General features: G+C 45.4%; 2 protein-coding genes across 2 annotated transcripts; both read left to right on the top strand.

The window, feature by feature from the left end:
• Positions 1-7,097: 7,097 nt before the first annotated feature.
• ADGRF4 (adhesion G protein-coupled receptor F4) lies at positions 7,098-13,740 on the top strand. Its single transcript, XM_042832595.1, has 8 exons — positions 7,098-7,172; positions 8,074-8,110; positions 8,244-8,404; positions 8,965-9,249; positions 9,968-11,332; positions 12,058-12,099; positions 12,189-12,248; positions 13,735-13,740. Exons 1-8 carry the CDS (start codon positions 7,098-7,100, stop codon positions 13,738-13,740), a joined length of 2,031 nt encoding a protein of 676 aa, XP_042688529.1.
• Positions 13,741-39,530: 25,790 nt separating this feature from the next.
• Positions 39,531-53,258, top strand: OPN5 (opsin 5). Its single transcript, XM_042832699.1, has 6 exons — positions 39,531-39,852; positions 44,010-44,129; positions 47,555-47,725; positions 49,311-49,645; positions 52,074-52,318; positions 53,195-53,258. The coding sequence occupies exons 1-6, from the start codon at positions 39,531-39,533 to the stop codon at positions 53,256-53,258; spliced, it is 1,257 nt and encodes a 418-aa protein (XP_042688633.1).
• Positions 53,259-70,954: the final 17,696 nt, after the last annotated feature.

Raw genomic sequence — 70,954 nt, 5'->3', positions numbered from 1 at the left:
GCAGAGATGCTGTTTGCAGAGATGCTGTTTGCAGAGATGCTGTTTGCGTATCGCAGTGCTGGCGGCCTCACCCGGGTTGTGCTGTGCGCCCCTGCTGTTCGTCAGCTGGGCCACGAGGCAGGAGTTCCTTCAAGCCACGGCTGGGGGGCGGCCCTGTGCCGCGTGCTGAGAAGGGCCGAGCGCAGCACAGCGCTTCAGCGGAACGTTTTGTCACTTTGCACTATTGGATTAAAAAGGGATTTGGGACTGAGTCACGAAGGCGCGACGAAATGAACTCTTGGAGGTCACGAGAGGAAGAGATGCAGAAAGGAGGCTGGGATCTGCTCTGAACCGAACCCGCTGTGCCTCAAGTACTGCAGCACGCGACGTGGGAGGTAAACCTGCGCTCACAGGGTCTGTGCTTTGCGTATCTGAACTGATGTCATCAGTCTTTCCAGTGGCTGAATATGCATTGTGATCTGTTTTTACAGTACTCGATTTTTGTTTATAATATGGCTCAAAATAAATCACTTGAACTTTGATACTCTCAAAAGGTCTCAATATTTATGTGTTTATGCCATAGACCTGCTCAGTATATCGTGACCCTCTAAATTTAATCACATCTGTCCTTAGTGAGTGGTCGGAGCAGCTGCTGTGACAGCACCGTGCTGGTGTCCACAAAGCAGCTTTCACTTTTTGCATGGACAAAAGTTGTAGTCTTGTTGATTGCCATCATCTTTAAGTGCAGGGCTCAGCACAGTGCACCAGGAGGATAAAGCAGTGGCATGTGGTTGTGGGAGACGACTGGACCGATTGCTCTGTTCACTTGATAAAGGATTAAAACAACTGTATAATTAAAAAAGCCCACTGCACTCCTCCTGTTAGTGATGGGTAACAGCCTTCCCCTCCTTTCACGTGGCAGAATTTACGTGACAAAGACATCATGTTAGTTTGGCAACTTTAACAATAAGAGAAATAAGTTTTTACTCGTGTGATATAGTCATAAATGTAGTAACTATTTCTTATGTCACTGATAATGTGGAAGTGCTGATTCTTGAGAATATGCTCTTTCCACAGCTGCATAAAATCACAGAACCCCAGCATGGCCTGGGTTGCAAAGGCCCACAGCGCTCCTCCAGCTCCAACCCCCTGCTGTGTGCAGGTCGCCAACCAGCAGCCCAGGCTGCCCAGAGCCACATCCAGCCTGGCCTTGGATGCCTGCAGGGATGGGGCATCCACAGCATCAAACTTCCATCAACATCCATTAACACCAAACATGCAAACACCCATACGTCGATTGGAGTGGCTGACTGGCATTCCTCATTGAATTTGTGAATATGCTGTGCAGGTATTTAGGTAATGTGTACAGGCACACTGCTGATTAGCTGACTCAGTATCAGTGCTTTTAACTGCCAGTTGCTTAGAAGCATCACCGATGGAGACTCAGGGCAATCTGTGTGCTGATGCACTGCATGCAGCAGCCGTGCTGTTTGTCAGACACTGAGCTCTTCCCTGCAGCTCAGATCTGTGGGACACATGATGGAGAACAGGAGTTGTGCCAAATGGAAGAGTGGGCTTTGTTGTATGAGCTCCTCGCTGTGACTGCAGAATGAAGCAGACCTGGTATTGGATTGCTCCACAAGTGTCTGTGTGCGGCGTGTGGGAGAGAAACGGGACAAGGCGATCAGTGACGATCACAAATGAAAGATGTTTATTATTGAATGGCCTTTGTTCACTGTAGCAATAAATGACCCAAGTGCAATGACTTGATTTAATAAAGCCCTCTTGTAAAAGTTGCTGCTGGGAGTGTGTTTAGCCCTGAGGAAGTTGCCCTAATGTATGTCTGTATTGTCTTCAGCTCCTGTTATGTACTGGAGAGGAGGGCCTTGCTTTGAAGACATTCCACAGAACAGCTCCCTAAGAGCAGTGTGCTTCTCTGATCTGTTCTGCTGTGCTGTAAAACGATGCATGCTCCCCAAACAGCCAATAAAATGAGTTCAACCTGTTGACACTGCTCACTTTGTGGTCAGAAACGTTTCCTGTGCCATTAGAGATGCTTTGTGGGAGGAGGCTGGGGAGAAAGGTGCATTGCTATTCACACAGCACCCAGCAGACTTTGCCGTTGGGATTCACTTGCCAGGTTATTCTGGCTCTGGATATTCAGGATGGCTGCTCCAGTAGCTGGGAGCCGCTGCTGCTTTGTTTGCCTGTTTTGAATCCTACAAGTGAGTCTGAGAGTATTAATTTCTGAGCTTCTCCTATTCCTTTCTTTTAATTTTTGGTGCTGCTAATTGATCTGACTTTTCTGTGCATCTCCAGAGCTTGTTTTAAGGTCCCTCTTACCACTCAGTAACACAAATAAGTGCACGCTGGAATCGCTTCTCAAATACGGAGTGAAGAATGAAGACTCAATGTGATGTGTTTGGGAAGGGCATAGGTGAGAGGAAGAGCAAACAGCAATGACAGGAAACCAGTCTAAAAATGTGAAGTGGTATTCAACTCCCATGTTCTGTAAGATTCTCATCTGCCATTTACAGACAGTTTTGGAAAAATAAAATGTGCAGCCGTGTGCATGCTTTTTTATTTGAGCAATCGCTACGGAGATAACGTTTCTCTTTCATGTTGCTTCAGGAGAGTTACGTTTCTGATGAGTGTTTAATGTATTGCAGGGTTTGACTTGGGGTTACTTAGCAAAGTATATGTTAAACCTTGATGAATGCAAAGCGTTTGTTTGCAAGTCGTAATTTAGCCGAAGTCTCATTAAGTCTTTCCAAAGGAAATGGTAAAAATGGGTCTTTGTGGCTCTGCACTTTGGGCTGTTGCTAAAGCTCTCTGAGGTGTTGCTGATTGCTTTCCCTGAGCTGTGTCAAAACAGCTGCTTGGGAAACTGAGTTTTGCAAGAGCTGAAGGGCTGCACCACTCCCTTCTGGGTGCCCAGGCACGTCCCTCCATCCTGAAAAATGCAGACAGCCCTGACCAGCTTGCAGCGCGAGCCCCGCGCGTTCAGAGCACCCTCTGCACTTGAGGGAGTCACAATTTGAGCACGTTTCTGAGCCCCGTGGGGCACAGCTTCAGACCTCTTGACTTCGGGGAGAAGTGTGTGCACCCGCTGAAGTACACCAGCCCTCGGAGGACGATTTGGGCTGAGGAGGTGTTTGAAAAGCCAGGGGCTGCTCAGTCATCGCAGCAGAGCTCCTGGGTGTGTGTGGATGCACGGCTGCAGGTACCTGGGGAGGAGGCCTTCAAGCAGCGCATTGGGTTACCTGGTGTTTGGGCCTTTCCTTTTGAGTTAAAGGTGTGCTGAGGTGCTGCCCCTGTCATTCTTTGCCTGGTGCTGCGCGGAGTGCGAGGCGCTGCGCCTCCCTGGGTTGGTGATGTGGGCGCTGAGCTGTGCTTGGCCTGCTTCCTGTTTGATCCCAGGTGAGACAGCTTGCTTGAGCAGATCTCTGCGATGCGGGAGAGCAGAAGGTGCTCCTCCAGGGTTTGGGGAGGAACGGCTGCGCAGGTGTGACTCACCTGTGGCAAAGTGGCAGCTTGGCGCTTTGTGGGCGCGTCTGTGGCTGTCCTGGCGCTGCACTGCAGCACCTCTGCTGTCATCTGCCGCTGCCGCGGTGTCAACCCAGCGGGGCAGTGAGAAAGCAGGCTGATGCCCCGGGTCGTTTCCCCAAGGGAAGAGGACACAAAGCGTGGCACGCAGCAGCACAGCGGCACGGCCGTGGGTTGGGCGCTCAGCGGTGATGGCTCCAGGATCCCCGGTGCTGTGAAATCTCCACGCAGCAGAACCCGGAGCTCTGCATAGGGTGAGTGCCATCACAGCGCGTACCTCCAGCTCTGTTTGAGTATTACCCATGAGGGAATTGTAATCTGTGCAATTGGTTTGTTTGCAGCCCAACAGATATGGGAGTGCTTTGGGCTGTGTTCACTTTGTGCTTCTTCCCTCGGTTTTGTATGCACTCTTTTTTTATGTGGAAGTAATTAGGCACCTCTGCTTCTTGCTTGTATTTCTCTCACTGGTCTCTAATCACAGTGTTGTCGCTTATGAGAAAACATTGGATTATTTTATTGCTGAAATTGTTGTAGAGTTATAGAATCTGATTTACCTAAATTCACCTTTTCCAAGTGTGACTCTGTTAAAAACATCAGTAACACCATCCAGTCTCTGTATTTAAAAGCCTCAATCTTTGTCCTTAATTGGCAATGTGCTGCAGCCTTTTCAATGTGTGATACAGCAGTGAGCAATGCGAGCGATGAGCTCTTGGTGCTTTGTGAGCTCTTTGGGTTTTAAGATGACCATGTTGCCATTAAAGCCCTAAATAAAGAATTTGGTTCAGTACCTAAAGGTTTAATAACTTTTTCTTTAGATGTCAAATACATGTAAGGCAAATCTGCAGTGAATGTTTGGGGAAAGAAAATTGTGCAGATGAATAGATAAACCCCCTGTAAACTTTGATTTTGGACAGTATATCCTTATGAGCCTTACTCTGCTTCTGAGGTGGTGGAGATGAGAAAGCTGTGACCCGAGATGATGGAGAATCCTTGGATGGAGATCTGGGGCCCACCAGTCCGTGCTTCTTTCCTCTCCTTCAGCCCCTTCCAGCCACTATTTGTCACTTATTCTTCCTCCTGTTGGTACCTTTGCCCATCCCCACAGTGCTGGGATCAAATGCCACTAGGAGGAGGATCGGCAGCTGGTGACAGTTTCCTTACTGGAAGATGCCCGGGGCAATGCAAGTGTGTGTGCTTTAATACGAGTTTCTGTGAGAGTATCCGTGTTCTTTCCCTGAAGTGACTGACTGTGCTGTGTTTGATGCACCTGATGATGCACGGCTGTTATCTCGGCGAGATGAGGCTGGGTGGTTTCCACGATGAGTCAAGCAATGCAACTGAATGAGATCGGTGCTTCACGGGCAATGCATGTTTTTATCTGAGGGCGGCTCAGCTGCCGGGAGCTGCCCCAGATCTACAGATCTTACAGATGGCAGCTCTGGGTGGAGTTACGTAGGTGATGAAATGCAGTGTGGTTACGAATGAGTCAGTGATGAAGCATCGTGAAGTCAGGAATTCCCAAATGTGAAATGGAATTAGGGCTAAGAGCACACAATGGAAATTTAATGATTGCAGAACCTGGAAAAGAAGCCCGTGTGATGTTACCTCCTACTGTAGGTGTTCCCTGCCCACCTCCTGCTTTTAAGAAGCGTTGATCTGAGCCTTCTGGTTTTCTTGCCTTTATCAAACTTTGTTCCTTAGCAGAGCTGACGCTTACTGGTTTTAAAGCTGGTCAGTGCTTTTACCAAAATGGCTTGGGTTCCAGAGGCTGAGGGAGATTCTTCTTTAGAGCTAATTTAAAATCCAGTGCTTCGATGTGGCGTTTTATTTCATGGTGTTTTCTCAATGCATAAACAGTTGGGTCTGGAAATGCATACAAAATATGAACAAGATGCCACAAAGAAAGTGGGCAGCCAGCTGTGTGCCTGGTCTTCCATGCCTCGGACAGAGGCCTGTCCATTGGAGCATGGCCTTTTCTGTTCCAACGTGTGCTGATGCCAATGATGGAGGCTGGGTGTCCAGCCTGGCCTTGAATGCCTGCAGGGATGGGGCATCCACAGCCTCCTTGGGCAACCTGTGCCAGTGCCTCACCACCCTCTGCATGAAAAACTTCCTCCTCAGATCCAACCCAAACCTCCCCTGTCTCACTTTAAAACCATTCCCCTTGTCCCATCACCATCCACCCTCATACACAGCCGTTCCCCTCCTGTTTATCCGCTCCCTTCAAGTACTGGAAGGCCACCATGAGGTCACCCCACAGCCTTCTCTTCTCCAGGCTAAACAAGCCCAGTTCCCTCAACCTTTCCTCACACAGAGCTGCTCCAGCCCTCTGCTCATCTCAGTGCCTCCTGTGGACCCGCTCCCAGAGCTCCATGTCTTTCCTGTGCTGGGGCCCCAGGCCTGGACGCAGTGCTGCAGATGGGGCTCACAAGAGCCGAGCAGAGAGGGATGATCACCTCCCTGTCCCTGCTGGCCACCCCTTTTTCAATGCAGCCCAGAACACAGCTGGCCTTCCAGGCTGCAGGCGCACACTGCTGCCTCATGGCCAGCTTCAATTAGTTGTGGCCATTTCCTCTTATCACTGAATAAGAAAAACTGATTTCAATGAGAATTACAAAAATTATTCTTTCAGGAAGAGCAAGTAAGAAATTTCCTTAGAGACCATTTGTGCTTTACTTTGCCAGAATATAACATGGACAATTTTTCTCTCACTTCTCTTAAGTTACAAGTAGGGATGAAACACTGGTGCACCAAAGCACATTTATATGATTGTAGGCATGCACATACATGTACTATACATGCAAAATTCAGAGTTAGGGAATCATAGATTGCTATGAATGGGGTGTTTAAAGAAATAAATAACTAATTGTAAAACAAGTAGACTGGCAGTCATTAACAAATTTATTGCAAATCATAGAACAGCTCAGGTTGGAAAGCCCTTAAAGATGGTGGAGTCCAACCGCAGCCCAGCCATCCCAGCCCAACTCTACCAGCCCTCCGCTAAATCATGGCCCTGAGCACCACATGCAAACGGTTTGAAACACAGCCAGGGATGGGGACTCCACCACCTCCCTGTCAGCCCATGGCAGTGCTTAGCAGCCCTTTCTGTACAGAAGTGTTTCCTGGCATCCAACCTCAACCTCCCCTGGCACCACTTGAGGCCATTTCCCCTCGTCCTGTCACCAGTGAGCAGAGACCAACCCCGCTCTGCTGCAATCACTTTCAGGTACTGGCAGAGAGCAATCAGGTCTCCCCTCAGCCTCCTCTTCTCCAAATTGAACTAAATTGTTAGTTATCATTACAAAGTCATATCTTAGTTGTTATTGAGCCAATCTCTGTAACTAGCACTGATAAAAAGCACAAGTAGTTTTCAGTAAAAAGTGAACAAATGATGAATTTAATGATTAATGGTAATAAATGATAACTGAAAATCACCTTGCATGTGCACAGAGGGCAGCCTTTGGAATGGGATCAGCTGCTTGCTTACTAGCAAGCAAACTGTGTTCATGTGAGAGCAGGCATGGTGATGCTTAACGCCTTTCTTCCAGGAGAAGAGCAGTGACTGCGAGGCGATGGATGTGAGGGCGGCCCTCTGCCTGCTGCTCTGCGCTGTGCTGTTCCCAGCTGCACCACACGCTGCTCCTGGGGTGAGTCTGTGAGCAGAGCTGAGGGCTACAGAGCTCTGTGCCACAGAGGTCTGCAACGCTTCGTTTCAGCCTGAAAGGGATGGGAGTCACCCGGGCTAACCCAAAACTGAGTTTCGGCTTCCAATGAAAGGGAAGCATCTCTTATTTCATACAAAGACCGATACATCTTTTTGGACTGGGTATATTTGGGTCAACATTGCTCTCGCGTAATATCGTGCTTCTTATATAAAAATGGCATTTAAATTTATTTTGGTATCAGTTCTCTCTTCCAGTTGCTGTCTCTGCGTTTAGATTTACCAACAGAATATTCACAGACCTACTAATTGATCTGAATAATGCATGCAGAGTTGGTCTCATGTGGTTGTACTGTGCTTTTGAAAAGCAGACCTGAGCCAGGAAATACAGGTCTCTTTTGTGGATTTATGAGATTGGTGGAAACACAAATATATTCCTCTCCAATTTTGTAAAAGGTTGTTCTTTCAGTGCAAGCACTTGTAGGCAAGGAACTCTGGAGGCACGTATGGCCCTGTCAATTTTCTCAGTATTGTCACTTCTATAGAAGGAGGCAACTGAAGGCTTTCCATAGGGACAAACGTTAGAGGAGAGTTCTGAATGGCTCTGTGTGCACAGAATGATAGAACGGCCTGGGTTGCAAAGGCCCAAGGCGTTCATCCAGCTCCAACCCCTGCTGTGTGCAGGTCGCCAACCAGCAGCCCAGGCTGCCCAGAGCCACATCCAGCCTGGCCTTGAATGCCTGCAGGGACGCGGTGAAGGGCTCTGAACACTCTGCCCCATGCCTTGAGAAGTCTGTATGTCAGAGATACACTCTGCATATGAAGTCACATTCTTAGTTTATTCCAAGTACTCATCTTTTCCTTATCTTCTTTGTGTTATTTTTCAGGTCCTCAGTAAGGGATCCAAGGCTGGTGACCTGCAAGGTACAGTGAGTAACTCTGTCATCTCCATTTCTTTTTAGCTGTCATCCGTTATCAGTATTTACACCCATGATACCCCATGGAATGTGCTGTGCTGTCTTGCACGGCAGAAATATCTGCTTGATTTATTTTCCAGATGGGTGTAGAGACCTGATTCCCTGTGAAGACAGCGGAACTCTCTGCATTCAGGCCTGTTCTCCCTCCTTCCACGGGGAAACAAGCTTTGTCTGCGAAGACAGAACGTGGAGAATGTTCACAGATGCCTGTGCAAATCTGGACGTGGAGTCACTTTTTCAGGTAACATAACTGCCGCGCAGCCGCTTTGGCCTGTGCTCATAACGTGTTCCGCTCTCACCCAACTTTTGTATCTTGAGCAAAGGGAAGAAGATGGGATTCTGGAACGGAGGTTACTGTGGTAAAAAGCCTTGTCATTGTGTGAAATGAAGTAAAGGGAAATGACTGTGGGAAATCCCTGTGGTGAAACACAATTCAGAAATGAAGTTGTCTTCTTCACTTGGCGAATGTCTTGGTTTAGATTGTGGAGAGCAAAGGTAAAAAACTGGGATGAAGCTGAGAAAAGAACAGTGCAAAGGTCTGTAATAATTAGATGATTCATGCTACATTCATCCCCAACTACAAAAAGAACATTCTTTTTTCTAAGGCACTTGAAGAATAAAATAGTACTTTCAGTTCTTCCCCCTTCCTTCACATGCATTCTGCAAACAGGTGTTTCTCAGTGGAGTGCTGGTGCTGGGATTCAGGCCTTCCAGCACAATGACGGCGCAGTTTGTTGGGTTGTAGCCGTAGCCTCATTCCATCCTGTTTATTAATTGTCTCAAATTATTTTCCTCCCTCAGAGGATTTCTAGACGGGAACCCCTTCCAAGCTCTGAAGGACACATTGGAGGAGGACACTTTCCCTTTGTAGTGCCAGGAAAGCCAACGCATGGGAAGCCCGGAGATGGAGCAAAATATTTTGGTGCTGATGACCATGGGAGCAGTAACTGTCAAGCTGACTTTTCATGCATCATCCCAGATATTTTGTCTTCACCAGCAATTCCAGGAAATATTGCTGATATCGTGGAACTGCTAAAGAAGATTTCCTTAATGTTATCAGAGAACGTCAGTAGAGGAAAAATGCAGGTATTTACTTTGATAGGCTGGAAGAAGTGGATCTGAGCTTGTCAGGGCAGGTGTAATTTCCTCCTTTATTGGCACTATCCAGTGAAGTGAGAGCTGCAAGGTGCGTGGAGAGCCGCTGTGAAGAGGTTCCAAGGGGGGCTGAGTTTTGTTGTCAGACAAACTGTCCTACTCATTTAAAGTGGAGATCTCCCATTTCACCCATTGGTGGAATCCTTGCTCTTGAAAGGCAAGTGTTTGCAGGGCTTGCTGTTACAGACATTGGAGAGCAGCTGGGGGAAGACTACAGATGTGACCCTACGGGGATGGCTGTGTGGGAGATGCTGACCACAGCTCTGTTTTCGTGTGTTGCATGATGAGACTGATGAAAACTGAAATGTTTTTGTGATGAACTTAGAAAGCAGAGAGGTGGAGAGGGGGAGGGAGGTGTGAGCGGAGCTGTGCAGCAGTCAGCTGGAACCCATCTGCGGTGCCCTGAGCTTGTTGCTCTGTGCTGTTCTTCCCAGCGCCTTGAGGACAATGAAGTGAAAAGGGCAAGGTGACTCGAACCAGTGAGATGCTTTGGCTGGGTCGATAAGGGTTACATGAACCTGTTTATTGTCAAAGTAGTATAATTGCATTATAGAAATTTAAATGAGCCTTTTTAGAGATTATGCCAGTGACGTAATAGAGTTTGTTTGTTTTAGCATCGGCAATGGCTTATTTTTCTTCTTTGTTTCAGAGTTATAGCAAGATAGCAAATCACATTCTGAACAGCTCCGTTATTTCCAATTGGGCTTTTGTAAAGGACAGAAATGCCAGTTCGACGTTACTGGACTCAGTGAACCTCTTTGCTGGCAAACTTCTTCTAAGGAACGGATCAGAAAATATTCAGGAACACTTCATCTCTACAAAAGGCTTCAGCATACATCAAAATGCTTCAGGGAAGAGCTTTGATTTTTCAATGGAGTTGAATGAGACGAGCAGTGTCAGAGGGCGTGTGGTCATTCCAGAAGAAGAACTTCGGAAGTTACCAAAGACTTCCAAAGCAATCAGCATTGCGTTTCCCACGCTTGGACCCATTATAGAAGCCAGCCGTCCGGACCCTGTTTCTGTGAATGGCATGGTTTTATCTGTGTCCCTTCCAGAAGAGCTTCAGCATATTTTACTTACCTTTGAAAAGGTGAATAAGCTGGAGAATGCCGGGGCTCAGTGTGTTGGGTGGCACTCTACTGAAAGGAGGTGGGATACCAAGGCGTGCAAAATGAAGTCTGACAACATCAGCAGTGTTGTTTGCATGTGCAAGCACCGGCGCCGCACCTTCAGATCCTTCTCCATTTTGATGTCTCCCACCTTGCTGAGGAGCGCAGTGCTGGATTACATTACGAGTGTGGGGCTAGGCCTGTCTATTTTCAGCTTGATTCTGTGCCTGACCATCGAGACAGCTGTCTGGCACCACGTCACGAGAACTGAAATCACCTACATGCGCCATTTTTGTTTGGTGAACATTGCCGCATCGCTTCTCGTTGCTGATATTTTGTTCATCGTGGCAGCTGTTGTGCATAACACAGCCCTGAACTACCGCCTGTGTGTGGCAGCCACTTTCTTCCTTCACTTGTTCTATCTCGCCCTGTTCTTTTGGATGTTCACCCTGGGTCTCTTAATTCTCTATGGATTACTATTGGTTTTTTTTAAGATAACAAGATCAGTATTCATAGTTACAGCGTTCGTCATCGGATACGGATGTCCGTTAGTCATATCTATCCTCACCGTCGCTATTACTGAACCAAGGAATGGGTATTTAAGGAGTGGAGCCTGCTGGCTCAATTGGTATGAGACCAAAGCCCTGCTGGCCTTTGCTGTACCTGCTCTGAGCATCGTTGCAGTGAATTTGGCTGTGGTAGTGGTGGTTGTGGTGAAGACTCCAAGACCCTCTATCGGAGAAAGCTGCAAGTCACGAGATTTGAGCAACATGATCCGAATTAGCAAAAACGTTGCCCTTCTGACACCTCTGCTGGGCCTCACCTGGGGCTTTGGGTTGGCAACAGTGGTTGACAGTCACTCTCTGGCATTCCACATTACCTTCGCGCTCCTTAATGCCTTCCAGGTAAGCTCAGTGAGTTTGGGCATTGAGTGAAATAACTTATCTTAGACATTAACCAGATTATTTCATGTTTAATAACTGCAAAGATCATCGTTATCAATTTACAAATACAGGGAATTCTCACTTAGACATTAAGTTTGGTTCCATGTACCTCACTGGTGTTAATCAGAGTCCAGTGTTGCCCAGCATACCGTGATGAACCCAGACAGTCTTGGCTGCTCTTGGCTGATGCTCCTGTTAAGTAAATAGGAGAGGTTCTGGTATGTAACCCATCAGTCCAGTTTGTAAGGAGAATCAGCATGGATTGTATATCCATTCTTGGCATTCCTAGATAGTCCATGTGATCTGGGTAGACAAACTCATTTTTTCTTAATTATGAGAGTGGTGAGGTGCTGGAACAGCTGCCCAGAGAGGCTGTGATGCCCCGTCCATCCCTGGAGGTGTTCAAGGCCAGGTTGGATGGGGCCCTGGGCAGCCTGGGCTGCTGTAAAATGGGGAGGTTGGTGGCCCTGCATGGCACAGGGGGGTTGGAGCTTCGTGATCCTTGAGGTCCCTTCCAACCCTGGCCATTCTGTGATTCTATGATCAATGCTGCTACTTATGTCATAGGTGATAAGATCTTTTACACACTCAAAGACATTATCATATTTATGCTGGAGGAAATAGAAATATTTGAGAAACAACATGTGGTTATGCTGACTTTGATGGCTGTTTTTGCTATGTTTCAGGGATTCTTCATTCTGTTGTTTGGGACACTTCTGGACAGAAAGGTACTCGGGTCATTTCCTGGATTACGTTAATATTTTCTATATCCATAAATCTCTGCTTCTGATTTTTTTATGTTGTTTTTGATGTACAGACCAGAGAGGCCTTAAGGAAGAACTGCCTTTCATCAAAGCGGGAGTGCAGTCTAGCAAAGGTAATGTGTTGTTTCTCTTGCTGTTGTTTTGTTTTTTTCTCTTCTGTGGCTTAATTTACAATTCTTACCAACCTGCTCACTCATACATGGAAGGAATTTTACAAATAAGGAGGTACTGAATGGGAGAAGTGGCAATCTGGGACTGCTACAGAAACTACTGTTACCGTTACAACACTGCAACTATTATTTTATTCTTATTTCTTCCCCGATAGATGTCAAAGCCATTTAGAAAGAGAATGCATGACTTCTCCCTTCAGTACAACAGGCCTCCTTTGAGGTTACTGAGTGAATGAGACACATAACTACGATTCCAGCATTCCCATCTCGTGACCCCATTGTGTTCCTCACAGAAGTACTGCAGGGTGACAGCAGGGCTGTCTGAGCATGTCAGGAGGGCTGGTCTGCTTCCAGCTCAGGATGGAAAGCACTCAGAACTCAGCCAGCACATTAGGCACTCATCAGTGTTAATATGAGGGCAGTTTGACTGAAGGAATCTTTGTTAAACTGATCTATTCTGTAACCTAGACTCCATGGTTTGATGTATTTCCAGAAGGGAATCCCTTTTAGTTCTCCTAACCATTGTCTGCAGTGCTCCTCCTATCCACCCAAGCATGGTCACTTCAGTTTGAACTTTGTAAAACAGTTTCCCTTGCTTTTGTCCACTCTTTGTTAGTCAGTCCTGATTCTGGTATTGAAAGCTGTGATGACTTTCAGTGACAGAGTGTTCAGGTGTACCTAGTGGGGAACAATAGAAGAAAGAAGGGTAATGCTTTCTTGGTGCTACCGGCACCGCTGTGCTTGGGTTCACTCCGTGTGAGAGAAGCTGACTGTGCAACTTCTGACTTATCTGCATCCTTCCTTTCCCACATTGTCTCCGGTAGCATCCAGCTTTGCTGTCATGCGCTAAGTTTAGGCACATCCCAGGCTGGAAGAGACCCCCAAAGTTCATCGAGTCCAGCCCCGGCCCCACACGGCACCCCCAGCCCTGGTCCCAGCGGCGTCCCAGCACTCCTCTGGCAGCTCGGGGCCGTGCCCGCCGCCCTGGGTCGCTGTGCTGCCCACCACCCTCTGGGTGCAGCCCCGGCCCTCCCCTCGGTGCTGTTCCCTCAGACCAGCTCAAGGCCTGCTGCCTTCTCCTTTCTATTGGGTCAGATTTTAAGATGATTCAGGTTTAGGTTGGATATGAAGAGGAAGTTTTTCATGCAGAGGGTGGTGAGGCACTGGCACAGGTTGCCCAAGGAGGCTGTGGATGCCCCATCCCTGCAGGCATTCAAGGCCAGGCTGGATGTGGCTCTGGGCAGCCTGGGCTGCTGGTTGGCGACCTGCACACAGCAGGGGGTTGGGACTGGAGGAGCGCTGTGGGCCTTTGCTGGGATTCTGTGGTTGTCCGCTGTGGTGTTGCAAGCAGGAGCTGCCTCAGGACCCTGCCAGAAATGGACCCTCCTTGCATGGTGCTGCACCTTACATGACCTGTCCTCTCTCCTAGGCCTAGCAGCAGGCTGCCTTCAGCTCATCTGAGCAGTGAGAGGAAAAGGAGCTGTGCTACAGAAGCTGTGGTTTGAGGTCAGCCAGGAGTGCGCACAGCCGTGTCCCGGAGCACGGCCACAGGACGAGTCACAAACACCAGAACAGAAAGGGCCCCGGAGCTGCTGTCGGCAGCAAGAAGCCGTCGGTGCTGCTGCAGCCCTTGGGCGAAGCGTGCCATTATGTGCAGGTTGCTTTCCACCTGTGTGAAAACTGCTGTGAGGAGAGTTTGTTCCTTTTGCCATTTCAGTGCTTCAAGACTTCACGTCAGTGCAATAAGGAACTGCACAGCATGTAGGGCTGTGCCACAGATGTTTCATTTTTAACATAATGTACAAATACTGAGCATTATCTGTTTATTTTGTCTGTCCTTGCATGCATGTGTTTGTCAGACACCGCTCTGTGCTCCTGGAGGTGGGGAGAGCATGACCCTGCTCCTGCACTGCGCTGTTCTCCATCCCATACCGTGTGCCAGAGGAGCTGCACAGAATCATTCAGCACAGAATTACAGACTTCTCATTCTGTCTCCAGTCCTACAACAGGCTGACAGATGGGGTGGGAAGAGCGCTTGGCATAGAGTTTTCTGCCCTCTTCAGATGTGGGGAAGCACGCTCTGAATATGGAGAGCTGAACTGTGGAGATGGAGGTCTCCCTCATTACCTGTGCTGTACTGATTGAGGAGCAGCTTGTCCATGGACGATGGTGTTCTGTTTTTACAAGGAGGTCAGTCCTTGGTCTGGGATACCCTTCCAAATGGAAAGCTTGGATAGAAACGTCAGTTCTTGTCAGGACAAGTCGCTCTCAAATGGAAATAAAGTAGAAGTTTTCTCATTGTTTGTAGTAGGTGGTTCCTATCCTCCTTTAGAATCACAGAATCATAGAATGGCCTGGGTTGAAAAGGATCTCAAAGATCATCTAGTTTCAACCCCCCTGCTATGTGCAAGGTCACAAACCACCAGACCAGGCTGCCCAGAGCCACCTTTACATGCTTTACCAAAGCATGTAGACAAATGCCTTTTATAGTTATCTCGTATTATTCAAATAATAAATATCTCTTGCCCCTCTTGCTTCTACAGAGGTAATTCTTCATCAGTGTTTGGAATTTAGGTTATCGAATTGATGTGAATCTGGCTTACATCTTCAACACCCCTGTACTGAAGAGTGAGAAAATATCCTGGCAGAGGATGTGTGAGTGCAGGGCACACGGTGCATACATGGAACACTCGCAGTGTCGCGGGATGCCATGGCAGAGGAGATGGTGATGTGTGGAGCAGAGCTCTGAGCTGTGAGACATCTCTTCTCGTCCCCAGGACTTGCTTGCTGCTCTGCATTTCCACTCCTATCTTGTCTCTGCCTAGACCCTAGGCTTATAGCGAGAGGCCATTCCTGCTACTTTTACGCAGTGCACTGCATGTTGGAGAATTTTGATTAAAGGGATCTAAAATTGGACTCCTGTGCCTGTGGAACGTAAACTTAAAAAGACTTTTGCCCTGAAGTCAACTTCGTAATGTCGAGCAGCATCTTCTGTTCTCAGCACTTCTCGAAGTGGTTAGAGCTTTCTTTTTCCCCTTTCCCTGCTCCGTCAGGCTGCATGCATACAGAGCTGTGTGGTGCATTTAGGAAAGTTTCCTGTGACCCTTCTTTTCAGGATGGCATCTAACTTGGAAGGCGTTTTTCTGTTTCTATGTGTAACTGTTACAAATGAAATGTAATTACTGACAAGCAGGGATTTCTAATAGCACCAAAAATAGCACAGCTTGTCTCGGCCAAGCACAGCTCCCTTCCCTCGTGCATGTCAGGCCACACGTGCCTGTGGGTTTGCAGACCATCTAGGGGAGGATTCCACTGTTGTTCCGAGCAGCTGGAGTTGGGAATCACAGCAGCAGTGTTGCTGCTCTTCTACCTTTCCTGCCAATGTGGTCAGACTTGAAAACCCAAAGTGCTGTTCACCAGGGGCTGCAGTTAATGGGACAGCCCATTTTCTCCTGTGGTCTTGCACTGTTGGTTGCACGGCTGAGTGTAGGCAGATATCAGACCTCCTCAGCCAGGTAGGTAACACTGAATTCTCCTGCACCATGCTTGAATCCAAAGCGGGTTATTATTGAGCAGAAACTTGATATACCTTTTCTTCCTCAAATATCACAAGCTTTACATTTGCTTTCCAGAATCATAGAACCAGAATGGCCTGGGTTGCAAAGGCCCACAGTGCGCATCCTGTTCCAACCCCCTGCTGTGTGCAGGTCACCAACCAGCAGCCCAGGCTGCCCAGAGCCACATCCAGCCTGGCCTTGAATGCCTGCAGGGATGGGGCATCCACAGCCTCCTTGGGCAACCAGTGAATTTGCCCTTGGAGCTGGGAGTAGTTCTATCTCATGAGATAACCAGTTCTTGCCATTGTTTTGCTGTGGATGTAGATAGGAGTATTTCTTTTTGAATTGCTTCCATCAGAATATAACAGAAAAATCTTTCTTATAGTGTAAGACTTTAAAACTCATGTGCTTACCTACAGCTGGAATATGGGATCGTGCTTCTGCACTTTTACTGCTCAGCAGTTCAAAACCTGCAAAGCCCAGTGCTCTCCTGTTTGTATAAGCGTCAGTGTTCAGTTGTAGCCCTTCAACCTACACGAGAGATGTACATATGCCCTATGCATACTTTTTTTTCAGATTGAGACCAATAATAAATCCTCTTTGACTCATCTGAAGGTTGCGTTGAACAAATAAATTAGAATCATAGAATCATAGGATGGTTTGGGTTGGAAGGGACCTTTGAGATCACCCAGTTCCAACCCCCTGCTGTAGGCAGGGACACCTCCATCCAGACCAGGCTGCTCACAGCCCCATCCAGCCTGGCCTTGAGCGCTTCCAGGCAGGGGGCATCCACAGCCTCACTGGGTAATCTGTGCTTGTGCATCACCACCCTCACAGTAAAGAAATCCTTCCTGATATCTAGTCTAAATCTACCCTCTTCCAGTTTAGCACCATTTCTCCTCTTCCTGTTGCTACCTATCCGTGTAAGAAGTCTCTCCTTTTCTTTCCTGTAGGCTCCTTCAGGTACTGGAATGCCCCTACAGGTTCCTCCCAGATCCTTCTCTTCTCCATGCTGAACAAGCCCAGCTCCCTCAGCCTGTCCTCGTAGGGGAGGTGCTGCAGCCCTCTGATCATCTCTGTGGCCCTCTGAACCCACTCCAACAATCCCATGTCCTTCCTGTGTTGGTGGCCAGAACTGGATGCAGTACCCAGGTGGGATCTCATGAAAGCAGAGCAGAGGGGCAGACCCACCTCCCTCACCCTGCTGGTCACACTTCTCCTGATGCAGCCCAGGATCTGGTTGGCATTCTGGGCTGCAGGCAAGCAGTGCCAGCTTGTGTTGAATCTCTCATCAAATTGATTAGAAAGAGCATTCTGACCCTTGGGAATGCAGCTTGAGGTTTATGATTTGTTTCTTATTTGTGCTGCAGTGTCTCTGGTCAGAAGAGGCAGACTGCTACAAGTAGAGGGCTACTGGAACATTGAACTGTATCTAGCTTGAATTTATCCCTTTAAGAAGGGCAAGTGATGGAAGAAAGTATTTTGAGAAGCAGTGGATTTTCCTTTTTCTGATGTTGCTAAATCAGGCTTCTGGTAAGTGGGATCTGTACAGTGGTCTGAAACGTAGTTCTCCTGCTTGGAAAGCAGACTCTTCTAACATCTGTAATCATCCCAAAGCCTTTCTTTCCGTTACCAGACTGTTATCAGTAGCTGAACGTGAACACTTAGTGTTGTAGGTGGCTATCCCCAGGCAGAGCTCTCTGCTGACCAACTCTTTGATGGTGGTTGTGAGCCAAGATAAAGTGAGATAAGTACATCAGTATACTCATACCAATGCCAGCCTTCTTAATAAACCATGCTATTAATTAGCAGTATCTTTAGCCTGCATCCCTGCTCCCAGAGTGTTTTTCTTCCATTGACATCAGTGGTTAATCCTGACTCGTGGTGACACGAGAGTGCAGAGGTGAGCCTGGAGTACCACTCACCTGCCTAAATCACATCAGATCCATGGCACTGGTGAGTGTCTGGGAGATCATTATCTCCACTATAAATATTCACTTCCTCTAGTTAATGACACTCATGAAATCTTTTTTTTCTCTCACGGAGTGGCTGAAAATCTCTGCGATAGCTGTGATGGTTGGCTTGGGAGCTCTGTGGCAGCCTGGGCTTCCTGCTTAGTCTTCTGCAGTACTGCAAAAAGTCATCTTAATCTCTGGCACCGGGAGAGGTGCAACAGAAAATCCCCCTTTATCTCCTGTACTGCCAGCTAAGTGCTGCTGTTCATAACAGGAATAGGTCGGTAGAACAGAGTGTTTTGACCATTTTTATCAATAGGATGTCAAGCTATTGACTGTGATGTGTGTCAGGATCTGCTCAAAGATCTACTGGAGACAGGATTTGAAGGCTGACCTTGTGGCATGCTTGACTGACATCAAATTGAATTGTCAAGCAATAGGTGTGCTGGAAATGTCTGATTTGAGAAAAAAATTCACTGATACTTTTTTAAGCTTTTATTATTTAGGTCAGAAGAAATAGTTAAGATTAATTACCGGCTTTTCCTCTCAGGTGCAATCAAATAATCTTTCAGCCTCCTTTTGGACAAACCAGATAGAATGGCCATTTTTTTTCTATTGGAAGTGAAGTCAGATTTGTATTGATTTCCATTTTGCTGGCAGACAGAAGAGTTAATTCAGTACACCTTTGCATCCTTTAGGGTACAAGCCACATTGAACTGTCTCATTGGAGACTTTTGCTTCAACAACCAGCCCTTGAAGCCTCATCTGCAACCTGATGAACCCAGATCGTAGGTGGGCACAGGGCTGTGGCCATCAGGTAGCTTCATTTGAATATGGAACCATAGAATCATTAAGTTTGGAAAAGACTAAGAAGTCATTGCCCTGAGCATTTCCAGAATCATAGAATAGCTCAGGTAGGAAAAGCCCTTAAAGATGGTGGAGTCCAACCGCAGCCCAGCCATCCCAGCCCAACTCTACCAGCCCTCCGCTAAATCATGGCCCTGAGCACCACATCCAAACGGTTTGAAACACAGCCAGGGATGGGGACTCCACCACCTCCCTGTCAGCCCATGGCAGTGCTTAGCAGCCCTTTCTGTACAGAAGTTTTCATGAAGTGGCTCAGAGTCAGATCTTCTGGTAGCGTAAATAAACACAAATAATCTGAAGTGAATTTTTGGATTAACCCTGGAGCATAAACTCCCGATTTGCACAGTGCTTTCCTATCATTAGTAGATGCACTGTTAATCAATATCCTAACCACATTTCACTGCAGGAATACTTTTCCAAGGTTCTCCATCACTTTAAGTTTCTGTGTATTGAGGAGAAAAAATCTAGTGGTCACATCTGTAGCAGAAGAGGAGCACAAAGGGAGGCATTTGAAATGTAGCTGGCACCTGCCTGTCACCTTATTGATGGTTATTGTCTGGAGTTCTGATCCAGAAAGCAGAACTGATCAGACTTTCTGAAATGGAGGAGGTATGAGTGGGTGAACATTGTGAGAGAAGCACACTTTCATCAGCGTCTCTACAGATCTTGGACAAAATGAGCTCAATTACCAGCAGTGTGGTTTTCAGGTCATGATTATTTTATTGGTTCAATGAAGGCAAAGCACATAAATATCAAAAATAGAAAACAAATGCAATGGGCTTTGTTCTTTTCTCCTATCTGCACACCAGTGCAATCGTCCTAATGGGGAAATACAAACTGTCTGCGAGATGCATCTGGGCAACTGGCGAAAATCATTGCCCCAATGTAATGCAGTCTGGAACTCCAGTGTTCTGCTTTTATATTGAGATCACCTTGGCATGCATTCAACCCAGCTTCTGTGCAAGTTAAAAATGAAGAAGATTTCAATGCGACAAAATATTGATTTGGAAAATAATATCTACTTTGCTCCAAAACTAGTGCCTCCTATTTATTTCTGTGGAAAATACAGCAGCTACAAAGAGCACAATAATGGTGTTTGATAGTGTTTTGTAGCTGAGAACTTGCTGTACTTTAAAATGTGATTACCACCTTTTTGTGCCTTTTTACCAGTGATGACCAAGAGCTAGCATGCCATGCTTGGAAAAAACTGCCCCAGAGAAAGTGACCCACTGTTTCACAGCTGCTGTGACAGCATCCTTGTGAAAGAGATGTTGCCCACGGAGTCCAACTTTCATCCCACTGGATGCTCCCTGTAAACATTCCCAAGCATCAGTGAAAGTCAACGGGTGCAATTCTTTCCTCATGGAGGATTTCAGTTCCACCCCTTGGCTCCATCTTCACTCCCATGTCAGATGCCTTTCTGTCATATTGGCCTTTGCTGCCATCAGTCACACGGCAACAGCATGGAATATTGGTGGGAAGGTTCAACCTCTACTGCTGTCCCACCAACATCCACCTCTGACATTGTGCACTGACATGATGAAATAGGAGGCATTACTTTTGTAGCAGCCCTCATATCTGAGGCAAGTTCTGACTGAATTTCAGCATTCTTCTGATCTATTCCTGAGTTGCTCTGAGAACCTAAAGCCTTTCCTGCAGAATTATTGTCCATGCAGTGATTCTGTCTTTTTCCTGTGGTGTTTCCTCCCCACTGAAAGGTAATGGGAAGGCGCTAGCTGCACCCGTTTGAGGAAGAGGTGGGAAGTGTTGGCCTGCAAAATATCCCACGTTCAATCAGCCTAACTGCACGCTGACATCCGCTTCTGAGCCACACTGTGGGACTGCTCACTCAGTACTCAGAGGCTCGCTGAGTGCAGCCTGAGTTTCTTCCTCCTGTGGAGCAACCTGAACAACAAGGCTCTTAGTGCTAAACCAGGTTTCATACCTTTGTAGCACCTTTCCAGTGTAATACATGATTTTATTTTCTCAAACAACGCATTTCTCAGCGCATCGCCTTTACATTTTTTATTAAGATCCTTTACAGATAGGAAGTGGAAGGTTTTGTGTGAATGAAATATGTTTAGTTGGTTTATCACCTGATATCAGGGTGAATGTATGTACCAAAATACATTCCGCAGCCTTCCTATGTGCAAAACAAAGTACATCTGTGCATGCAATGCCAACAGGGGCTATGCATGGAATAAGTTCTTTTTTTTAGTAGCCTTACGGGGTTTTATTTGCATAGATTTATTGAAAATAAGCAACCAAACTAGTGAAGTGAGATATCTCTGCTGGGATTAAAATTTACCAATTCATGGCCAGTGACAAATCTGTGATATCTGTTCAAGTGTGCGTGGCTGAGCTGTGCAGTGATGGGGTTGTCTGTTTCCTGTGCCTGCCTGAGAGAAAGAAGAGGAAATATGCAAACAAATTACCTTGTTCTAATTTTTGTCATCAGACATGGAAGGAAGGAGCTTCTTGGAGAGGCCGAAGTGAAGACAAGAACCTTTTCCCTGAAGGCTGACAGAACAATTTTTAATATGAAAGCCATGTGGGAAACTAATATAAGGAAACAACACAAAATGCAAAATACAGAAATAGAAAACAGGTATCAAAACCATTTTGCTTTTAAAAAAAAATCCTAAGCTTGTGTGGTTAGAGCACACTGAATGCTTTATAAGTTTATTCTATCAACAACAAAAAGTCAGTTTTCTTGGAGAGGCAGAAGTATCCCCCACCTCTCAGCACAAGAACTGAATGTAACTTTGTTATGAGAAAATGTGACAGCAGCTCTTCCACACACTTTGACAGATTTGAATTTGAGATGAGAATCTGAATCCTTGTTCAATAATTAATGCTTCTGTCACGTGAACACAATGAAGGCTTTTCCTACCCTTTGCTTGTGCCACTGTGGAAGCTTTCTGATAGGATTTGAGTTGTGCACTTCCAGTTTTCCCCACTTCTTAGGTTGGTTCTGCAAACATGCTCCATGCCCCACTTACAGCCACCTCTCATCCCATCTCTGCTGATGCTCCAACCTGGCGGTGCCCAAGTCCAGGCTGAGTGCAGTTCCTGGCAGCCTGACCTGGTGGGACGTGTCCCAGCCCACGGCAGAGGGTTGGAACTAAATCATTTGTGAGGATCCTTCCGAGCCAAACCATTCCATGCTTCTACAATTTGGTGCTGCCTTGTGAGCTGAACGCTTTGGGAAATGGGCAGCCCATCTCTCGGATGTGCCAAGAGGACACTGCTCATCCCATGGCATCATTCTCATGTAAAACCAGAGGTGTGTTATGGGCATGGAGACCTTCCCCATGGTAATTAAAAGTTTGAGCTGCTTGCATGACCTTGATAAAAGCTATTTTTAAAGTCAAAGTCATCTTGCTCAGCACATTCACACTTTCTTTTTCCTGAGCAGACAGCCACTGAAGGTGCAAATATAATGGATTCTGTCATCCTAATGTCATAGATTTCTCCCGTTTCATCAGTGTTAGCACAGAGCCTTGGGGAATCTGCAGTGTGAGCTCTGAGATTGGCCTCCCCACCTCAGCTATCAGACAACATCATCTGCATGGAGGAAATGCAAAAGGTACTTTTTCTAAGCTCAGAAATGCTTGTTGGGTGGGATAGCAGCCCTTCCCTTCCCCTCTTTGTTGAGCAGATCCTCAACCAATACGTCAGGATTTTCACCACTGCAAGGTCTTTGATCATCAACCCTCCAGCACAGCTGTTTCCCATTCATTTATTCAGAAATCAAACAAAGAACACCAGAAACAACACATCCAGAGGGACATGATTGTTTTCATATACAGCGCTTTGATCCTTCTGGTATAAAATGTATGCGTTGTAAATTCAGCCTTATTTGATTGGGAACTGCCAGAAACTTGTGCTATCTGCAATAGGCCTTTTATTTTCTGTGAGCCCCAACGGATCAGAGCAAGGCAAGTGTAATGGAGACCCTGTGCTCAGCTCAAGTGATCTGTTGGTCCCACAGCACTGTGTCCATGCAGTATCCCATGGCACTGTGTTTATCTGCTGGTTCAGGGCATGGGCAGAGAGAGAGAAGAGAAGGAAGAACTCCAAGGGCATTTACACAAGGATGTCTGCTGCTGGTGTGTGCCATTTTGCTAGCCTTAGTGTGGGTGCTGTCCAATACCAGATCCGTGACCTTTCTGCTTGTTTAACAAATACTAAAACTTCAGGATGTGACAGAACAGAAGGGTTGACTGAAATTCTGTGGATTTTCATGTAACCAATGGGGATTTTGTCACTTGAGCAGTACGGTTGGATCTGAGTTGGTGAATGGAACCCCAGTAACAAATGCCACCTCCAGTTCTGCTCCCTGTACTATGCATGGTGATGAGCAGGTGTTGAGAAGGCTGTTTGTTTCTCTCTTGTTCCATTTTTTCCCTGCTGACATCTATGTGAGTTTCAGGCCGTTCTTACCTGGAATTTGGTGCCTGCATGAATGAAGGCTCAGATCAGATTTAGCCAGTGTTTGTCCAAACTGAACAAATTGGGATCTTCTCTAATTAATCTTACACCTTTCCAGCATTGACACATTTTTCTCCCTTTATGTGGAAAGATGTGACTTTGCTGATTTGCCTCTGGGATTAAATATACAAATAATTCTCCATCTGAAATTATTTTCTAAGGTTTTCTGTGCTATTTTGGATGTTATGAAATCCTTCCTCTTTGGGGTGTCTGCTCTGACGTCAGATGTGATCACATATCAAGGAAAAATGTAAAAAAACATTCTTCAGGGAAAACAATGGAAACACCCTTTAGTCTTCACAAGTTCATGCATGACCTCTGCCCCTGTGGTAGATGGCTGCATCAGCTGAACGTTTAATGCTGTGGGATCACACACCATGGCCTATGCAGGAGGAATTACAAGTGTTGTATTTGTTTCCTTCTGAAATATACTGTAAGGTGACTTTTCCTATTATCATCCCATTTCTCTTTAGGGGAGAACGTCCTTTGACTTGATTAAATTAACATTCCTCAGGCAACGTTTTGGACTGTGGACTTTTCTCAGAAAAATCCTCCCTGTGTACCAGTCATCTTGAACTTCAGCATATATTTGGCATGCACTAATTTTGCTGATAAAGTGTTAATTGAACAAAGCTTTGTTTTGTTTAGCAAAACCAAAAGAACCAGAATGCAATCATAAGGGTTCTGAGAAAGTACCTCTTTCTGTAATATTCTCCTCTGGAAATGGAGAAATGTTACGGCTGTATTTCAGGGCTCCAGAAACCTCAAGGAGGTTGAAGAGAGAGGTGAGCAGCCTACAGTTAAATGGGTGCTGGATTTGGTATACAAAATTAAAAACATTGTCAAGGACACATGTGCACTACCTTGGACAGAATGCAGACTTCTGGAACAATAGATTGAAGGGAAGTGAGTCCAGTTCACTAAGATGATCAGACGGCTGGAGCAGATCTCTGGTGAGGAAAGGTTGAGGGAACTGGGCTTGTTTAGCCTGGAGAAGAGAAGGCTGTGGGGTGACCTCATGGTGGCCTTCAAGAGCTTGAAGGGAGCAGATAAACAGGAGGGGAACGGCTGTTTGTGAGGGTGGATGGTGATGGGACAAGGGGAATGGTTTTAAAGTGAGACAGGGGAGGTTTGGGTTGGATCTGAGGAGGAAGTTTTTCATGCAGAGGGTGGTGAGGCACTGGCACAGGTTGCCCAAGGAGGCTGTGGATGCCCCATCCCTGCAGGCATTCAAGGCCAGGCTGGATGTGGCTCTGGGCAGCCTGGGCTGCTGGTTGGCGACCTGCACACAGCAGGGGTTGGAGCTGGAGGAGCGCTGTGGGCCTTTGCAACCCAGGCCATGCTGGGATTCTATGATTCTAAGTACTTCTGTCATCTGGGTCGGTTAGCTTCAGTTTCAGTTTAGTGCTGTGGGCTGGGTGCTCCCAGCTCAGGCTGTCCAGGGCCCATCCACAGCCTCCACCACCTCCAGGGATGGGGCACCACAGCTCTGGGCAGTGCCAGCACCTTACTACCCTAGTAAAATATTTTCCCCTAATATCTAACCTAAATCTTCACTCTGTTAACTTAAAACCATCCCCCTTTGTCCCATCACTACTAGGCCATGTATGAAGTAGCTTCCACTCCCCCTCCTGCTGATGAGCTCCTCATCACTGGAAGGCCGCAGTGAGGTCTCCCCACAGCCTTCCCTTCTCCAGGCTGAACACCCCCAGCTCCCTCAGCCTTTCTCCAGAGAGAGCTGCTCTCAGCATCCTCCTGGCCCCCCTCTGGCCCTGCTCCCACAGCCCCACATCCCTCCTGTGCTGGGGGCACCGCAGCACTGCAGCCTGACAAGGGGCAGAGCTCAGGTGACAGCCCCCCTGCCCACTGCCACCCCTCTGCTGATGGAGCCCAGGGTGTATTTCTTCACCCTTTACAAGTGTTTGCATGCTGCAGCACATGCTAGTACTTAGAAGCAGTGTGGCACCAGCACACAATCTTCCTATTACCTTTTGTGTGGGGTTTGCATGCTGCCCAGTTTTCTCCTTGATGGCATTTCTTTGCTCCAAACCGCAGAGCTGAGTTCATATTTTCCATCTTAGCTTCTCAGGAGTGGAGGAAAATGCTCTATCCCCTGGATGCTTTATTCAAACACGTTTTTATACCTCTCTTTGCAGCAGTTTTGTGATTGCAGCTCTACGGTTCACTTTCGCTATAATCACTCAGGGGGAAATAAGCCTAAGTAGAAGTAGAAAACTTTTTTGTTCTTGTTTCAAGGAGAAATTCCCAACATGCCATTCCAATTTTTCTGCATTTCCAATTTTTACTGGGTTTTATGTAACAGAGAGAATTTTCTCATGTTTTTTGCTTTTTCACTCCAAACTTTACTTTAATTTCCATTTTTTTTGGAGAAGGTCTGTTACTTTGGATCCACATATTTGCATACAGACACCTGGTGCATATATAATTTATGCCTGATACCCTTGAAATAACTTAAGCAAGTTAATCAATGGCTGGTTAGTATGTGAGTCCATGCTATTAAACACCAAAATCTTTGCTTCAGTATGGAGGTGTTAAAGGATTCATTCTTAAAGTTAGGACAGCTCCAGCTGGCCTTCCAATAATAACCATTTTTTCATTCCATGTCTATCAGAGAATTCTATCTTGAAATGGTGTTTTTGCAATTAAAAACACATTGTTTGTTAAAGCATATTCTACTACTTGGATAGACTTTATTTTGAGTTCTTGCTTGTGTTATAGTTTTGGGCCCTCTGCTCACACCCCAGCAGAGTTTACAGCATGAATATGTCACCATTTAGAGACAGAGACTGTAAACAGTGATGGATTTCAAATAAATAAGTAGACTTCTTCAGAACACTGGGAATTGTTAAGATGAAGGTTTATCCACCATCATGGGTTCGCATGGGTCCAGATCTTTTATTCCTTTAGGAAGAAAATATTTTTAGAGGATAACACTTCAAGTTACACATTTTACTGGAGATTTACTCAGTTGCGATGTGGGACTTCAGGCCATCACAGTGTGAAGACTGTAAAATTAATCCACTGAGGGGAGAGGGCCCTCTTGTTTGAGCAGAAGTTTTCTCTGTCCCTCTGATAGTATTCTATACAGTACTCTGTACTGCAGTGAGAAACACGCCAAAGAAGGGCTTGGGTAAAAAAAAAAACAGTGGTTCTTGTTGACTTTTAGAAGATCAAACTAGGCTTCTCTGTTCAGCATGGCTGTGATTTCTGGTTACATCTTCATCTGTCTCTTCTGCCATAACTCAGTGCTCTTTGGTCTACATCTGTTAGTACCTATGAGTGTCTTTCATAGGACCTTAGACTGGCTGTGTTTCAAACCGTTTGGATGTGGTGCTCAGGGCCATGATTTAGCGGAGGGCTGGTAGAGTTGGGCTGGGATGGTTGGGCTGCGGTTGGACTCCATCATCTTTAACGGCTTTCCAACCTGGGCTATTCTGTGATTCTAAGAAGATGCCATACTTTCTAGCAATTAAATGATAAAATCACTGTTGAAATTGCTGGAGGGTGTCTGCTTTTGAATTCAGAAGGAATTCTTCCATCAAAGGAAACATTCGAAGGGCTATTTTATTTAATTTTATTTGGGGAAGGAGTGAATCCAAGTCAAGTGTGAGAAGGCAGGATTCCAGCAGGCAGTTTCGTGTTTCAAATCCAGCAGGAGCTGAACTCGGGTTATTACCAAGGAGCCCTCATGAGGCCAATCACTGCCAGCAAACGTGTTGGAATGCTTCTTTCAACTCATCTTATGAGAAATTTACAATGCGAGTCGATACACATCCACCAAATACTGCTCCCAACTTTTTGGTCTCTACTATAACTCAATATCCACTTAAAATGTGCTTGCCTTATTTAGACAGGTAGACCCTATTTTTGAGATGGTTACACCAACATTTACATGGCATATGCTCTGCTTTTATAAATAGAGATAGTTACACTATATGGACATAAAAGAAGTGGAGCAAGGAACGTGAGAACGCATTGAGTTTGTCTGTGCCCTCAGATCTTCAGAGACCATTTCGCTGGATGTTGGTGGATGTCTGGTGTCAGCCTCTTGGTGGAAATGCTCCCTCCATTTCCCTCTTGTCCTCTCTAGCATAGTGAGGAAGGAAATATATTCACTCTTCTACACAACTTAGCTCAGTTTAGAGATTTGTCTGGAATAGTTTCCATTTCAGATTAAACAACTTTTAGGGTCTACCAGCCTACTGACCTAAATAGGTGATATGTGGCTTGTCAGCTAGTGGTGTTTTTTGTTTCTTTTTAATGCAAATAAAACACAAACAAGTCACCATTTTTTTTCATGAGCAGTGGAATCAGTGAAGCTCATTTTCCCATTGTCCATCCCTAAATGCACATCTTCCCTTTTCCTCCTAAATCAATCTTGCTGTCTTTTGCCCATGCTTCTTAACATTAGTGAGCATTGAAAGAGAAATACTGTACACAGAAGTATGGGAGTTTCTGTTGCTTGAGGTGTTCAGTGTCTCAGAGATGAGGCACTAAACCAAGGCTGATACCCACAGTGGCCTCCATCCATGAACAGGAATACCTGTGATAATTCTGCTTTCTTTCTCGGAGTTGTGGTCCACCATCCCTTTTATATCTGCTAATTCTTGAAAACATTAAAAGGGTTATACTTACATCAGAGATTTCCATTAATTTCTATGTTGGATAGAATTAATAAATGGGGGAAATCTGTGTGATTCTGTGTGTGAAGCTTGGGCAGTCTTTGTTTTCTGAAGAATCCAAGTAGTGAGCTCAACGACCTGCCTGCCATTCAGTTTTCTGAAATGCTGTACATTCTCAGGGCTAAAGAAATTAAAATGAGTAGGGAGGCATTTTTTCACTACAGAAATTTTCATTTCAAAATGTCAAGATTTTTTCCCATTTTTTTTGTTGAACCTATTTCCTCTTTGGAATGCTTCCGTAAGGAACGTGCCCTGTTCTCTTTATTTGTCTCATCCTTATGTACAAAAGGTGTTCAGAGTGATGAAATATTGAGTATGTTTGTTTCATTCCTTGCATGTCTGTCCTCTTGTGAGACTGGGGACCATGAGCTGAAACCAGAGGACCCTGAGGTGTTGTTCTTGCCTGAGACGGGCTCTGCTGTGGGATATACCAGACGGTCAGACTGAACTGTCAGCAATGGCCTCGTTTAAGGTTACTCTTGGTAAGTTCTGCAGGCCCAGGGGGCAGAATTAATGGCTTGATGGATCACATACTTTTTTGTATGCGGTAGGATGAGAAAAACATTCCTACATGCATGCTAAAGGAGAGACAGCTTATATTTGTAATGGGATTGGTACAGGTTGTTCTGTTTTCTGGTCCCAGAAAAAGAGACTGCGTAGAGAGCAGTGTGCTTGACCACCCCCAGCTGTGGATGCTGTGGAGAGGTGAAATGCCCTCTGGCAGCAGTGAGACCCGCTGCCTTCATCTGCAGAGACTGCTATGAGATCGGTGTCGGTGGGCCCATCTCATGGCCAATCAAAGTGCCTGAAAGACTTCTGGACAACGCGTCTGAGCAAGGCTGTGCTTAATGCAAGAAAGGAAGGAATGGGCCGTCAGATTTTCAAGTAGGTTTAGAGCCAGAGAACGGGTTGAAGATCTTTGTCTATAAGAAGGTGGGGGCAAAGATGGGCAGAAAACAAGAGAGCAAGGACTTTGAGGCCATCTCTGTAGCTAAGATGCTGGCACATGACTCCTGCAGGCTGAGTTGCTGTGCAGCAGTGGAAGTGGCTGCTCTGCACCAATTAGCAGAAAGGTCCCACATCGATACCCTCTCTATATCATTTCCTGCAGGAAAAATTTGATGTCTCTTGAGGATTCTGTGCTAAGAAGAATGGGATTTTGTTTTGGGGGGGAGTGTGGTTAGGGATGGAAGAGCAAGGACATATTTTACCTTTCTGCTTGACTTGAGCTATTTCTTCAGAAAAAAAAAAGGACACTGCGTGCAGCTAGCTGTAACAAGTACAGGGGCAGAGCTGTGTTTTGGTGACCAAAACCTGCTAGTGAGAAATCTTAATTAGTTTGTGCCTTGCTGAGTAATAGTGGTATTTTGGGTACAGACCATCGCAGCTTGAATAACAGCTCCTGCAGCAAGACACTTCAGGTGGAAGGCAGTGAGCAGGTGCAGATGGGCCATTGCAAAGCATGCATTTGCCTTTGAGGCCAAAAGATGAAATTCTTGTTTTTGTTCACTCTCTTTGCACTGCAGCTTTCACTGTACTGTTCACTGTCCACTTGAATGCTCAACTGGGAATTGTGCAGCACAGGGCTGCTTCAAATCCACATATCCAAAATGCATGAAGAGAAGAATGTTGGTGGTACATCATGATTTTCATCTGACATCTGTGGATGAGAAGGAGCCATGAGGGTGTGGTTCCGTAAGGAGGCATTACAAGTAGACACTGCTATCATACACATATACCTATCATTTTTTCCCCCCACTTCTTTGCTGTTTATCATTCTAGAACTTCTCTTCCTCAAAAAACAACAGTACTTCTGAATGCTGCCTGCCACCTCCCTCCTTTCCCATAAGGTCACTGTCATTGTTCTTCATTTAGAGGATTTAGAGAATATGAAGAGGGCCTTCATATTTCACCTTTTCCAAGAAAGAACTTCATGTGTAGTTTGGAGATGAGTGTTTTTCTGCTCTCTGGACACAAGGAATTTCTGGAGGGATCTCAGATTTCTTACCAGACTATGCAAACACTGCACACAGCCTTGAGCTGCTTGCCGTGTCTTTTCAAGCCATGAAAATCATCTCTCTGCTGAATTGCTTTGCACTGTTTTACAGCAATCTATGGCCTCTCCATAACTTTCATTCTGCTGTCAGTGGGCTGGTGCACTGAAGCCAAGCTGCATCTCAGCTGGGAAGGTCTGGGCATGTGCACAGCTCTTCCACTTGGCAAATTGTGTCCAAGCTTTAACATTTAAACTATCACCCCAAATGATGCTAGCAGATTTAGCGCAGCCAGTGACTCAGTTAACTTGTATTAGTAGCTGGAAAATGAGAAATGGAAAACGAGGCCCTGAGAGAGGATGGATTAATTCGTTCTGTCACATGTCATGATGTATGACTTGGAGGTTCGCACTGCCTTGCCCTCTAATAAGTCCTGGCATCTACTTCTTAATGAGGGAGTGTGAGTGCTGTAAGAGTAATTCGGATGGACACATCCTGCTGGGTGAGGCTCTTCCACTCACATTCCCCTCTTTCAATCCATTGTGTGTAGCCAAGCTGGAAATGCATAAGTCTCACAACTTGAATCTTTCTTCTTACACCTTCAGTGAGCCTTGAGTGCCTCAACAGGTCTGTCAGTCAGTTCACAAGTTGTGCGCTGGTACCGCATCCTAAGCCTGTCCTGGTACACTTAAGATATTGCTATGAACCTTATACACACATACAAGAAGGGATTGATGGTCCAACTGAAATAAGGCAAAAGATGCTACTAGTCCAATTAAAATAACAACCATGCCTTTTTTTCCATGGAGGTGTTCTGGAACTGCAGAGATGTGGGACCTGAGGACATGGTGGTGATCCTAGAGGTCTTTAAACCTTCATGATTCTATGATTCATGATTTGTTTGCCAAGCTTTCTGCAATTTGGGAAAGCGAAGACTTTTCTGGAGATAAGACTTCAATTAATACTTTATAAGTGCTGCTGTTTGACTCCACAGCAAATATCATCTTCCTTCCTTCATAGAGGTGAGAAGGTCAGAAGCTTCAGTGGAAACCTAGAAAGCCCAATTCTGCTGGTACTGCTTTGGAGAACAGCTGTGTTCCTGTCGTCTCCTAATGCCAAAGGCCCTTAGCGGAGCAATAAACGACACCCACATCTCCCCCCTTCTTTTCACCCATCCGTTGCCCTGCCCACATCCTGACCCTTCTGTTCTGTACCACCCCCTTTAGCTCTCACTGAGTGCTGCCATTTCCCAACTCCACGTGCAGGTGAGGAGTTGTGGGATGCTGTGGTGTTTGGGTCCCTCTGCCAAGTTATCTGCTATCCTTCTCTTGAGCCTAACACAGGATTGGTTCTGGGGCTGTTGGAGCTTCACAACCTGAGAGCTCTTCTGACATCTACCCCTGACCTGGCACACCCCAACTGTCTGGAAGACTGACATCTTACTAAAGCAAACTGGTTGCTCAAAAAAGCTGATGTCTTTCATTTTTCTCTGCCCCGGTTCTTCACCCTGTAAATAAAAGATGACTTTAATGGTGAGCAATTTCTTCAAAGCAGCTTCAAGTCAATTGAGCGTGAAACTCCGTGTTCCTTCTCATTCCTCACTGAATGGTCCCCATGCCACTTGCCATGCGAGCATTTTGAGAGAACATGCTGCTCTTCTGTGCTGTGTAACCATCAGGGAGCAATACCCAGGAGTGGTGGGTTCCCATCCCTGCAGGGGTCCCAGGACTGTGGAGATGTGGCACTGGGGGAGGTGTGCAGTGGGGGTGGGGTGAGGTTGGGTTTGGAGATCATCACTGAAACACAGAATGAATCGTATGATTCTACGATGATTTCCAAACCCAACCCAGATCTCAGAGATCTCTTCCAACCTTCATGGTTCTGTGGTTCTGTGCTGGTTCTGCCCCAGCTCAGAAGATCCTCCTTATTTCTGGAATCACTTCCTCTTATCCTCTGCTGTTGTGTTGCTTTTATCTCCTTTACCTGTGGGGTACTTTAATTTCTCAGCAAGTGTAGTTCTTTAATTTCTCAGCAAGTACAGAATGACACAGATTAAATTCATAATGATTTTTTTTTTTTTTAAAGCAAAAGAGAAGTGTTTTAGCCTGCGTTGATCTACGTCATTGAAGTACAGCTTCAGTCTCCTATTCATGGCTATCTCCCTTCGGCCTCCCAGCCCCCGGGATGCTGCGGGACAGGGTGCGGTGCGGGGCTAGATGGAGGCGGGGCTGGGAGCTCCGGAGCGGGGCGGGCCGACGGGAGGTGGAGGAGCTGGGAGCGGGAGGGGGAGCGCAGCATCCTCAGCTGAGACGGCGGGACCGAGGGTCGGCTGTGCACGGGGCTCAGAGCCGCTCTGCCCTCACTGCAGAACTCGGAGCGCTCGGATTTACGCTGTTGCGGATGGTTTGGGTTTGACTTAAGCTGTGGAGCTCGGGGCGATGCTCTGCGCGGAGCTGGTGCGTGAGGTACGTCCGGTCCTGCGGCTCCTGTTCTTGTGAGGAAGGTGTGAGAGTGTGCGTGTGCAAAGAGTGTAGGTGCAAAAGTGCACACAGGTGGGTGCCTGCGCTGTGTGTGCTCGCCGTGTCCTCAATCCACGTCCTGCTATCCCCGGGCCAGCTGCTATAAAGCAGCTTCATTAATGGTCTGATTGCAGTTCTATCTTTCTCCCCTTTCCTGTGGAATAAATCACCACAGGAATAAAGTCGTTAGGATGATCTTCCAAAAGAGACAGGAAAACTATTCTTAAATCTTTGATGCTTCTGGAAGTTTTGCAGAGTTTCTCTTCTTTCTTTCTCTCCTCCACTCGTGCTGCTGGGGCTGCTGCGTGCTGTGCATTCATTGAGGCAGCGCTGTGGTGTAACGCACCTGGTGCTGCACACAGTGCTGGGAGAAAAATCTGCATTTGGGGACTGATGTTTTAAATTTATCTGTGTATTTATTTGCAGCGTTTGTGGAGGTGTGTGCAGGTCTGACATTGCCTTTATTACAAACTGAATTTGAAAGAAAATGGATCGTTTGTGCCTCTGGGCAATGCCAGGAGAATAAACTACTGGTCAGTTTGCTTTGATGCAGGTTATCTGATTGATACTGTTGTGCTATTGATCATCAGTTGGCTTCAAAGTAAAGAATGGGCTTGTTTAGCCTGGAGAAGAGAAGGTTGTGGGGTGACCTCATGGTGGCCTTCCAGTGCTTGAAGGGAGCGGATAAACAGGAGGGGAAACGGCTGTTTGTGAGGGTGGGTGGTGATGGGACAAGGGGAATGGTTTTAAAGTGAGACAGGGGAGGTTTGGGTTGGATCTGAGGAGGAAGTTTTTCATGCAGAGGGTGGTGAGGCACTGGCACAGGTTGCCCAAGGAGGCTGTGGATGCCCCATCCCTGCAGGCATTCAAGGCCAGGCTGGATGTGGCTCTGGGCAGCCTGGGCTGCTGGTTGGCGACCTGCACACAGCAGGGGTTGGGACTGGAGGAGCACTGTGGGCCTTTGCAACCCAGGCCATTCTGTGATTCTATGATTTTATGATAATGGTACAGCCTTTGTATTTAATATGAGATCAGAAGAGATGTCTTTTTGTGTGCTTCTCAGCCAGAAACACTTGTCCTTGCCCAGGACAGGGTGTGTGTGTCCAGGACACACAGATGGACAAACGGGCAGTGATGTAAGAACTGAGGAGAGCAATTTTCTCTGCTATAGCAAACCTGTACTGAAAGCATCCCAGGAGCTGCATGCACAAGTGCAGGGCAGTGTGTTGGGTGCCTTTTGGTTCTGCATTAGCTCAGCTTGTGGGCTGTGCTGTCCCTTGCTGCTCATTGTACAGTGCCGTGCTGGGTGACAGCACGTGTCCCTGCTGCGTGATGTGTTCTGTCCCTCTGATCCGGGACTTTGTGAGACCACTCTGTTGGTGCTGCTGCTAACATCTGTGCTTTTTGCACCAGAAAAGCAGGAGTGTGAAACCATCTTCATGGCCACAGTGCTCTCAGTGCCACGGAAATGCTCACATTCAATGAATCTTCTGCAGCCTCTCTGCATCCTGTGAAATACCTGCTCCATTCCCTTCTCATTAGGCTTAAAGGGACGCCCCAATCCCTTCTGTGAGATAAAGGAGTGGGCTGCAGGCACAGACTGCCAGAGCTCTGTGTGCCTCTGGGTCTCCAGGACTGTCCTGCAGGACTGACCCAGCAGAGCACAGCTCTGACACCTGTGGGCAGCAGTACTCATGTTGCACAGCAGTTCAATTCCACTGTGCCAGAGGGCTTCAAGGAGGTGCCATGGGGACAGCCCCTCTCCTCTTCCTACTCTGGCTTCTGAGCATGAAGGATTTTCCTCACAAGGAGGGATGCTGATGCCCAATTCTCACTGACTGTCACAGTGAGTGCATATCTCTGTGATGTGTGTTACCCGTCTGGGGCTCCTGAGCTGTCCTTCCATGTGCACAGTTCCACTCACACCTCAGTCTGCAATAACAAGTATTTTATCAGGACTGAATTCAGCAGTAATTATTGAATATGCATTAATTGTTCTCCTAAGATGGTGGAATTAGTCCCTTATGTTATTCATCTGCAGAAGGAAAATAGGAATATGAGAGAAATCCAATCTAATGATGGGGGTTAAGAGGTGATTCTCCCTGTGACAACTGTAACTGACCTCAGGAAATATCTTCCAAAGGAGGCATTGAGATTGCCATTATTAAAGCTTTGAAGAACTGGTTGGGTGACCTTCTGTGACAGCACTCAGTAAAGAGTGCCTGTTTCTCTGAGGTCCTCTCCAGCTTGTTTTCCTGCTCTTGTTGAGCTACACAGGGAATGGTGAGGAGCTGGAACAGCTGCCCAGAGAGGCTGTGATGCCCCGTCCATCCCTGGAGGTGTTCAAGGCCAGGTTGGATGGGGCCCTGGGCAGCCTGGGCTGCTGTGAAATGGGGAGGTTGGTGGCCCTGCATGGCACAGGGGGTTGGAGCTTCGTGATCCTTGAGGTCCCTTCCAACCCTGGCCGTTCTGTGATTCTGTGATCTTATGATAGAGCAAAACAGACCCTCAAATAAACTTCGAAATTTAGATAAATTCAGACATTTTTCGGAAAAACTTCTCCCAAAGAGTGGTCTCAGGTGCTGGAATGGGCTGCCCAGGGAAGAAGTGGGTCATCATGCCTGGAGGTGTTCCAGAGCCATCTAGGTGTGGTACTGAGGGTTTGGTAGGAAATATTGATGATTAGACTGGATGATCTTGGAGGTCTTTTCCAACCTTGGTGATTCTATGGTTCTATTGAGGCAGAAATCAAGAAATAGGCACTGTGTCGTGGTCTGCTCCTCTCCTACAATACATGGGGATGATTGTCCTGTTTTTCTTGGCCCAGAACAGTGTGGCCAAGCCACAGAGGGCATTGTGAAGTGCCCCAATTGGACTGAGAAGAGAGAAGGGAGTGAAACTGGGACAGAGCTGGCAGCATGGCATTGATTCAACCAAACAGCTACAGCTACCCAAAATCTTTCTCCCTCTCCCCTCTACTCCTCTTCTGTCTCTTGTCTCAAAAGGTCTCAGAGTTGCTATTGCCCTTATATAGAGTCTGTGTCAGGATTTTGCATGCCCTGATGTTGGCTATAGTGGAACAGTTGCATTTTAAGGAATATATTATTTAAAAGTGGAATCGTTTGTATTAATTAAATATGAATTGCCCGCAACACAAGAACAACCATGAGTCCAATTCTCATAAGATGCAGCGAATTGGTGTCCTTTGTTGTGGCTTTAAATCTATTTTCACAGGCACTGCGGCCCTTCAGCATGAGATGTGCTGGAAGGATGGGTGATGGATGTGTGCATGGGCAGGCAGTGCTCTGTGGCTGTCTGCTCCCACACCTTGGTCATTGGAGACCTGCTGCAAAGTAGTCCTCTGGTCTTACAAGGGAATAAGAAGGAACCAGCCTGTGCACAGACTTGGAAAAATGAAGGTCCTCAGCAGCAGGACTTCAACAGCAGCTGCAAGCATTACAGATCCACTGCTACAGGGTTGCTTACTAATGTAAACATTGATGCAGTCACCCACATAATCACTTGTGAATTTACTATGGCCTCGACTTTATAAAAATGGGATAATTTCCAAACTCAGTAGTAATTCTTACTGCATACTTCTAGGCTATAAGCAGCCAGAAGCCCTTTCTGGGTCTTTAATCCAGGGCTGAGGTTCCCCCCTACAGCAGAGCTCTTTAGCCTGAGTGGGAGCCACGTAGAACTGAGTGCTTTTCTCCCATCCCTGCCCTTCCTGTGCTGCACTGTGATGTTGCTTGGGCAGATCTGTGATAGGTATCGTAAACTATTTCCCCTGTATACAGTCAAAAAGGTGATGTTCCAAAAGCTTTGTGATTCTTTGCTATCGAAGGAAAGTTCTGGTGTGATGCAGCATAGTGCTCAACTGAAAGGTGGGAAACATTTGTTTGAATGTCAATACCTAGGGAATAATTGTTGGAAGTGATGAGTCCCCTTCAACAGGAGTGAGAGCATCTACTCCAGGATAATGGGGGTTAAACAAGGTATCTGCTAGAAGGAAGACTGATCCCTCCATAGTCCATAGTGTGAGTCTTCAGACTTGAGTCCTCCACTGAGATTGAATCGTCTTCCTTATAGAAGTCTCTCTGGCTGCATTAGGGGGAAGGAGATAAGGAAAGCAAGGAAGGTGGTGCTGTGGGGTTGTTTTAAGTTTTCTGCTCACTGTTGTGTACCTCCTGAAATGCAGCACCCAGGCAGAGTGCTGGCCAAGGAGGGTCACGAAGGATCATAGAATGATAGAATGGCCTGGGTTCAAAGGCCCACAGCGCTCCTCCAGCCCCAACCCCCTGCTGTGTGCAGGTCGCCAACCAGCAGCCCAGGCTGCCCAGAGCCACATCCAGCCTGGCCTTGAATGCCTGCAGGGATGGGGCATCCACAGCCTAAACAGAAATTCAGAAACAAGTTTTGAAGATACCATCAGGCGAAAGAGAGCAGCCCTGTTTGTCGCCTGGTGTGTTGGACTCAAGGTGACAGCGCAGCAGCTGGGGAGGTTGGGGGAACAAGGCAGTGCCCATGGGGACCTTGGCCCACACCTGCCATGGGCTGTATGGCAGAGCGGGCTCTGCAAAACACAAGAGGGGTTCTAAATAGAGATACATTTGACAATATGAACTGCCATTGAGAGCTAACTAACTTTGACATGGAGTATCTGAGAAATAATTATCACTGGGCAAGGAAAAGAGAAAGATCATTCCCCTTTTGCCCTTGAAAGATAACAGTGCCCTCTGGTACTAATGCGCACTTCTAGCTTTTGTCTTTTACTCATTCCCATGAAATCATTCATTCTTTTATTGTTTTTAAGACCTATTACACATCGTGAGAGGGTAGGAAGTTATTTTCTTAATTAACACAATTGATAATGTTATCACTTCAGCTGTGATAACTCTTTTAAAATGAGCTCTGCTAATTCTTTCTTTGCAGACGCACTGGGATCCATGGGTATTTTTGTTTCACTCTACAATTTACGTCTTTGTAAACTCATTTGCTTTCATGAATGATTGCAATGATTCCATGTGTGGTCCATGACTCTGAAGATAATCCATCCCTGGTGCTCCCTTGTCCAGCAGTCGCAGTAAAGCTTTGCTGCTGCAGTCACTTTCACAGATGCCTTTTTGGCAGCATGCAGTGCCATTTCTGTGATGCTATGGCAGGTGTTGCTTTCTGCTCTTCTCATCCCAAGTGGCTTTTGCCTCTCAGCTACGCCATGCTTTTCTCTTTTCAGATGACTTTCGGAAAATGGTTGATGCTTATCTCCCTTATTTTTCTGCAGTTACACAAATGCTTTTCTCATCTGCTTTGCTTGTCTCCATAAACCAAATGCATCCATTTTTGACAAGCTAACAACAACTTAGTAACTTACTTACTGTTTTCTTACTAATTTATATTGGGGCATTCAGGTTTTGTGTGCATCTGCCACCTTAGCTTAGCCAGGTGGAAGAAGGCATGGTTTAACCAGGTATTGGCAACTCACCCATCTGTAGCTTCCTGATGTGTTTGAGGGGCTCACAGGAACTTGTAAGCAAAGGAGACCAGTGCATGTATGGATCACACATTCCACCAAAGTGGGATTTTTAGGGGCCTTTTTGACCTCGATATGGCATTGTAATACTGTGGTATCTTGAGAAGCACACACATAAGGTAGGACAAAACAATAGAGTGAGGGGTTCAAACTTGGTACATCTCGGGAAATACACATCTCCATTTGCTGCCTTTCACCTGATAGTTTAAAAGCCATCCCCGACCCTCCTTCCTGTTCTTTTACCCAAACCTCCATTGTAGAAGAATGCTGATGGGGATTGTGGTTTCCCTTGACTTGGAATGATAAGAGGAGGGATTACACTGCCTTATTCATTACATCCTCTTTCTGCCTTCTTATGTTCTAAAGGTGAGATTTGAATCTTGAACAGAACTTCATTTTGGGGACACAACTATTTCCACCCTAATCAGGACATGGAACTATTTAAAGCTGTAATCTGGTATTTAAACCACATCTCACTGGAATGCTTTTCGTGTAAGTCAAATGAAGCTCGGTTTGATTGTGTGTCTGAAACCTCCTGTATTCTGCATTTACCAGATATCATTTAAAGTAATGAGAAAAGTGTGGATGTCTCTTTTGAAGTTCAGCCTGGAGAAGAGAAGCTGCGGGGTGACCTCATTGCAGCCTGCAGTACCTAAAGGGAGCCTGCAGACAGGAGGGGAGTCAGCTCTTGGAAAGGGGAGATCAGCAGTAGCTGAGGGCTGGCTCTCCTAACTTAGGCTTCCTGCAAGTTTAGAATTTCCTGGAAAAGAATTTCGTAGAATCACAGAATCCCAGCATGGCCTGGGTTGCAAAGGCCCACAGCGCTCCTCCAGTCCCAACCCCCTGCTGTGTGCAGGTCGCCAACCAGCAGCCCAGGCTGCCCAGAGCCACATCCAGCCTGGCCTTGAATGCCTGCAGGGATGGGGCATCCACAGCCTTGAATTATGTAATTTGTTTTCATCTTATGGTAGAGTCCCAGACTTACAACATCACAGCTGAACTGGAGTGGCAACCTGTGGGGATGTCTGCCAGGTTCTAGTTTTCCTATACCAGGATTCGCCGTATTGATCTTAGCACATTTCACCCCAATAGCACATTTTCCCACAAATTGAATAGGAAACAGAACAAGCTGAGGTGAGTCTGTTACTCAGTACTCCTGCTTCTTCTTCATAATCATAATAACCGTGAATGGTTATAACCAAAACCATGTGAAGTTGTTTGCTCTAGATCCCACCATCCATATAACTCTAAGGAGAATTGTGGATACGTCTCTTCACTTCACTGTGAAATTTACACAGCTGCAATCTGTAGACACAGTGCCCCTCAGGAGATGAAGAAATTGCTGAGACTGTCTAACTGATAATTCCCAGTTTCCTGGGATTATGAGAATAGTGTGCACAGATAAAGACAAGTCCAGTATGCATTAAGCACACGGAACAACAGATCTATTCAGACATCAACGATTGCCCTGCTTGGTGCCTCAGGAGGCCTGGGTTGAGTGCTGCAGCACACTGCTTCCCAGCTACTGCTCAGATGGGTTACTGAGATGTGTGCAGTACGAATCATGACAGCTGTGGGTAAACATGAAATAAACTATGGCTGGATGCTGTATGCAATTTTGAAATGGATCCTGGAATGCCATGGGAGCTGGGAGAACAGAGATGAGGATGGGGGGATACGTCTTACATATGAAGAAAAATATCTTCCCCATTTCTGGTGGCAGATGGGTGCTGTTGTGTACTCTGTTGGGTTTGTTTGTTTGTTTGTTTTCTCAGACACTGAGCTGGACATGAATGGAATGGCATCGGACTGCAACTCCTCCCAGGAAGAATTCCTCCCACACTACGTGCAGCACGAAGACCCCTTCGCATCAAAGCTGTCTAGAGAAGCTGACATCATAGCTGGCTTTTATTTGACAGTAATAGGTAATGAGTTTTTATTTCATCTTTGAGATACAGCTATAGTGGTAGTGATGGGACAAGGGGGAATGGTTTCAAAGTGAGACAGGGGAGATTCAGGTTGGATCTGAGGAGGAAGTTTTTCCCCCAGAGGGTGGTGAGGCACTGGCACAGGTTGCCCAAGGAGGCTGTGGATGCCCCATCCCTGCAGGCATTCAAGGCCAGGCTGGATGTGGCTCTGGGCAGCCTGGGCTGCTGGTTGGCGACCTGCACACAGCAGGGCTTGGGACTGGAGGAGAGCTGTGGGCCTTTGCAACCCAGGCCACTCTGAGATTCTTTCCCACTGCATCCTTGAAGGCACTCACAATGAGGGCAGAAGCTGCAGTTCTGTTGTTTCTGACCAGAGAACACTTCTGCTCTCAAAACTTGTGATTTTATTGCCTGGTTTCAAAGTCCCTCATGTGCCTACACATCAAAGAACACCCTCAGATGTGTTCTCTCAGGTCCTGCTCATCTCCTGGCAGCAGCTCTCCTCTGTTTCATATTACATGGAACATTGCTTTCTGCTTATGACCCTCTCCTCCTTTCTGTTTTGGAGTCTTTCACCATTTTCAAAGGGACTTTGCAAGCAGAATAAATGCAATTATTTATTGGCTGGTGCACAGAGATGAGAGTTTCAACTGATGTCAAGGTTAAACAGTGATGCGTCAGGCAGCTGGTTGTTTGGGAAGTGCTGCTCTCCGTTTCAGGATCAGGCAGGTCCTGTTCTTGCCCATTTACCATCTGCTCTGCTATTTGTGGGGCAGCATTATGTCTTTTTGTGCTAATGTTTTTGTTTGCAAATACCCGAGCTTCTAACTGCTGTCTCAGCACTTACAGTTCTTTCTGCAGTTTTGGTTTCATAGAATCATAGAATCATAGAATCATAGAATCACCAAGGTTGGAAAAGACCTAAAAGCTCATCCAGTCCAACCGTTCACCTATTCCCAATAGCTCCCACTAAACCATGTCCCTCAACACAACATCCAGTCTTTCCTTGAACACCCCCAGGGTCGGTGACTCCACCACCTCCCTGGGCATCCATTCCAGTGCCTGACCACCCTTTCTGAAGAGTAATAGTTTCAGTTTCCTTTTGCTACAGCTTCAGTTGATTTGTTTTCTCACAGCTCAACCCCTATTTTCCCAGTGATGCTGAGCCCAGGTGATGTGATGATGCTGCACCAAGCTGGGCTCTGGGGCTCAGCCAGCTGGCCCCAGGGGTGTAGAGGGCATTCCTTCACACTGGTTTCTCTCAGGTTCATTCTCTTGCTCTACTGGTTATGCACAGAGTATAAAGACCTCCCAGTCCTCCTTCTTGGCTCTCCTTTGCTATCTTGCACACTCGCCTCTCTTACTGCCTTTCCTCTGACTGACCCAAGGGATCTGTTTCCTTGCAGTGCTGACATCCCATGAATGCTGGAATAACCCTTGTTTCCCACTGGCCTTCTCCTTAGGCCTGTATTGAAGAAAGGATTCAGAGCAATAGAGCTGATGGGTGAGGCTCTATCTCCCCTCAGTGACATTGTGCTGTGTTCAGTATTCATGTACCAATTTGTATGCATGCTAAGTTTTTATATCCTTCCATAAATATACAATATATATTATTACTTTATGGCTGCTGTACAAACAGCTGTTTTCACTGAGCTGTCTAAAACAGCCCCCCTTGGGGCTTTTTTTGCTTGGTGAAGCAAACTGGCTTTTAATCCCAGGAAATATGTCTGGGGAGCTGAAATGAATCCTTCCAAAGCACACTGCGGTGCCTGTTTGTAGGGGCTGGATGTGGTGTAGATTTATCCAGTTCCAAAGAAGTAGCCCTGCCAGGTGTGAAGCATAGTTCAAAGCACAGAGAGAACTGAATAAAGGTGAAGAACAGAAATCATGTTTCCTGTGAAAAAAACAAATCACAACCGCGAGACTGAACTTGTAATTAATAAACAACAGCTAACAAACAGCTTCTCTGTTGGATCCACGTGTAGTTCTACTTCACACATCATATCCCACTTTTTGCTATAGATTTAACTTTTATTCGTGGTGTGTTGTTGTTGTTTTCATTTTACTTGCAAAAACTTCATTTTACTTTATCTTAATGGTCCTTACAAACACTCATAGCAGTTTTCATTTGAGCCAAGTACCTTTCTTTATCATGTATGCATCCAAATGCTACATTTGCATCCTCTTTAGGTTTGCACAGGTATCAGCCAATTGAATCACAGAATCCCAGCATGGCCTGGGTTGCAAAGGCCCACAGCAGTCATCAGTTCCAACCCCGTGCTGTGTGCAGGTCGCCAACCAGCAGCCCAGGCTGCCCAGAGCCACATCCAGCCTGGCCTTGAATGCCTGCAGGGATGGGGCATCCACAGCCTCCTTGGGCAACCTGTGCCAGTGCCTCACCACCCTCTGGGGGAAAAACTTCCTCCTAAGCAGCCATGGACCAGCAGCCATGGTAATAACTACAGGCAATCAGTGCCTGGCTTTGGGCAGCCGTGACCTCAGGCACTTCAGCTGTGGCATTAGGTCTCATGTTTTCCACACACTGTATATGATACAGCAGTGGATATGGTTTTTCCAGAGGTTGAGAAAAGCAGAGAACATTGTCACAGCGGGTTATGTAAAGGAGTGTTATGCTTTGTGTTATTACAAAGAATTACACCTCAGAGCTCAGCCTCTGAGGGAAAGAACTTGAAAAAGGGGTGGAAGAAGCAATCAAGCCTTCCTTCTCTACTTGTGCATAGTTGGGGAGAAGTTATCTTTTGATTCCAAAAAACACAACAAGACTTTCTTTGGTTGGTGCTTCATGTGTGGTTGTACCTTCTAAGCCTGGCTTAGCTCCTCACCCAGCGGACACCACCGCCTCTGTAGTGCAGGCTTGCATTTATTACCCATTCGTGTTGAGGTGGATGGCTGTGTTTTAATAATATCCTGGACCTGCAGAAATAGCAGAAGCTAGAAGGAGACACATCTCTGTTGTTCCCAGGTGGCTCTTTGTGCAGACAGAAACAATCCTGAATTTCCCTCTCCATGAAGCTTTCGAGCAGCTCAGAGTCCCCACTGGCTTTGCTGGGACACAGAGAAAAAAGTAGTGAACAGGGTGAATGGCTGTAGGAGTCCAGTTTTGTCTGAGGAAAAATTCTCTGTGGACCTCCATTCTGTTGGAAAAGATTCAGGACAGTGATTTAGAATGGTCTTGTTATTTTTTTTTTCTGCATATTTTTCCTTTGTTAATGTGATATAAATCAATTTTTATTGTAAAAATTAGTCTGTGATATGAATATAAATAATTTGCATTCATTTTGAAATGAAAATCTCAAAATCTGACTACACTAGGTAGCTGGTCTGAGATGGGGTGCTGGTGATTAGACAGCTGAGCTTCATTGGTGTGCAGTGTTACAAACCAGGTTCATGACGACCAAGGAATGGTGGAATTTCTGTTCTGTGCACTCAGCTGATGCCCATGCAGGAATGGGTGATGAAGGCAGAGCCCTGGTGCTGAGGGGAGGATGGTACTCATTGTGGGAGGGAAGGGCTGCAGCACCTCCACTACAAAGACAGGCTGAGGGAGCTGGGCTTGTTCAGCATGGAGAAGAGAAGCTGCGGGGTGACCTCAGTGCAGCCTGCAGTGCCTAAAGGGAGCCTGCAGACAGGAGGGGAGTCAGCTCTGTGAAAGGGGAGATGGCAGCAGGACAAGGGGAAATGGTTTGGAGTTGAGGGAGGGCAGATTGAGGTTGGATGTCAGGGGAAGTTGTGTGCTATGAGAGTGGTGAGGTGCTGAACAGCTGCCCAGAGAGGCTGTGATGCCCCGTCCATCCCTGGAGGTGTTCAAGGCCAGGTTGGATGGGGCCCTGGGCAGCCTGGGCTGCTGTGAAATGGGGAGGTTGGTGGCCCTGCATGGCACAGGGGGGTTGGAGCTTCGTGATCCTTGAGGTCCCTTCCAACCCTGGCCATTCTGTGATTCTATGAGTCTGTGATTCTATGTCTGCAGCAGATATCTCCATGAGGTACAAAATGTGGATGAATGTCGTGTTTCAGAGCAAAATGTCTCTCCTTGTGCACAAAGAACAAGCACCAGAAATTTCACTAGGATGGGATATCACTGTTTTTAAGGAGAACTCCAATTTCATTGCTTTTCTTTTCTTTTTGAATTTTAGGGATTCTTTCAACTCTGGGAAACGGGTATGTTATCTTTATGTCCTCAAAGCGAAAAAAGAAGTTAAGACCCGCTGAGATAATGACTGTTAATTTAGCAGTGTGTGATCTGGGCATTTCAGGTAATTTCATGTCTTCATTTATTCATCTGTACTCTCCCACTATTCTTTCTGGCAGCAGAAGAGACAGTCCTCCAGAAGTGCTGGGGAGCCCCGTATGCCTCTACTACTGACACTTCTGCTCTGTTATTTGCATGACAGAGGGAAGGACAGAAAACAACTTTCCTGCACAACTTGATGAAAGGAAGTGAAAACTCCAGAGGAGAAAATAGGGTTGGATTTAACAATTCTCAGATAAAGCTTGTGTTCCCCTCAGAACCGTGCAGCCTTCAGAGATAGCTCCCATGTGTTCCCCAGCACAGTAAGCAGAAAATGGGTTTGCACTGCTGTGGAAGAAAATTGCCTTTACTTGCTGCAGGGTGCCACAGGAGGGAATCAAATCTTAGTAGGGGTGGGAGTGCAGGGAACGAATTGGAACCTGTCAGCAGCCATTGGCCTATCAGAGGTAATACTTTTCTTGCTGATGACTTTCCTCTTCTATGTTTGTGTCAGTCCGTAGAGTAAAAGCAGCATCAGCCAACTTGAGGGATTTCTACTTTAACCCAACAGTCAGGGCTGAGCAACCCAGATGCTCTGGAATGAGACTGGAAGCTTCGTATGGCTTACACAATACTGGGGAGTCAAGAGTCTTTGCAGCTCACTTCTTTGATTCTTCATGTGAGTCTCATTAAGCTGCTCAGAGCAATAGGAAAATGAGATGGAGTGAGCTGGATGTCCTTTAGAAAAGGCTTTTTTGGATGGCAGACAACCTAATAAGTATAAAGGCTTGATGTGACCCAGCTATGACCATGCAGTCTCCCCAGTGCAATATAAATGACAGAATACTCCCATGCTCCCTGTTCCCTGCGTGTTGCATATGCTAGGACTGCTGCGCCCAGGTCCGCACTCTTTTCCTACCCTCATCCCTCCTGAATGGTTTTGTCATTTTCCAAATGCCTGAAATATTGCAGAACAACATAAAAGGATGGCTCCCAGCCCCTCGAAGATGCAGCCTCTTGCTGTTCCCACTGCACACATCCAACAAACCGCTGACCCCCACCGCTTCCAGAAGTTCTGTTGCTTTTCACTGGTCAGTAAGCATGGTTATCTGAAAGAGGCACATCCCTTCTGCTGAAGAAAGCTGTTGGTATAAATATATTTATTCTGCTGCCACACAGATGAATCCCAATATTTGCTTTAGCATAACCACCCTGGAGACGCTATTTCCATCCTGCAGCACCTTAGGGAAGGAGTAATAAAGATCTGAATAGTGTGAGTTGCTCCACTGAAATGGAAATTTTCTGTAGCTGTACATTTGGAATGTAAAGGTATTTCCAAGCCACTGAAGGGTGTATCCCAAGCACACAAATTGCAGCCCATCTGGGAATGCTATGAAAGTAAGAGTCCTAGCATGAGGCTCCTTGCTTCTCTCCTTAGGCGTATCCCCAGCACACGACTGATCTTTGTCACCACATTTTCACAGGGATCTCAACTTCTCCATCTGCTGAAGTGTTGTTATGGAAAACAAGAGTGATTGGCAGAGCTACACGTGCTTTTTCTCCTTTCCTTTTCTTTTGGTAAAGAAAGACATTGATTCAAAAATGTGATGGATTCTGCCTTTGGGCTAATCGTATTGGAGATGGGACACTTTCCAAAGCCATTATATTTCCTTGGCTCACCGGAGCACTTTGCAATAGCCCAGCTTCCTGCAGATTGCCACTGGGTGGCAACAGCTCCTTGTTCAGGGCTGCACCAGGCTCGTTGTGCACCGACAGACCATCACTGTGTGCAAGTACACGTGATGCCCTTCAGAGCTGACAATGGCTTACGTGCAGAAAGTTACTTGCTCTCGGGGTATATCCTAGCTTTTGCAGTATTTCATGTTTTTCTTGAAACCTTGATCACTAGGGTCTGCTTTTGCTTGAAAAATTGAAGTCTTTCTTCTGCTTGAAGAAAAATGTGTTTTTATGGCCTAAGCACAACTCTTAGCTCAGCTAGAGGTTTCCTGACAGGCTTCAGCTGCCAGAGTGCGCTGTTTAAGAATACACCTCATTTTGAAGGCTTTTCACTTCTGTGAGATTCTATTAATTTATTTCTATGAATAAGTTATGTCGGGGGAATTAGAGTCTGCTGGACCATGCTTGCCTGCTTTACACGTTCATTACCTAAGCCACTGTGGCATCACAGCCAGGGCAGCAGGCCAGGTTGTTTGGTGATGCTGTGAACTCCACACAGGTAAGTCCTGTGCAGGAATATACATGGAGTTAAATATTTAAAGTTGTTTGAATGTTGCTGTCGAATGGTTCAGACTTTTGAGCATTTCGGGTAAGCAAAAGTGCAGGGTTGTAAAGCATGCTGGTGTTCCTGGATTGTAAATGTTTGAGTTTTCTGTTCTGTTAAAGCTGATTATATTGTATGAGTTTTTTTCTCCAGTTTGAGAAAAAATAAAGTAAAATCAGAAGGTGGAGATTTCCAACTAGAAAATCACTATTTCCAAGATTTCCCATTCTCCTGATATTTACAAAGAATGTAATGTCAGTCTGTTTTAAGGCAAGAATGGAACAAAGTATGACCTAACCTGACTTCTTTCATAGCACACCATCCACTTCTATAAATGGAGAACCAAGCTAGAGAGCCACGAGACTCTCCAGAACACCTAGGGGTTTACCTGCTGGTTGGAGATGCTTGAAACTTTTGTGTATCTGCATGCAGATGACTTGCTGAGAGTCTCTCGGGACATGTGGCAGTATGGGCAGGCACTGAGGCCGTTCTGCTGCTCAGATCCATGCTCTGCCCTAGCACCACGTCTTTCTTACCTAACACTTTACTACAGTGTAGATTCTAATACTGGGCCTTGGTACGCTTGCAGAAGACCTCTTTGAAGTCGAATTTGTTTCTCCTATATTTGAAGATGCTCAATTCATTATAAGGATGTAGTTTAATTAGATCTGTGCCTGTTCCACATGCAGATTCACACGTTTGTGTTTGCAAGCGGACCTAAACCTGTATCTAGCATTAGATATGGAGGTTGGTCACCCTGCCTGTGGCGGGGGGTTGGAGCTTCATGATCCTTGAGATCCCTTGCAACCCAACCCAATTCTGTTATTCTATGATTCTATGATAAACCACACTCAGAAGATTTTCTAGAGGGATGAATTTGTATGTGCTTAGCACTAGAGTGTGAATTGACTTCTCATTCCTGCAGTCTGCAGGGAAGCATCTGTTTCCAGCACATACGACAGTTTGAATAATTCTACCACGTGCAGATGCTGTGAGATTTAGCTGTGGCTGCCTTTGGCTTCGTCCTGTGGATCAATCACATCCACACTGCTGAGCATTTCTGTTGGTGTTTGCTTTCTGCAAAGGGGAGGGTTTGCTTTTCTGAAAAAGGATGGTTTTATCAGGGATGGATTTTATCAGTCAGCTGACAGTCTTCTCTCTGTTGGAAGTTGTAGGAAAACCCTTCAGTATCATTTCCTTCTTTTCTCACCGCTGGATCTTCGGATGGATGGGCTGCCGCTGGTATGGATGGGCTGGCTTCTTCTTTGGCTGTGGGAGCCTTATTACCATGACAGCTGTCAGTCTGGATAGATACCTAAAAATCTGTCACTTGGCTTATGGTAAGGAAGAGAAAGTGTATTAAGGGATGTTCTCATTCTGCTTCCTCTCCCCCTCCTGCCCAAGAAGACATTGGTCATTAGGGTTGTGAACAACCAGGGTAAGGAAACAAAACAATTAGAAATTATTTCCTGAAATAAAAGGAGAAAAAGAACAAACCACAGCACAAAACCCAAACCAACAAAGCAAACAGTGAAATACAAATGAGGGAGTTAAGGATTTACATGACCAGAAACAACTGCTTTGGTTATCTCTGCCAACATCCTACTTAAAATTAGGAAAACTTTCTTCACTGAGAGGGTGGTCAGGCACTGGAAAAGGGTCCTCAGGGCACCGATCATGGTCTTGTACCTTAATACATGATTTAACTCTTAGATTGTCCTCTGTGGAGCCTGGAGTTGGACTCAGTGTTGTCCAACAGAATATTCCACGATTCTACAAATTTTCTCAAATGTCTCTGAATCAGAACCAAAATTTCTGATGGACTGGAGTGTTACCATGAAGGTAGGTAGCCTTCTGTTTGAGATGTCAAGTATGTCTAAGCAGATCATACTGATGGTAGAAGAAATGTCCAGTTTTAACATGAGTAGGCTGTTGGGTCTTGTTACACTTCATTTGCTGGATGGCAGAAGCCCTTTGCAACCACTGAAGCTGTGCTCTTAACCTCTCCTTGGATACATTAAGCATCTTAAGCTTTTTCTCCTGTCATTATCATCTGAGGTTTCTAGCCTGAAATCACACTTAAGCTCTCCAAAATGCTGCTGTTAAATATAGAGAGGAATGCATGTATAAAAGTGATGTGTTTGCATGACCCAAGTAATCCATGCTAAATCTGTAGTGCTTTTGTCCCTCTGCTGCCTGCTTAAGTCAGAAGTTTTAGTAATCACTTACTGATAAATCACTTTGTGGCTACCAAGCACCACTGATGTTAACAGATTCAAGTTTTGCACATATTGAAAGGTCTTGTGACCTGATACACGAAAGTATTCCTCATTAGACACCTACATTCCTGTAAGATATTTGGTAGGTTATTCAAAAGGGCTAAAAGATTTGGATGTGAAACAGCTCATAATAAATGTGATATCTCTCTGGTCTGGAGATAGATCTTGAAAGGAGGAAATGAATTTAGCAATGAAAGCTGCTATTGACATATCAGCATTGTACATCTCTCAGACATGAAGTATTATATGCTTAACTCTTTTCAGTTAAAGAACATAGTCACAGTTTGGAAAAGATGTTTTTCTTGCATTGGGAGGATCTAACTCCCCAACAAAATAAGGGGAATTCCCGTGATCGTTGCTGAGCTAGCTGTTTGGATTGCTTTTGTACAGACTCCTGTAGGCTGTAAATCACGATAGCTCAAAGCAGAACCTAGCATGTCATCCCTACAGTCGAGCATCTCTCCATGAGGTACGGAGCAGGGCTGGGGTGGTTAGCTTGGGTGTCCACTGTAGGAGGAGCTGAAATGAACCCTATGAGGTTGCTGACAAACAGCCAAGGAAGCTCTTGCTTTCCACGTAGGATGACATGTTTAATTGTGCCAAATACGTGCGGAACAGTGATTGTAACCCTCAAACTTTCTTCCAGGAACCTGGCTTAAGAGACACCATGCCTTTATCTGCCTGGCACTTATCTGGGCCTATGCGACGTTCTGGGCTACGGTGCCTTTTGCTGGTGTGGGAAGCTACGCTCCTGAGCCCTTTGGGACCTCGTGCACCCTGGACTGGTGGCTGGCACAGGCTTCAGTGGCTGGGCAGGCTTTCGTTCTCAGCATTCTTTTCTTTTGCCTCCTGTTTCCAACTGCAGTGATTGTGTTCTCCTATGTTAAAATCATTTTAAAAGTCAAGTCGTCCACCAAAGAGGTTGCTCACTACGACACCAGGATCCAGAACAGCCACATACTTGAAATGAAGCTGACCAAGGTAAGTGGGAAGAATTAACCTCATTTACCTTACTGGATCATAAAAATGGGCTTGAAGAATGTCAGCAGTATGCTGTCCTGTGCTGAGTGATGGCATGACCTGAAAGTCATGATCTAGCTCTCTCACATATTACTGTCAAGATGGGAAAAAGCAAGAATTGAGTCATAATTTCCACAATGATACTGGATATTGTGCAGTTTCGATACAAAAGCTTGTGCCAAACAAAACCAGACTTCTTAGTTGTAAAAACTCACCATCATCCGCAATCCAGGCCAAGAAGCAGACGGGCAGCTTCCTTTACTTGGCTGATCCAGCATTCATTTCATTGCGTTTTTAAGAGGTTAAAATGAGATTTCTATAGTATGCATCCTATCAGAACACGCCTGAACTACCAGTGACTGCAGTGCTGTCAGTGCAGCTGGCAAAGCTGCATTTGTGATTTGTGTTTAAAAATGGTCACCTGGGTGCAGTGCAATTTTTCAGTTATTCAGCATCTTTGCTCTGAAGAACGGGGGAACTTCTGATTCAGTGTATGGGGTTTGACTCTTTTCCCTATGTTGCAGGAGCCTTGTAACACTTCTATGTGTGGTAATTGTAGCAACTTTCCCTCCTACCTTGGATGTACAGCAGGGCATGTTGTCTTGGAGCTACAGTATAGTTGGTTTATACATAAATATGGAGTATGAATCTCCATCACAACGCACCTAACCCTGCTGTGTGGTTTCCAAGAGAGGCAGTGTTTGAGATCCTTGGCTGACGAGCACTGTTTTGTTAGTGATGGGCAACAAAAGAGCGTAATATATGAAGCTTCCCTGCCAGTGATATTTCTACTAAGATGTAGAACAAAAGGCTCCACAAAAGCTTTTGTAATACACACAAAAAATTGTGTTTTCTGATGGCATTTTCATTGCAGTCCTCCTCTTTGTCTTAATCAAATGAATGTGCCTGTTGTACTCTCAGGCTGGGTATGGAGGAACACTCAGCCAGTGGCAGCTCTAGAATGGCATACATTCTTCAGGATGTAGTATTGCGTGATGGCATTTGATGTGATGAGGGCTGATCTGGAAGTAATGCTTCCATTTTATGATGTTGACCCATGATGTCAGAGGTGGATGTCGGTGGGATGGCAGCAGGGGCTGTAAAACTGTGGGTCACCTCCTCTGGTGCAGTTTTGCAAACAAGGAATGCAGGCTCTTGGTCATCACTGTGAAAATGCACAGCTCATGGTGGTGACTATGTTGAAAAATTGTATTTTGTAGCTGAGATTGTGCTCTATAGTGTTATTGTGCTCTTTGTATGCCCTGTAGTTTCCATGGAAATAAATAGGAAGTCCAGGTATATCAAGCTGTGACTCAGTGGAGACAAACTGGCTCAGATAAAGTCAGTATATCCCAGGTTATGGCTGAAAGAGTTTTTCTTTAATGTTTATACGAAATAATGCTATGGTTACATTTCCTAGTGTTACAAGGAACTCACTTTCTTGGAATGCAACTTTCCAGGAGTGCAACTTAAAAAATCCATAGGAATTTGCTTTTCAAAGTATCTGCAGAGACTCATGGAGTATGAAATCCATGTTATGTGTAAAGAAAAAGAAAACTGGATGTTGTACCAGTGTTCTCACTCTCAAATTTCTGATTGATTCAATTCTGGTCGATGCAAGTAAATACACTATTTTGTTATCTGCTGAGATGGGTAATCCTGCTGACTTGACCTCTCATGTCTTCTTGAATGACTTAATGCTCACTTTATGGTATTGGAAGGAATCCAAATGTCAGGCATTTTTCCAGGAGAAGATGGGCCATAGACCCCCTCATGGGTACAGGGAGATGAACCTGGTTTGGAAAAACTCTTCTCCATCCTCCTCTTACGAGCGCCCATCCTCATGGAGGGTTCTCCACCCCATTGGGTTTTGACTCTTTCTCTCAGGCACATCAGCACAGCCTACAGGAAAGCAAGTAGCCCTGAGCTGACTGGGAGTGCAGTGATTTAGACATAGGGTTATAAATTTTAGGTGGTCCTCTGTGCAACCAGGAGCTGGACTCAAGCATCCGTGTGGGCTCCTTCTAACCACGATATTCTAGGATTATTTTGTTCTCTTTTTAAAAATTATTTTAATTTGCAATTAAGATAGCAAGAGTCTGTGTGGGAAAGTAATACTGGGGTGACTTGTGATTTTCCTCCAACTGTCACCGTCTGATTATTCCGTGGAGGCAGAGTTAAGTGTTTAAAATCCTCTTTTGTATCCAGGGAAATGAAATACAGAGAGAAGATGCTACACCTTTTTCAGACTGCGAGTTTATCTCGAGCAGGTTGTACTTTTTCTTTCCCATTCCATTAGATGTTCCCTTGCATTTTGCTGAACTTTGCAATGTTCTGTCAGCAAGGACGGCTCTTCCAGAGTAACTCCTTTCCCTCTTCTTCTCACAAGGTGGCAATGTTGATCTGTGCCGGATTCCTCATTGCCTGGATCCCCTACGCCGTGGTCTCTGTGTGGTCAGCCTTTGGACGCCCGGATTCCGTTCCCATTCAGTTCTCGGTGGTACCAACTCTGCTTGCCAAGTCGGCTGCCATGTACAACCCAATTATTTACCAGGTCATTGATTGCAAATTTGCATGCTGCCGGTCAGGTGGGCTGAAGACACTGCAGAAGAAGAGCTCTTTGAAGGGATCGAGGTAATTTCTTCTTTCAGATGTCAGATGTGTTTCAAAACAGTGCTCAAAAAAATTACTGGACATAAGATCTTCCAGGAGTCATGGCTCTTCAAATCTCTGCTTTTGTTTTTGACCCTGGCCTTTCTTTTTGACCATGACTTATGCAAGGTCTTTCTCTTCTGATTCCTCTTCTTTATTTTATATAAAGGAAACTGTGAAAAGCCCTCATCGAACAAACAAAAAAATAAAGAATCCAAAATGGCCTCAGATCCATTTCCAGCTTTGTAGCTTTGGTGCAGTCTGTGCTGACCATCATTAGAGGTCATGGAAGCACTGGCTGTCTGTGGAAGAAAAATACCTCTAGTTCTGTCTTACCTTCCGAGTCAGAACAAGAGAATGCTGTAAACCAGTCTGACAGCAGGGGCTGGAGTTAAGGCCACAGATGCTCTACCAGAGTTAAGTGACTGGAGATACATAGAAAGGAAAATATGAGTACGTACGTATGAGAGGCATGAAGACCTATGGCGTCATTCATTGTGTTTCCTTTCCTTTTAATGTATTGTCCACAAGAGCACTTGATATTTTCTGTGGCATCTCTTAGCAGGTGGTTCTGTGACCATAGGCTCGGATTTATCTCATCTGCAGAAGATACAGGGTCTATTGATGTTGTGTGGCAAATTCATAGGTTAGCCAAGAAACCTCTGCAGCTTTGGGCAAAAGGGAGACAAACCTGAAGCAGCCTTAGATATCACTGCAAAGGAGGAAGGAGATTGAATAAAGTCCCTCTTTCTCGGGCTTGTGTGGTGAAGAAACGTTCTAAAAAATGACCTTTCCCAAATTAGGAAGTTAATGGCTAGCTTGTGTCACGCAACATGCCTGTGCTTTCTCTTCCCGCAGGATGTACACCATATCTTCACACAGGGATTCGGCAGCACTGAGTGAAACACAAATGGAAGTGTGAAGGCTTGCTTCACAGCAAGGGAAAACCCGATGGCAAACAATCGTACTGCTGAAAATTCGTCTTCCTGTGAAGAAATTAAAACAATGACAGGTTTTTTTTTTTTTTAAACTCCTCAGTCATACGTACAATGTAGTTCTTTCCATACCAACTAAAACAGGGTGATTAGAGCCAGGTGAATGTTTTAATTATTCAGAGAAGAAGAAAGAGAGGAGATTCATTTGTATAAAAGAACCGGATTCAGAGCCTTTGAAATACGTTTTTTGTTTCATAGAAGCACAGAACGGTTGGAGCAGGAAGGGACCCCGGAGGCCATCAGCGCAGGCCTGCAGCGCACAGCACACCGCAGCTCCTCAGTGCTCAGAGCCCCGTCCCCTGGCCTTGGCTGCGTGCAGGACGGGGCAGCAGCACCTCTGGGCACCCTGTGCAGCGCCTCACCGCCTCACCGCCAGCGGCTCCTTCCTTACATCCACCGAAATCTGCCCTCCTTGGCTCCGAACCCTTCGCCCTCGTCCCGGCACGCGGACCCCGATGAGAGTCTGCCCTTCTCTCATACAGCCCTGCAGGCACCGCAGGCCGCTCTCAGCTCTCCCCGCTCCTTCTGCTCTCCAGCAGCACAGCCCGGCTCTCAGCCCAGCTCTCAGCCCGGCTCTCAGCTCAGCTCTCAGCCCGGCTCTCAGCCCAGCTCTCAGCCCGGCTCTCAGCCCAGCTCTCAGCCCACCCTCGCAGGGAGCTGCTCCATCCCTCGGGCCATTTCTGTGGCACCTCTGGATGTGCTCCAACACGTCGTACAGCAAATCCCTGCTCAATCCTAAGTATGAATCTAGACTCAAAGCCAATGCTGAGAAAGCTTACGGCACACGTACACAGAAATCTTTCTCGTGTGCAGTTGGGTCTGATTCTAAAGCACAAACTCTGCAAGGATGAAGTCTAGGAAGGATTCAGGCAGTCCCGAAGAGAGCACGTAAGTCTCAAAGGCAGCACTGAACAAACAATGTGCTTTGAAAGGATCTGCAGGGTGAGGCGGACACATAATTGCGCTGCACCTGGGCCATAATTCTTCTCATTCTGTTCTTCTTCATTTGTGGATTTGCCTTAAAAATGAGGCATCCCTATTCACCAGATATTAGCTGTCCAGTATAAGCAGGTTATTAACTCTGTAAATAATGATTCTGATGTTTGACTGTGGTTTCTTCTGGGAGGAACTGAGATATGAAATAAGTAATAGAAAATCAGAATCTCCCATACAAATTTTTGCAGACTGTGCAGTGAAAAATGTACGAGATTTAACGTCTTATTCTGAATTGTGTTTTTAAAGAGAGAAAGCATTCATGAACATGTTTTTAACATTTAATAGTGCTTTTTATCATACTGTTATTTCACAACTGTGATGTAATTGCATTTTATGGCATAGATTTAAAGTAACCTGATGTTGGCTGGCACTCCCATTCTGCAGTACAAACACTTGCTCTGCTCTCAGACAGCATTCAGACAACGTGGCAGAAGTTGGACGTTGCTGAACTTCCTGAGTCAGGTAGAAACATTGCTGCCTCTTCTACAGTATTTTAGGACTTTGAGAAAGCACTAACAGAACTCACTGAAGGGTGAGGAGTTGCTGTGATACCTATGTGATATTCTATGCCAAATTTTGCCAAGAAATCAAGTCTTCTCATCTCTATGGATCTTTCACTACAGAGCAATGTTGTAACGTAACCCAGCTGGCAGCCCTTGGCTCCTCCCCACCCCCTAACATCAGGACATGACCTGAACCAAAGCATCAACAAGGCCCAACACAGGAACTGCTTCCTTCTCTGAAAGCTTTCTTTACTGCATCTTCAATATTTCAATCCTGTGATATTAATCATTTTATCTTTTAATATTATATCTTCAATGAAATTAGTGCCGTGAAGAATAATTGCCATGAATATTATGTGTCCTATGTGCACATTCAGACTGAGCTGCCAAGAAGCAAAGCATTATCTGAATTCACTGCCACTGGCTTGAAGGAAATAATGGACATGGGTTAAAACTCCATTTAGATAAGAGCTGACCTGGACAGTAAGATTGTCCCAGTGAGAATAACACACTACTTTGTATTTCAGGGTTACAGGCAATGAAACTGTGTGAAGCCCGTGGATATGAAGACTTTTAATTTGGTCATTACCACTCATAGCTGTAGAATGTCTTTGAGCCTTCCTCCATGGGCCTGGAAACTGTTGATAACATAGAAGTAATGGTCAACGCTGCTTGAAAAGTACTGACATTTGAAAGGGGTGAATTAAGCAAATATTTATGGTAAAAAAAATTTGAAAGAAGAGCACTAAAGATGGAAGTTGTGGTTGTGAGCTTGAAGATTTCACAGAAATTTGCCCATAGAGGTGAATGGAGCTGCAGAAAGATTTCTTTCTATGCCTGTAGTAATAATGAGAGAAGAAACAGCAGCACAGCAATCGACTGGTTTGTTTGTTGGTTGGTTTGGTTGGTCGGTTTTGGTTTGTTTTTGTTTTGTTTGTTTAGATATTTAGATAGGATCTTCATATGAAGGGGTTATCATTAATGAACTGACAGTGCAATGTTAGTGAATGGAATTGTTTGGTGGAAATTTTCTCTTAAGCTCTTTGCACAGAGAGTGGTGAGGTGCTGAACAGCTGCCCAGAGAGGCTGTGATGCCCCGTCCATCCCTGGAGGTGTTCAAGGCCAGGTTGGATGGGGCCCTGGGCAGCCTGGGCTGCTGTGAAATGGGGAGGTTGGTGGCCCTGCATGGCACAGGGGGGTTGGAGCTTCGTGATCGTTGGGGTCCCTTCCAACCCAAACCATACTATGATATGATGATGATATGGAAGTTCCAGACAATTCAGTTGTTCCTCAGAGAATTTGCTGTGACATCATTTTAGATGCATTTCCCAACTCAGAGTGTTCCCACGTGACTCTTGCCTCAGGTTGGAAGTTGATAATAATGTTCACCAGAACACTCTTTTCTCTCCCTTCTCTCTCAAGATAAGTGATTGGTTGTTTTCCTCCACATCTGTGTCTTTGCAAGTGTCACAGGGCTTTGTAGTTCTCCAGCCCCAAAGAATAATGTTTAGTCATGAGAAATTAGAATTTCTGCAGAGCTGCTGCTGAGCTTAGAGCATTGCAATGAAGGGAAGAGGCCGTTATTGTCATTGCCATCTTTGCATGTGTTCTTGAGCCATTGCATATCCCACAGTGGCCTTTCTCTGCTATTTCTATTCTTGCTTTATTTTTCAGGATAACTTATACTGCCCTTTATTTGGTAGATAGAGGTGTAGGGCAGGTTTGCAATTGAAGCATGACCTTCACTTCCCCAGTTACGACATACAACAAAATCTTTTGAAATATAAGGCTTGATTACAGGGTTTCAGGCTCTCATTATTTCTGAACTTAAAGGATTCTTCATTAACCATGTGTAATCAGCTTTTATCAGTCACCGACTGTAGTTTCGTCATTACAGCCATTCTGTTAGTGACCTATTATAAGAGGAACGTTCAAAGTCAAAACAGTTAACAACATTTAGCAACATTTGGATGAAATTTGCTCATAGATAGTAAAGGTTAATTAGCTTTCCTGTGCCACAAAAATAGCTCCTTAATCTTTTTATTTTTCGATGTAGCATCTAAAGGGAATTCTGGGAATAGATCTCTTACCCTTGCTGTAAAGTGACAGAGATATACATGAAATACTAGGAAAATACATTATTGTAGCACAGACTGTGTTTTAGTTGTAGATGGTGTATGTGGCATGAGGTATACCATGCATTTTAAATGACAAATAATGTTTACGTTGCATCAAGCTTCATCCTACATTACTGAAAATATTAAACATTTAGAAAATAGGTACCCGTATGAAGTAGATACGACAAGGAGTCGTGAAGGTCTTGTCAGTTCAGAAAACGGGCCACACAGAGGCTTAGCATCCTAAGGTAAGAAATTGGGATGAAAGTCAAAAAAGGGGTTTGCATTCATGGGGGCAATTTGCATCACCTAAATGTCTCCCTCCAATCTGAACATCCTTTACACTGAGTTGAAAGACATTATACTGAACAGTGAATAGAGAAGAATCTGCCTGGCTTCCTGCCATTTTGGTCTCAAAGCTAAGGAACAGTGTAGAGAAACTAAGGAAAGTATAGTGGATCTGGGGAGACCACATTGCGGCCTTCCAGTGCTTGAAGGGAGCGGATAAAGAGGAGGGGAAATGGCTGTTTGTGAGGGTGGGTGGTGATGGGACAAGGGGAATGGTTTTAAAGTGAGACAGGGGAGGTTTAGGTTGGATGTGAGGAGGAAGTTTTTCCCCCAGAGGGTGGTGAGGCACTGGCACAGGTTGCCCAAGGAGGCTGTGGATGCCCCATCCCTGCAGGCATTCAAGGCCAGGCTGGATGTGGCTCTGGGCAGCCTGGGCTGCTGGTTGGCGACCTGCACACAGCAGGGGTTGGGACTGGAGGAGCGCTGTGGGCCTTTGCAACCCAGGCTGTTCTGTGATAAGATAGATGATAAGAAGATGTAATTGTGCACAAGCAGCAGAAGCTAAGAGGAGAAGGTGACAGGGTTAAGTTAAGTAGCCTAGAAGAAGAAAGGTCTGAGAGTAAATTATAACAGTCTATAAATAGCTTTAAGGCAATAACAATGTAAATGAAGAAAGGGAATTATTTGCTGTCTCTGAGGGTGACAGAATGAGAAATCAAATGTGGAAGCAGGAAAAGCTGCAAGACGACTTTCTGAAGGAGGGACAGCAGTCAGGCCTGGGGAGGGGTTTCAAGGGGAGAAGTTGGTGTCTGATTTACCAGAGTAACCAGTCCAGTAGCAGAACTTATAACTGGAAATAATTCCTTTCAGTGCTGAGATCTGGTTTTCTGAAGAATTTCCTAACGTTAAAATTGACACTGTCTTACCTTGGGGTCTGCCTTTGTTCATGGGGAGCACACTGATGTCATACCAAAGGCTATACTGTGCACACTGAAACCCACTTCACGAGGTCTGGTATACAGTGAAACTCTGTTTAATGAATACAAAGTTGTTGCAATGTAGTGGTGTGTTTAGCTGCCAAGTGCAAAACTTTGTTTTGAGAGAAATAGCTTAGCTTTCTCAGTTATTAGGTGAGTTTCTAGAGAGGTATCATTCTGTAGCACTTGCAGTTCATGACGAAACAAAGTGCTGCAATTTCTGCCTTGGATAATTTCTTGGAATAATACGTTTTCAGTTATGCTACTGAGATTTTGAGAATATGATGATAAATCTGGTATCTGAACATGATGAAATTAAAATACACCAAATAAATACAGTGAAATTAAATTGCATGAAGAAATCACCTTTAGAAAAAAAAAAACATTTATTAGTAGAGTGTGAATTTCATTCTTAGGAATTTAATTTCAAGTGCCGTTAAATTCACAAAGATGTCGTCAGACTTTCAGTGATGCTGATCCAAACCAGCTGAAACTCTGACATCTCAAAGCTTAGGTTTGCTCACTGAGCAGGTAGCAATTCCTACTGCTGAAGAAGACACAAGGAAGAAATTCTTCTCTATTAGGCAGTGGCACAGGGTGTGCAGAGAAGCTGTGGATGCCCCATCACTGGGAGTGTTCAAGGCCATGTTGGATGGCAGCCTGAGCTGGTGGGAGGCTTCACTGCCCAGGGGAGGGATTTGGAGCTCAGGAGTCCTTAAGGTCCCTTCCAACCCAAACCATTCTATGACTCCCTTCATAAGAAAGCATTTCCTACTAAGAGAATAATTGAAGTGTAATTTCTTGTGCATATGTTGTATTCACTGTTTTGATTTGTTGGCAAAGGAATTGTAGCTGCATTTTAAATCCTAACACTGACCTATGCATAGCATTCTAGAGCAAGAAATCACAGGCACCTCTTTTGTGTTTAAGATATCAAATTCCTTCTAATGTATCCTTGTAAGACAATGGTCTATGTCTATTTCCTGTGTTTCTACTATAAGAAATGCTTTTACACTTCTTGTTTGTTTTGCATTATAGCTGCCTCACCTGCCTTGCTGGAATTTCCCTGGTTTACAAGAAGGGTAACAGAGGGATGGTGTCCATAGGAAACAAGGACAGTAAGCAGGGGCTGGACAAAAAGCTCTCCTCTCTTTCTTATGGAAGAGACAAACCATGAGCAGCTCCAGTGCAACCACGGGACTGACCGTGCTCCAAAGCTCTGGAAGAAATGAAACCAGATGTCTTTTCAGTCCAGCTGCATGGGAGCATGCTGGCACACGAGATGTGAGATGTATCAGCCCATTCCGAAGGCTTAGTTTGCCAGCCCTGACTCTGATGTCCAGACCTTGAGCTATCCCTCTTGCTGAGAAGGTATCATTTGCAGCAAGCTTTTCCCTGAGTTGAGGCATGAAGATGAGGAAGGCTGAAGGCTGTATTTGTCCTGTTGCTGAGTGGTTTCAGCTTCCTCCATGTTCTGCTTTATTCTACTTTTAAAAAATGCATTTAACCCAATGGTGTACTGGACCATGAGCAGAAATGTCAGTAGCAGCGTGTTGATGTTGCAAGCAACACTCAGAGCTCTATGTAGCTGTACAAAAAAAATAATTAAGAAATACTGAGAATCCTAAAATATTCATTTCTGCATTAGTCTGTATATTGGAGCTCAAAGAGTCGTGGAAGATTTGAGTTTGATCACTAATGAACCTCAAAGCAGTGGGAGAGTTCATAAACAGCCACAGCCTTGTAATTCACAGTATGAAATTCAGTTACTGTTGTCTGTAAATGTTTTAAATGCGTTGTGTGTCAGTGCAATATCCTGGAATTGCAATCAACATTGTAAGAGAAAATTCATGGAGTGATCCTGTAAATAACTTTCTGTGTAAGTTCTCTAGTGGTGTTGATGAATTAATGTGTCGTTAATATATAATGGTGTGTCATGAAGCAGTGAAGAACCAAACATACTGACTGCACTTAGCACCAGGGGACACTTTGCTATCACTGCACTGAAGCAGCAGATTGCTTATTTTCTTTTTTCCCTTCTGTTTCTTATTCCAGACTTCTGGCATCCTGGGCAGACTTTATTTTCTGCACTTTGTTGTCTGAATGTGATTTCAAATAAAGCAGGAGGATGGACTGATGCTGTTATACGTTGTTTTGTCTTTGGGTTTTGGTTACAAAGCCTTGTTTTTTCACATTAAATCTGCTTTTTGTGCTCTTTCACTGCCAACTATAAGCCACATGGTTCTGTAGGCAAGAGCTTTGCTATGATTTGAGTGGCTGCAGGAAAAGGGTGAGGCCCATTTTGGGGTGATAAGAGGCTGAGATCAGGAGGCTATTTCTCTTTGTCTCTGCCACCCTGCCTGAACGGGTTCTCTGCACAACAGAAACTTGCTTCACCTCTTTTACCCTTTACCTCCATCTGGGCAGCTCTGGCCGTGTGATCCTGTACATCAGGCCCCAGGAGTTCCCACAGCATGGCGTGGCTCTGGTCTGCTGGTTGGCGACCCTGCACATAGCAGGGGGTTGAAACTAGATGAGCACTGTTGTCCTTTTCAACCCAGGCCATTCTGTGATCCTATGATTGTATGGCTGTCCTGGCCCAGCTCAGTGCTACCAGGCATGGATTGCAATTCCCTGCTCTCTAAGGGGACATGTGGGTGGGATGCACTAGTAATGTGCTGTGCAGGGAGTGACGACTCGAATGCATGGTTGTGAGGGAAAGCTGAGAAACTCTGCCTGCAGATGGTCCTCCTGCCATGTACTCTGCAACTGAGCTGCCCAGGCTCTTATGCAGAGGCACTCTGCAGGGTTTTGTTTTGTTTTTCATGGCACAGAAGTGAAATGAAAACAAAACATCCTGGCATAAATCCTGAAGGAAAGGAAGGGCCGTGTGCTGTCCTCGCAGCGCACTGTGGAGCAGCAGGGACGCTTGTCCCCCCTGGCTGAGCATGGCAGTGCTCAGTGCTGTACCCAACAAGGCACAACACAACCTTCCATGGAGAGCTGCTGCCTGACAACGTGCTCCAACACACTGTTAATGTCCTCGGGAAGGTGTTCCTCCCCACACCACCTGGGCCCACAGCGACCCAGGGTGCTAAGCTTGGATTCCATGGATGCAATGCCTAGGTCCATTGACACGTATTGCAAGGCACTGAAGGAAATGATTTGTCTTTCTCTGGAGGTCTAGGCTTCTAAATGGCCTAAAAATACTTCTGAGTGAGTCAGGAGTTATTTCTCTGTTTTTCTTTAAAGACAAAATTAAATAATACTTATTTTTCTCCTTTAATTCTCATCTGCTACTCTGATTTTCTGAAAAAGAAGCTATTAAGTTTTGTTAAAAATGAAAGAATTATGAGCAAAGAATGATTTTAAGTTGGGTAGGGAAGCTGTAAGATCAGGGGGAGCACCCTGACAGATGCACTCTCTGTAGAGATCTGGAGATCAATGAAGAGCTCTGTGCTTATGGTAAGCTGTTATTGTAGTGTGGCTGAAAATAAAAAAAGAATGTAATAAGGATTGAATAAAAAGAGGTTTTGATAGACATAAAGTATGTGGATATTAAAACCACAAGGGTTGCTGCTAACTCAATTAAATAGGGATTTGAATCTCTATTAAAAATATTGGTATCAACAGAAACATTCTTCTATCATCTGAGTTTGATTCTCAGGAAGGAAACACCATGAGCAATGGTTGGTGAGGCAAATAAAGTGTTAAAGCCACATTAAGGAAATGGCACATACTCATCCATCTAAAAGAAAGCTCTGATGGTCTTAAAAGCTTCTGACATCCAGCAGGAATCATAGAATCATCGTTACAAAATCACAGAATGGTTTGGGTTGGAAGGGACCTCAAGGATCATGAAGCTCCAACCCCCCTGTGCCATGCAGGGCCACCAACCTCCCCATTTCATAGCAGCCCAGGCTGCCCAGGGCCCCATCCAACCTGGCCTTCTCTTCTCCATGCTGAGCAAGCCCAGCTCCCTCAGCCTGTCTTTGTAGTGGAGGTGCTGCAGCCCCCTGATCATCCCTGTGGCTCCTCTGGACCCTCTCCAACAGCTCCCTGTCTTTCTTGTACTGGGGCCCCCAGCCCTGGACGCAGTGCTGCAGATGGGGCCTCACGAGAGCAGAGCAGAGAGGGACGATCACCTCCCTGTCCCTGCTGGCCACCCCTCTGCTGATGGAGCCCAGGATACCATTTGCTTTCTGAGCTGCATGGAACCACCTTCTCAAAAGTTTATCTCAGATTCAGTGTCAGTTTATCTTACGTATATTTCTAGGTTGGGCAACAGTGCTATGGCTGTGCCATAAGGTAACCATACTTTTTCTTTTAAATAATTGATTTTTCTTCTACCTGTAAGAAAGAAACTGTGTGCACAGCAACAGCCTTCCAGGAATGCTGCTTTGGCAGGGGGGTCCTGCTTTGGCAGGGGGGTTGGACTCGATGATCTCTGGAGGTCCCTTCCAACCCCTACAATTCTGTGATTCTGTGATTCTGTGAATGCTGCTGGAATGAATACCAGAGAGGACCATGGCATGAAGGCGAGGCGCAGCCCACTGAATTCAGAGCGCCATAAACCTCCCTCCCTTTTGTGCCATGACCGGTTTGTTGCTCCCATGGTTTTTGCCTCGAGACCTGAAGGAATAGAAGCAAGAAATCAACCTGCAGTCCTACTTGGAGAAAAGCTGTATCTCACTGAAAACAGCAGCAAGAAAATGGTTTTTACTGGAAAGGCCGAATAGAAAGAGACATCATAAAGTAGCAGGTTTGTTTCTGGGTGGGTAGGCATATAGAGACATACATCATGTGCTCCTAAAGCCCTGCTGGGAATATATTCTCATCTTGCCATGTTTATTACTGCTACTTTCAGTGAAAGGAATGCTTTCAGTTATTCCTTAAGTGCTGGTATTTGAAGCAGGAATACTCCAATCTGAAAACACGGTGGGCATTTAAATGTGGTTAAGCGTTTTGGAGAAAAAGCTTTAGGGGACAGCTGACAAACCCTTCATTTGGGCTGGGGGGTGCCTTCACAGAGGGTCCACAGAGACGAGAAGAGCAGCCATACATTCCTGGTGTTAAACATGGCCTTTCAGCAAGGCTTTGCTTTGTTCTTCTCGAGATGTACCTTCATTTTTCCCTCCTCGTTTAAATTCTCCCAGTCCTAATTTGTTATGATGTTTCATTAATTTTCTTATTCTCTGTGCAGACACAAACCACGATAATGCTTTTATTACATTATAGTCTCATTCTGGAAATGCTGTCAACCTGTTTTTTTCTTCTTTGCAGCATAGCTTATATGTTTTGCTGAAATATTGCAGATCAGTTTATAGGAGCAAGTAGCTTCTTCTTTTTGCTGAAGTATGTACCCTGCATAAATGCTGAAAGAATCATAGAATCATAGAATCACAGAATCCCAGCACGGCCTGGGTTGCAAAGGCCCACAGCGCTCCTCCAGCCCCAACCCCTGCTGTATGCAGGTCGCCAACCAGCAGCCCAGGCTGCCCAGAGCCACATCCAGCCTGGCCTTGAATGCCTGCAGGGATGGGACATCCACAGCCTCCTTGGGCAACCTGTTTCAATGAAAGAAAACCAAAATGTTTCAGAAATGCAAAGATACTGCACATATCTAATGGAGCACAATTCATTAGGATTTCAGTCTTGAAGGCTTCCAAAATGAGAAAAATAATGGTATAGTTTATTTTAAACTGAAAAAGCCCAAGGAAGGCTCTCGAATGCCTTTTGGGACTGTTTATTTTCACTATTCGTGGAGCAGACTAAATCTTGTGGGGATGGCCAACCTTCATGTGCAAGACTGAGCTGTTCCTCACTGTGGTGCAGGGAGACATCAAGGCACACGAACAGATGAAGTAATAGCTGGCTGCTAACTTGAATAAATCCTAATGAGCAGCAGAGTGCGAGAGTTCCTCCTCCATCCCAGAGCCAAGTTACCAGAGCGAGCAGCCAGTGACTGATGGATGTGTCAGAGGAGAATCAACGGGGAGCATGCAAATCCATCCTCAACACAAAGTGGGATAGCATACTGTAAGCTCTGATCATAATCATAGAATGATAGAATAGCTCAGGTTGAAAAGCCCTTAAAGATGATGGAGTCCAACCGCAGCCCAACCATCCCAGCCCAACTCTACCAGCCCTCCGCTAAATCATGGCCCTGAGCACCACATCCAAACGGTTTGAAACACAGCCAGGGATGGGGACACCACCACGTCCCTGGGCAGCCCATTCCAGTGCCTAACAATCATAAGAGTTGGAATGAATTGTGCAGGGATGGGATGATTACACGTTCCTTATGTCTTTAGTTCATACTTGAGAGCCTTTATGGAAATGCAGCTCAGGCAGATGTGCTGGATGTCGCATGGGCCTGGCCCTTCTCCTCACCTTCAGCTAATGAGCTGCAATGTGATGCTGAAGGACACATGAAGATGGTTCACTGTCGCTTTGGAGGGCAACAAACTGCAGCTTGCAGAAAAGGAGAGAAGTCTGAACTGGAATTGTCTCAGAAAACTTTTTCTCATTTTGAGCTCTTTGTTCTGTTCCAATCAATTAGTAGTGTCAGAAGAGTAGAAGGACAAATCCAGTGGTTGGTTTTGTTCACAGAGTGTTTTCTTTCTACAGCACTTGGGCAAGAAAGATCCAGTGCTTTTCTGCAAGCAACATCAGCAAGTGAGACCAAGGCTCAGTGAGCACTGATGTGAGCTGAGATGCACTGCCTGGTGAAGGAACACTGCTGCTGTCCCAGGGCACACTGAGTGTCACGCCTCAGGGCCTGGATTTTTCTCATGGGATCAGGTCCTTTGTGTTCTGTGTTCAACATGTGAAATGACAGGGGCAGCATGCACAGCCCTGCATGTGAGGATTGTTTGTGGGAAACCTATTTTTGCTACAGGGCATTGCATCACATACCATAAAATCACAGAATAGTTTGGGTTGGAATGGACCTCAAGGATCACGAAGCTCCAACCCCCCTGTGCCATGCAGGGCCACCAACCTCCCCATTTCACAGCAGCCCAGGCTGCCCAGGGCCCCATCCAACCTGGCCTTGAACACCTCCAGGGATGGACGGGGCATCACAGCCTCTCTGGGCAGCTGTTCCAGCACCTCACTGCTCTCACAGCACACAACTTCCCCTGACATCCAACCTAAGAGAAATGCAGCTTTTAAATGCTTTTCTCTAGGAGTACCAATGAGAAAGAACAACAGTTTCAGAAATTGGGCATTATGAGTGGGAACACAAAAGTCTGCTGTCTAACTCAGTACTTCAGGAAAAAAATAAGCAACAAGATATTGAGCAGGAAAAGCCTCTTAAAACCAGCAACAATAAAAGTAATGATACAAACAGAGCAAAGTAATTAGCTGGAAAATCAAAATGCATACAGATTAGCCCAGATGAATAGAACAGAACCTAGGATGTAGAAGGAATTACAGACATTCCTGAGGCCACTCATTATTTTAGTAATGGGGAGGTAGCGTGGGAGAAAATAAGGGATTAATGTTTTTCCAAGAGCGAGCCTGGTGTTTTCTGCAGGGTACCCTCACTTCTGCCTGGAGAAATGCAGAATCCTAAAAGGAAAACAACCAACAACAAGCACTCAGATCCCATTTTTCATGCTTAGTAGTTCCAATTTCAAAAAAAATACCCAGGCTGGGGGGAGATGTTCTGTTGTGGCGGCATGTAAGGAGCACCCCTGTGAGCACTGTAAGCTGCAGCAGCCATGCCTTGCTGGTTGAATTAACCCAGCTCAGACGTCCTTGTTTGGGAGAAGGGACCTTGAGATTTCGTTTTATCATAATGCCATGTTAAGGCCTGGTGGGTGACAAAGCCAGCAGCGACAGTTTTTAGACTCCTTCTAGAGGTCATAACCAGACTATATGGCATAGATGCAGATGTGGGCATCTTGTGGGATTTTTGGTCTGAAGCTGCCTGATCCTGAATGGCAACAACTTGCCACAGTGCCAAATACTAATCTGGGACCTATGATGGTTTCTTCCAATGATCCTGTAGGAGATCTCCCCTTGGAGGTCTTTCAGTGCTGCCTGGACATGGTTCTGGGCAACCCGCTCTGTGTGATCATGCTTGAGTAGGGCCTGGGTTGGACCAGATGGCCTGAAGAGCTCCCTCCCACCCACAGCCATTCTGTGAGTCTGTGAAAACTGATTGTGATAAACTGAAATAGAAATCATTACTAATCTTTTAAAAAATTGAATTTATATCCAGTAGTAGTCAAGAAAACTCCTAGCATGCAGTTTGAACACGAGCAATTTACCTAACAATGGTAAAGACTATGGACAATGTACTGTCAGCAGAGCTCTGAGATGTTGTAGCTGCAGTTGTCTGGTAGGAAAGGTGCAGAGTATGGGGGAAGGGGTTTGTCAGGGCAGAGATGAAGGTAGATAGTACGTGGATTATGGCAGCACTTGGAGGGGACAGTAATATAGGATTAGAATAAAAAGCTTTCATTGTTGTGGGATTTGCATAACCAATTTGTACAACCTTCTTAAATCAGCCCAAGTTATGTCAGATGCTGATTACATTGTGAGAAGGTGAATGGCTTTCACCTGTAGCCCCCAATTCCAGGCAATGTGTACTTTTTAACCCACATAGATTCCATTTAAATGGAAGACAACCTCTAACTAAATTATGCTTTTAGTAAGGGACTGGAAAAGCAAGCTAATAAGAAAAAGAAAGCAAAAGAAATGAACTGCCTCTTAAGGCACTGCAAATACTTTGTTTTGTTTTCCTCTGTGTTTATAGTCTTCCCCTCAGAAATTCCCAAAGGACATGTGATTCGGAGGCCCACAGTCTGCCCTTCTGTTGCAAACTAATACCTGGGATACATCCAGACTGACCCCAAAATGGGACAAATGGAAATTTTCCATCCCATTACCCTTAATCCTGGCTCTTCAAAGGTAGCGCAGTTGACAAGGTGCCAAATGTAGCACATAATGAACCTTATGAATCACAGTCATTGCTCCTCTGGGGTAAAGGCACGAGACAAAGGTTATTCTATATATTAAGTACTTCAGTGATCCAGATCTTAATTATAAAGGAAAAGACTGAAGTGGTCACTGGGATGTATGTCTTTTCTGACATACCTGAAAGAGCTTGCTGTTGCTTCTAGCATCACAGAGGCTGTAAACGTGCTGATCCACCTCTCCTTCACTCATCACAGCCAATGAGACTTTTGCACTGATTTTAATAAAAGCAAAGAGGAGCATGGAAGAACTTTTTATGCAACATCAGATAGGAACATAAAACCAAATTGTCATCACTTGGAGACAAAATCAATATTTGTTATCATTTCGATATTGTGCATTAGATGTGTCGTGGTTTGTTGTTACAAATTACCTGACCTTGGTGCATTTAGAACTGCAACCTCAGACATATGGTGCAATTTTGAAGACTTTTTTTGTTAAATATTCAGGAAAATCATTATAGTGTGGGATTCTTTTGTCGTCCCTTATTTTTCTTGTTCTCCACAAAGGCTTGTTGATGTAGACATATATGAATTATGTATGTATATGTATGTATGACATTGTGAATAATCACAGAAGGCAAGGAAAAAGAATGGCAGACTTCTGGCATAAAAAGTCCATTTTTGGAGAAGAAAAGCTCCATCTGTACTGGAATTAAAGACTGCCAGGGTTCATTCTCTGGAGCAGGAGTCAACTGGCAGAATATGGACTGATCAATATTACTAAAATAAAGTATTGCATTATTAAATCATAGGATTGTGTAATTTAGCTTGGAAGCTCAAGATGACTGCTGGAGGTTGAGTCATCCAAATTCCTTCTCCAGCAGGGCTGCCTTTAAGCAATTCTCTCGGGGTGATTGCTGAGAACTGCAGGAGGGTTTGCAGCAAAGTTCCTGTGCTGCAGGGATGTGGTGCTCCAGCAGAGAAGCCACCACAGGTGGGAGCAGGACAGAAGAGCTTATAACCAGTTACTTCCTCTTTGAATTGTGGAAGAGCATAACCAAAACACTCGATGCTCTACTCGGTAAAGGGCTCCAGGGCCAGTAGTATGAAATTCTTCCTAACAAAGAGAAAGCCTGAAAAAAAAAGCATGAAAGGGGAGGGAAATCTTGTTGGTTTGCTGACTGTCACAGAGTGCACAGGACCCTGAAATGTAGTTCATGGGGGATGTCTGTACTGTGAGCTGCCATGGGAACAGGAAAAGGAAGGAGCTCAGAGCCAGAACTGATTAAGACTCTGAAAAGTACACTGGTCTGAAACTTGAATTTGGTAATGAAATGTCAAAATTTTTGAACTCTTTTTGGAATGGATAGTTCAGAAATGCCTTCTGAAATGGCCATCCAGGTGCATCGTAGTTTTATCCCAAATTGTGGCTGGAAGCCCAAGGCTGCGTTAATTTTACCAACGCACACAGCCGTGTAACTCTTCTGGTGTAAATGGCACAGACAATGGCCCTGCAACTACAAAAAGTGTCTTCAAACTGAGTTTGGTTCACTACCAAATGTCAGCAAGTTTGATACCCAATCATAAAAATATTCACAGCATTCCACGTGAACAAAAAGGGGCACAGTTCAGTTTCCAAATAACCAAATTCCTTTGGCTTATCCTCTGTGCATCTCTGCGTGTTGTGCCACAGGGACAGTGTTGTGCTAATGAACACAAAAATTGAGAAAATGGAAAGAAATTTTGTTTCCAAAAGAACAAAAGATGGAACAAATGGAAAGAAGGGCAAATAAATAAGCAGTAGAAATAAAGAAATGAAAGTACACAGTTGGATTTCTTCTTTTTCTTGACAAGGATCCATTTTCAAGGTGGAATCATGGGTAAGCGTATTCCTATGGGACAAACTGAAGTGTTTGTCCTGAATTCTTTTTGTAAATGCTTACCATAAAATATTGTCACTTGATTTATCAGTCACCTCCGCACTTCAGCTTAGAGGATGTTTTGTTTGTGCTTAACAAATGCGGAGAGCTCTCTGCTGCTCGGGTTGCCTGTTTTAAATGTAAATATGAAGACATATGTTTGCTTTTGTTTTTGACCTTTCTTGGTAGCTTCTGCAGCCGATGAATCTAAAATGACAAGAGGGTTTCTTCCCGGCTGATATTTCTGCTAAAACTGCAGCTAATTGTAAAACATGAAGGAAAACAGAGGAGCTGGCTCTAAAATTGCTGCACTCAATAACCTCAGCATTGGCCATTGATGTCAAAAAGAGGATGATCAACTCCTGGAGCAAAGATTTAAAGACCCACTCGAGAAGAATCTGAATTTTTAAGATAGTAGAAAGCTATTTCTTACTAACTCAAACCAATTCTATTATATACAGAAGGAGAGTGCCTTTCTTAATTAGAAATTCATATTTATACAGAATGTGCAGAAGGAAAGCTTGGATTTTGGGGTCATTCGAAGATCAGAACATTTAGTCATCGCAGGAAAGCTGTGCTGAGCAATCTCATTGAAGGAACATCTCATTTGCAAACCTTGTTTGTGAAGACAGTAGTGTGATCTGGCACACCCAGTGCAAGTGATTTGTAACCATTTTCCTCTGCACTTATTAATGTTGACACTAAGAAACACAGAACACAATACTGTATGAGGAAAATGCCTCATTTTTGAAGAAAGACTTCTTGATGAGTGTTTCGGCTGGCAGAGGAGCCTGAGATGTCATTGTGGTTGTGTTGGTGATATCTTGGCTCTGTATCCATCCAAAGTAAGGGAGGTGGTGGAGTCCCCATCCCTGGCTGTGTTTCAAACCGTTTGGATGTGGTGCTCAGGGCCATGATTTAGCGGAGGGCTGGTAGAGTTGGGCTGGGATGGTTGGGCTGCGGTTGGACTCCATCATCTTTAAGGGCTTTTCCTACCTGAGCTATTCTATCATTCTACGAAGAAGCAACATTGTGTCCATAGCAAAATCCTTCCTCACTTAACCTAAGGTGACATGACTGATCCAAAAAATGCAAGTATCCCAGCTGCTTTGAATACTTTTCTCCAAGTTCAGTAACAGAGGTGGGAATCAATGGGAATCAATTCCCTTTTTCCCATGACCACACTGATCTATACAGCTGCATTGGGAAATTACTTCCATTCTCCTAGGTCTGTTCTGGTGTCTATATATCCTTACATAAAAGATCCACTCACGTCACGTGTCAACCAGATGCCAAATCTCAGCTGCCTTATGCCACCGAAGACTTTCTGGTGCTTCCAATCAATCTGTGAGTGTGTCAGAAATGACAGGATTTGCGGAAGAGCAGCGAGAGGTCACGATAAGACCTATTTGGGTATCTCAGATGGAGCTCTCACCCATGTCAAAGCATGGTGAGAGCAGCAATCCGCTTCTGGTGGCTCCTGAGTTGTTCCTTTTGCCCTGCTGGCTGCTGTCCATAGGAGAGGGCATCACAAAATGACTCATTCCATCCTTTGAGAACTTCACATGTTCTCCGCAGACAGAAGGAAGTCTTCCAGGAGTAGTCATTATAAAGATATCAATTGAAATTCTCAGCTCAACCCCCAAATTCTAGGCAAAAAAATATTCAGGTAAATGTTCCGACTTTGTTCCCAAACACCGTGAGATGTGTTGGAAGTGACAGTGAAGGCGAGACCATGAAGCATGAAATATTGAAGCCTAAATGCTAGAGAACTGTTTTAAATAATGCTGGCTTCCTAACCTTGTCTCGCATTTTAGGGCTTCAGTAATTACTGTGTAGGTATCAATTTGGAAAGGATGTCAGAAAACTGATTTTCAACAATCGTTGCTCTTA

This window comes from Centrocercus urophasianus, unplaced genomic scaffold (assembly GCF_019232065.1).
Source record: "Centrocercus urophasianus isolate 14NV4802_14NV808 unplaced genomic scaffold, USGS_Curo_1.0 seq_39, whole genome shotgun sequence".
NCBI lineage: Eukaryota > Metazoa > Chordata > Aves > Galliformes > Phasianidae > Centrocercus > Centrocercus urophasianus.
This window is presented reverse-complemented; position numbering and strand designations above follow the sequence as displayed.

Bases quoted from the DNA above. Each gene is read 5' to 3' on its own strand.
- ADGRF4 (XM_042832595.1), top strand. From the start codon at position 7,098: ATGGATGTGAGGGCGGCCCTCTGCCTGCTGCTCTGCGCTGTGCTGTTC. The intron at 7,173-8,073 runs GTGAGTCTGTGA...GTTATTTTTCAG, and splicing joins CACCACACGCTGCTCCTGGG to GTCCTCAGTAAGGGATCCAA. The intron at 8,111-8,243 runs GTACAGTGAGTA...TTTATTTTCCAG, and splicing joins CAAGGCTGGTGACCTGCAAG to ATGGGTGTAGAGACCTGATT.
- OPN5 (XM_042832699.1), top strand. From the start codon at position 39,531: ATGCTGTATGCAATTTTGAAATGGATCCTGGAATGCCATGGGAGCTGG. The intron at 47,726-49,310 runs GTAAGGAAGAGA...ACTTTCTTCCAG, and splicing joins AATCTGTCACTTGGCTTATG to GAACCTGGCTTAAGAGACAC. The intron at 52,319-53,194 runs GTAATTTCTTCT...CTCTTCCCGCAG, and splicing joins AGCTCTTTGAAGGGATCGAG to GATGTACACCATATCTTCAC.